The 72,089-nt window shown below is 40.8% G+C and overlaps 1 non-coding gene and 1 gene segment (V, D, J or C); both read left to right on the forward strand.

Annotated features, from left to right (window-relative positions):
• Positions 1–8,687: 8,687 nt before the first annotated feature.
• On the forward strand, positions 8,688–49,957 carry LOC134478922 (Ig kappa chain V-III region MOPC 321-like). The segment is given in 4 exon segments: positions 8,688–8,761; positions 8,994–9,297; positions 44,872–44,909; positions 49,437–49,957. Coding segments are annotated over 4 exon segments (714 nt in total).
• On the forward strand, positions 36,718–36,861 carry LOC120102652 (small nucleolar RNA SNORA48). Its single transcript, XR_005504275.1, has one exon. It is a non-coding gene; the product is annotated as a small nucleolar RNA SNORA48 (small nucleolar RNA).
• Positions 49,958–72,089: the final 22,132 nt, after the last annotated feature.

Here is a 72,089-nt window from a genome sequence, read left to right on the forward strand (position 1 = left end):
CCCTAACCTAAAAAAAGAGATACCCATAGGCATACAAGAAGCCTACAGAACTCCAAATAGATTGGACCAGAAAAGAAACAACTCCCGTCACATAATAGTCAAAACACCAAACGCACAAAATAAAGAAAGACTATTAAAAGCAGAAAGGGAAAAAAGTCAAGTAACATATAAAGGCAGACCTATTAGAATCACACCAGACTTTTCGCCAGAAACTATGAAGGCCAGAAGATCCTGGACTGATGTCATACAGACCCTAAAAGAACACAAATGCCAGCCCAGGTTACTGTATCCAGCAAAACTCTCAATTAACATTGATGGAGAAACCAAGATATTCCATGACAAAACCAAATTTACACAATATCTTTCTACAAATCCAGCACTACAAAGGATAATAAATGGTAAAGCCCACTATAAGGAGGCAAGCTATACCCTAGAAAAAGCAAGAAACTAATCGTCTTGACAACAAAACAAAGAGAAGAAAAGCACACAAACATAACCTCACATCCAAATATGAATAAACAGGAAGCAATAATCACTATTCCTTAATATCTCTAAACATCAATGGCCTCAACTCCCCAATAAAAAGACATACATTAACAAACTGGATACGCAACGAGGACCCTGCATTCTGCTGCCTACAGGAAACACACCTCAGAGACAAAGACAGACACTACCTCAGAGTGAAACGCTGGAAAACAACTTTCCAAGCAAATGGCCGGAAGAAGCAAGCTGGAGTAGCCATTCTAATATCAAATAAAATCAATTTTCAACTAAAAGTCATCAAAAAAGATAAGGAAGGACACTTCATATTCATCAAAGGAAAAATCCACCAAGATGAACTCTCAATCCTAAATATCTATGCCCCAAATACAAGGGCACCTACATACGTAAAAGAAACCTTACTAAAGCTCAAAACACACATTGCATCTCACACAATAATAGTAGGAGATTTCAACACCCCACTCTCATCAATGGACAGATCATGGAAACAGAAATTAAACAGAGATGTAGACAGAGTAAGAGAAGTCATGAGCCAAATGGACTTAACAGATATTTATAGAACATTGTATCCTAAAGCAAAAGGATATACATTCTTCTCAGCTCCTCATGTTACTTCCTCCAAAATTGACCATATAATTGGTCAAAAAACGGGTCTCAACAGGTACTGAAAGATAGAAATAATCCCATGCATGCTATCGGACCACCACGGCCTAAAACTGGTCTTCAATAAAAATAAGGGAAGAATGCCCACATACACGTGGAAATTGAACAATGCTCTACTCAATGATAACCTGGTCAAGGAAGAAATAAAGAAAGAAATTAAAAACCTTTTAGAATTTAATGAAAATGAAGGTACAACATACCCAAACTTATGGGACACAATGTAAGCTGTGCTAAGAGGAAAACTCATAGCTCTGAGTGCCTGCAGAAAGAAACAGGAAAGAGCATATGTCAGCAACTTGACAGCACACCTAAAAGCTCTAGAACGAAAAGAAGCAAATACACCCAGGAGGAGTAGAAGGCAGGAAATAATCAAACTCAGAGCTGAAATCAACCAAGTAGAAACAAAAAGGACCATAGAAAGAATCAACAGAACCAAAAGTTGGTTCTTTGAGAAAATCAACAAGATAGATAAACCCTTAGCCAGACTAACGAGAGGACATAGAGAGTGTGTCCAAATTAACAAAATCAGAAATGAAAAGGGAGACATAACTACAGATTGAAAGGAAATTCAAAAAATCATCAGACCTTACTATAAAAGCCTATATTCAACAAAACTTGAAAATCTGCAGGAAATGGACAATTACCTAGACAGATACCAGGTACCGAATTTAAATCAGGAACAGATAAACCAGTTAAACAACACCATAACTCCTAAAGAAATAGAAGCAGTCATTGCAGACCTCCCAATCAAAAAGAGCCCAGGTCCAGATGGGTTTAGTGCAGAATTCTATCATACCTTCATAGAAGACCTCATACCAATACTATCCAAACTATTCCACAAAATTGAAACAGATGGAGCACTACCGAATACCTTCTATGAAGCCACAATTACTCTTATACCTAAACCACACAAAGACCCAACAAAGAAAGAGAACTTCAGACCAATTTCCCTTATGAATATCGACACAAAAATACTCAATAAAATTCTGGCAAACCGAATCCAAGAGCACATCAAAACGATCATCCACCATGATCAAGTAGGCTTCATCCCAGGCATGCAGGGATGGTTTAATATATGTAAAACCATCAACGTGATCCATTATATAAACAAACTGAAAGAACAAAACCACATGATTGTTTCATTAGATGCTGAGAAAGCATTTCACAAAATTCAACACACCTTCATGATAAAAGTCCTGGAAAAAATAGGAATTCAAGGCCCATACCTAAACATAGTAAAAGCCATATACAGTAAACCAGTTGCTAACATTAAACTAAATGGAGAGAAACTTGAAGTACTCCCACTAAAATCAGGGACTAGACAAGGCTGCCCACTCTCTCCCTACTTATTCAATATAGTTCTTGAAGTTCTAGCCAGAGCAATCAGACAACAAAAGGAGGTCAAGGGGATACAGATCGGTAAAGAAGAAGTCAAAATATCACTATTTGCAGATGATATGATAGTATATTTAAGTGATACCAAAAGTTCCACCAGAGAACGACTAAAGCTGATAAACAATTTCAGCGAAGTGGCTGGATGTAAAATTAACTCAAATAAATCAGTAGCCTTCTACTACACAAAAGAGAAACAAGCTGAGAAAGAAATTAGGGAAACGACACCATTCATAATAGACCCAAATAATATAAAGTACCTCGGTGTGACTTTAACCAAGCAAGTAAAAGATTTGTACATTAAGAACTTCAAGACACTGAAGAAAGAAATTGAAGAAGACCTCAGAAGATGGAAAGATCTCCCATGCTCATGGATTGGCAGGATTAATATAGTAAAAATGGCCATTTTACCAAAAGCGATCTACAGATTCAATGCAATCCCCATCAAAATACCAATCAAATTCTTCAAAGAGTTAGACAGAACAATTTGCAAATTCATCTGGAATAACAAAAAACCCAGGATAGGTAAAACTATCCTCAACAATAAAAGGACTTCAGGGGGAATCACTATCCCTGAACTCAAGCAGTATTACAGAGCAATAGTGATAAAAACTGCATGGTATTGGTACAGAGACAGACAGATAGACCAATGGAATAGAATTGAAGACCCAGAAATGAACCCATAACCTATGGACACTTGATTTTTGACAAAGGAGCCAAAACCATCCAATGGAAAAAAGATAGCATTTTCAGGAAATGGTGCTGGTTCAACTGGAGGTCAACATGTAGAAGAATGCAAATCGATCCATGCTTATCACCCTGTGCAAAGCTTAAATCCAAGTGGATCAAGGACCTCCACATCAAACCAGTTACACTCAAACTAATAGAAGAAAAAGTGGGGAAGCATCTCAAACACATGGGCACTGGAGAAAATTTCCTGAACAAAACACCAATGCCTTATGCTCTAAGATCAAGAATCGACAAAGGGGATCTCATAAAACTGCAAAGCTTCTGTAAGGCAAAGGACACTGTGGTTAGGACAAAATGGCAACCAACAGATTGGGAAAAGATCTTTACCAATCCTACAACAGATAGAGGCCTTATTTCCAAAATATACAAAGAACTCAAGAAGTTAGACCACAGGGAGACAAATAACCCTATTAAAAAATGGGGTTCAGAGCTAAACAAAGAATTCACAGCTGACGAATGCCGAATGGCTGAGAAACACCTAAAGAAATGTTAAACATCTTTAGTCATAAGGGAAATGCAAATCAAAACAACCCTGAGATTTCACCTCACACCACTGAGAATGGCTAAGATCAAAAACTCAGGTGACAGCAGATGCTGGCGAGGATGCGGAGAAAGAGGAACACTCTTTCATTCTTGGTGGGATTGCAGACTGGTAAAACCATTCTGGAAATCAGTCTGGAGGTTCCTCAGAAAATTGGACATTGAACTGCCTGAGGATCCAGCTATACCTCTCTTGGGCATATACCCAAAAGATGCCCCAACATATAAAAAAGACACGTGCTCCACTATGTTCATAGCAGCCTTATTTATAATAGCCAGAAGCTGGAAAGAACTCAGATGCCCTTCAACAGAGGAATGGATACAGAAAACGTGGTACATCTACACAATGGAATATTACTCAGCTATCAAAAACAATGACTTTATGAAATTCGTAGGCAAATGGTTGGAACTGGAAAATATCATCCTGAGTGAGGTAACCCAATCACAGAAAAACACATATGGTATGCACTCATTGATAAGAGGCTATTAGCACAAATGCTTGAATTACCCTAGGTGCCTAGAACAAATGAAACTCCAGATGGATGATCAAAATGTGAATGCTTCACTCCTTCTTTAAAAGGGGAACAAGAATACCCTTGGCAGGGAATAGAGAGGCGAAGATTAAAACAGAGACTGAAGGAACACCCATTCAGAGCCTGCCCCACATGTGGCCCATACATATACAGCCATCCAATTAGACAAGATGGATGAAGCAAAGAAGTGCAGGCCGACAGGAACCAGATGTAGATCGCTCCTGAGAGACTTAGCCAGAATACAGCAAGTACATAGGCGAATGCCAGCAGCAAACCACTGAACTGAGAATAGGACCCCCGTTGAAGGAATCAGAGAAAGAACTGGAAGAGCTTGAAGGGGCTCGAGACCCCATATGTACAACAATGCCAAGCAATCAGAGCTTCCAGGGACTAAGCCACTACCTAAAGACTGTACATGGACTGACCCTGGACTCTGACCTCATAGGTAGCAATGAATATCCTAGTAAGAGCACTAGTGGAAGGGGAAGCCCTGGGTCCTGCTAAGACTGAACCCCCAGTGAACCATTTTGTTGGGGGGAGGGCGGCAATGGGAGGAGAATGGGGAGGGGAACACCCATAAAGAAGGGGAGGGGAGGGTCTAGGGCGATGTTTGCCCGGAAACCGGGAAAGGGAATAACACTCGAAATGTATGTAAGAAATATTCAAGTTAATAAAAAAAAAAGAAAAAAAAACAAAAAGAAAAAAAAACAAAAGATAAAAAAAATAATTTTTCCTCCAGTAAATTAAATGGCTTCTATTCAATTTTTAACTCTGTTTTGTAACTCTCTTCGCAAGACCACTTCCATGGGTAAGATATAAGGTAAATTAAGTTTGCCTTAGATTAGTAACATATACATTGCTTTAACCGAACATTAGTATGTGGGATTAATCTCAAATGTTCTTTCCTTCTTTTGTACTTCCAGTCTACCTCTCATAAAATAAAGTTTCATGAAGACCTAAAAAAAATAAAATGGGGTTCAGAGCTAAACAAATAATTCACAGCTGACGAATGCCAAATGGCTAAGAAACACCTAAAGAAATGTTCAACATCTTTAGTCAAAATGCAAATCAAAACAACCCTGAGATTTCACCTCACACCACTGAGAATGGCTAAGATCAAAAACTCAGGTGACAGCAAATGCTGGCGAAATTGTGGAGAAAGAGGAACACTCCTCCATTGTTGGTGGGATTGCAGACTGGTACAACCATTCTGGAAATCAGTCTGGAGGTTCCTCAGAAAATTGGACATTGAACTACCTGAGGACCCAGCTATACCTCTCTTGGGCATATACCCAAAAGATGCCCCAACATATAAAAAAGACACGTGCTCCACTATGTTCATAGCAGCCTTATTTATAATAGCCAGAAGCTGGAAAGAACCCAGATGCCCTTCAACAGAGGAATGGATACAGAAAATGTGGTACATCTACACAATGGAATATTACTCAGCTATCAAAAACAATGCCTTCATAGGCAAATGGATGGAACTGGAAAATATCATCCTGAGTGAGGTAACCCAATCACAGAAAAACAGACATGGTATGCACTCATTGATAAGTGACTATTAGCCCAAATTCTTGAATTGCCCTAGATGCACAGAACACATGAATCTCAAGAGGGATGACCAAAATGCGAATGATTAGTTCCTTCTTTAAAAGGGGAACAAGAATACCCTTGGCAGGGAATATAGAGGCAAAGATTAAAACAGACACAGAAGGAACACCCATTCAGAGCCTGCCCCACATGTGGCCTATACTTACACAGTCATCCAATTAGATAAGATGGATGAAGCAAAGAAGTGCAGCCCGACAGGAACCGGATGTAGATCTCTCCTGAGAGACACAGCCAGAATGCATCAAATACATAGGCAAATGCCAGCAGCAAACCACTGAACTGAGAATGGGACCCCCGTTGATGGAATCAGAGCAAGAACTGGAAGAGCTTGAAGGGGCTCGAGACCCCATATGTACAACAATGCCAAGCAACCAGAGCTTCCAGGGACTAAGCCACTACCCAAAGACTATACATGGACTCCCCCTGGGCTCCAACCTCATAGGTAGCAATGAATAGCCTAGTAAGAGCACCAGTGGAAGGGGAAGCCCTTGGTCCTGCCAAGACTGAACCCCCAGTGAAGGGGGAGGGCGGTAATGGGGGGAGGATTGGGAGGGGAACACCAATATAGAAAGGGAGGGGGAGGGTTTAGGGGAATATTGCCCGGAACCGGGAAATGGAATAACAATTGAAATGTAAATAAGAAATACTCAAGTTAATAAAAATAAAAAAATTTAAAAATTAAAAAAAAGAAATACCCTCTCTAATAAAGATGAAAAAAAAAGAAGAAGAGGATGGGGAGGAGTTAGGGGGATGTTGGCAGGGAAACAGGGAAAGGGAATAACAATTGAAATGTAAGTAAGAAAGAAATACCCGAGTTAATAAAGATGGAGAAAAAAACAATGAGAAAAGGTCAATAATTTCTCATTGTCTGATGCAACTGTTGAGGAAGTGTTACCATTTCATATTCAGCCATAAATATTAGGGAAACAATTGCAATGTATTTAAATGTACAACTATTTCATTCCTTACTCCAAATAAAATTCAAATGATCTTTCACATATTAAGAAATGTTAACCTCAGAAAATTGGACATTGAACTGCCTGAGGATCCAGCTATACCTCTCTTGGGCATATACCCAAAAGATGCCTCAACATATAAAAGAGACACGTGCTCCACTATGTTCATCGCAGCCTTATTTATAATAGCCAGAAAATGGAAAGAACCCAGATGCCCTTCAACAGAGGAATGGATACAGAAAATGTGGTACATCTACACAATGGAATATTACTCAGCTATCAAAAACAACGAGTTTATGAAATTCGTAGGCAAATGGTTGGAACTGGAAAATATCATCCTGAGTGAGCTAACCCAATCACAGAAAGACATACATGGTATGCACTCATTGATAAGTGGCTATTAGCCCAAATGCTTGAATTACCCTAGATCCCTAGAACAAACGAAACTCAAGACGGATGATCAAAGTGTGAATGCTTCACTCCTTCTTTAAATGAGGAAAAAGAATACCCTTGGCAGGGAAGGGAGAGGCAAAGATTAAAACAGAGACTGAAGGAACACCCATTCAGAGCCTGCCCCACATGTGGCCCATACATATACAGCCACCCAATTAGACAAGATGGATGAAGCAAAGAAGTGCAGACTGACAGGAGCCGGATGTAGATCGCTCCTGAGAGACACAGCCAGAATACAGCAAATACAGAGGCGAATGCCAGCAGCAAACCACTGAACTGAGAATAGGTCCCCCGTTGAAGGAATCAGAGAAAGAACTGGAAGAGCTTGAAGGGGCTCGAGACCCCAAAAGTACAACAATGTCAAGCAACCAGAGCTTCCAGGGACTAAGCCACTACCTAAATACTATACATGGACTGACCCTGGACTCTGACCCCATAGGTAGCAATGAATATCCTAGTAAGAGCACCAGTGGAAGGGGAAGCCCTGGGTCCTGCTAAGACTGAACCCCCAGTGAACTAGACTATGGGGGGAGGGCGGCAATGGGGGGAGGGTTGGGAGGGGAACACCCATAAGGAAGGGGAGGGGGAGGGGGATTTTGCCCGGAAACCGGGAAAGGGAATAACACTTGAAATGTATATAAGAAATACTCAAGTTAATAAAAAAAAAAAAAGAAAAAGAAATGTTAATAAAAAATACCCATTTTAATAAAGATAGAAAAAGAATTATGTTACTTTCTTTATTGAATCATTTTTCCTCTCTTCCCTCTCAGATAGCGCTTTCTTATGTATATATAATTTTGAGGGATTAAGATGTTCTTGAAATAACACATTCTTTACATAGCACAGCTTCAAAGTACTCCCCAACCTCATACAGCAAAAATACTATACAGTAAATACTTAATAGAGTAGATTGCAAAAAAGAAAAGAAAAGAAAAGAAAGATGGTGTTTACCATTAATCCCACTACTTAGGATACAGAGAGAAGAGAATCTCTTAAGAGTTTGAGGCCAGCCTGGCTAGAAAGTAAGCTTCAGAACAACCAAGAACAGATAGAGAAACCCTGTCTCAAAACAAACAAATAAATCCTGGATTTAGAATAGGTTGAACGGATCCTTTAAGACACATGTGATGCTCTAGTAAATTTTCTGCTGACACCAACTCCCTATGGGTGAAACAGGAGCAGGTGCACTTTGAGTAGCAGTACACACTCTACCGAGCTGATTTGCATATGAGTCATTACAGAACAACCCAGGCACATTTAAGGGCAGCAACCAGGAGCCTAAGAAGCATCCTCTCTTCCAGCACTCAGAGATGGAGACAGACAGACTCCTGCTATGGGCACTGCTGCTCTGGGTTCCAGGTGAGGGTGCGCAGAAGTGTTGGGAACATCCACTCTGGCCTTCATGACTTTCCAAGCCTCTGGGCTCTCGATCATTACAATTAGGGCATTTGTTATTGGTTTTAAGTTTCCCCATCCCCCTTGAATTCTCAGAGTGATGTCCACAATTATTCTTAAAAATTTAATTAAAAGGTCCTCTCCTGGGAAGTTTTTCGAACATATATAACAAAGGTCTGTGTGTTTATCATTTCAGGCTCCACTGGTGACATTGTCTTGACCCAGTCTCCTGCTTTGGCTGTGTCTCTAGGGCAGAGGGCCACAATCTCCTGTAGGGCCAGCCAAAGTGTCAGTATATCTAGATATAATCTTATGCACTGGTACCAACAGAAACCAGGACAGCAACCCAAACTCCTCATCTATCGTGCATCCAACCTAGCATCTGGGATCCCTGCCAGGTTCAGTGGCAGTGGGTCTGGGACAGACTTCACCCTCACCATCAATCCTGTGCAGGCTGATGATATTGCAACCTATTACTGTCAGCAGAGTAGGGAGTCTCCTCCCACAGTGCTCCAGGGCTGAACAAAAACCTTCTGGGTTGCAGCTCACTGAGGCTCAGTCTCTCAGTTCTCTCTTATTCTCTGACATCTCAACACAGAGCTCTAGGCTTGTTTGGAAAAGTTCTCAAATAATGAAACAAGCTTCATAAACAGATATGTATGTGTGTCCCATCCTTAAGACTTTGTAATTTAATAATTTTCCAACAAAATATATGGTTGTTTTAGTTATTATTTATTTAACTTTTTTTTTCTTTTTTTTGGAGCTGGGGACCGAACCCAGGGCCTTGTGCTTGCTAGGCAAGTGCTCTACCGCTGAGCTAAATCCCCAACCCCTTTATTTAACATTTTTAACACATTAATCTTTGGATAATTTTCCCTTCTCCCCTAACTCCCTCACCACATCTCTGCCTATTCCCTCACCCTCAGCATCCTCCTTTGACTTTCCAGTCACGGAGAATTTACAGATTCCTAATTTTAACATTGAAGATAGAAAAAGATAATAAATACAAATTATATCACTGAAAAATAGTGTTAACCAAAGACATTTAGTACGTTTGTGTGTATGTGGGCCAAAGGACAAAAGTTAGTTCTTTCTTTCTACTAGGTTTAGTCTGGGATTCAAATTCAGATGGTCAGTCTTTGCTATGAGCATGCTTTCTGGTACAGGGTGAGCAGTCATGCTAGCCTGGAATGCTATTTCTTTTCCTTTAATCATTTATTTTCATTTTAAATTGTGTACTTAGGGAGAGGGGTGCAAGTGTGAGTATTTGTAGCAGTCAGAAGAGGGCATCGCATCCCAGGGAGCTGGAGATACAGGAGGTTTTGAGGTAGATGAGGTGGGTACTGGAAACCAAACTACAAGAGCAAGAAGTGCTCTGAACTGCTAAGCCATTTATTCACCTCTGATCTTCCATTTTTAAGGAAGTATTTTAGATTTAGTAACCACTTTTTTTTCCCCCGAGAACAATAGAAGACTTGATGGAAGCATTGTTGTCCATCATGTAAGTTAAGAAGAGCATTGAGTAGTTAAGCTTGCCAGTTAATCTTTCAGATACAGGCTTACACTCTCATCCCAGTGTTTTTGTTCTCCAATTGCTTTTGTTTGTTTGCCCTCACAAACAGCCTGCTATAGTTACTTAGAAACATAGACTTGCCATGGTTATTTTTCTGCTTTCATTCATATGTCTCTATTTCTGTGTCCATCCCCAAATTAATTGATTTTCCTTTTATCTTGATCCATTATTCATCATTTCACCAGTTTCTATATTTGTGTTCAACATCTTCCTGCCCTTTCTTTCTTTCTTTCTTTCTTTCTTTCTTTCCTTCTTTCTTCATCTTTTGTATATGTTGTGACATGTAGTGCACATGGAGGACAAAGGACAATACTGGGTGCTGGTCCTCAAATTCCACCTTGTTTGAAGCAGGATGTCATCAGGGAGCTTTTCAGACATGGGATTCAGAGGAAGAGAAGACTTTAGGGATAACTTCTCTTTGCAGACAGGCAATGAGCTCTCATCAATGGGAACTTCTCTAAAGCATTGAGACACTAGAATTCCTTGGTTCTGTATCCCTAATGTAGAAGTGCTTTTTTTCCTTTACTATGGCTTACAGTACCTATAAGCTGGAAAAGAGAGAAGTTCTGTTTGTAATTCTACCATCCAACTAGAACTATCCAGTTGTGAGGCTAGAAAATGATCTGAGGTCCACTATAAGTAAATATGCTTTGCTTTTCCTGGGAGAGCTAAATCTCTGTAGACAGACACTGTTACATGTAATCTACCCTTCTAGCCTCTTCCAGTACTGCATCTGTGGTGATCCATGTCTCTCTGACAGAAGGGGATGTGGGATCCTCTATTTGCTCTCTCCAAGTCATCCTGTCTGCTATCTCCAGGTTCACTGTGAGGGTTACCTGCTCTAATCAACCACTCGACCACTGCCAACTAGTCTCCAACTCCTTTAATTTCTCTGAAGGGAAATGTCAAGTGAACGTTTGCTGTCCAAAATACAAATCCCCTTGCCTTGCAAAACTTAAGTAAAATTAAATCTGACTTTACAGATTTTTAGTTGATCCTGAACACTACACTGAAGCTTTCCAAAATTTTGCCCTGTTAATGGATATAAGCTACAAAAAGATAATGTTAGTCTTATGTCAAACAAATATAGTTCAGGAAAGCAAGTTGTTTCCAGGCTGCTGAATTTTATGTGGATGACATTCTTATATCCAACACCGCATCTTACCAGTTCTTTTGTGAAGGGGAAAGAGACCCCACAGTCAAGGAGGTCATTTCCTAACAAAACCTTTCCTGGGGCTGTGACAGTCCTTTCATGGAAGAGCAAGATAAGTATTTTCAAGCTTAAATAGTAGATGGATTAAGAAGGGGCAGGATCAGGTATCTAGCAGTGCCTAGAGTTGAACTGCTCCCACAGCTCTCTGTATCCAAAGCCCAAAAGAGAGAGAGAATTGGACTCACAGAAGTGTGGACAATCCTGGAAAGAATAAGAATTCAAGGCCCATACCTAAACATAGTAACATACAGCAAACCAGTTGCTAACATTAAACTAAATGGAGAGAAACTTGAAGCAATCCCACTAAAATCAGGGACTAGACAAGGCTGCCCACTCTCTCCCTACTTATTCAATATAGTTCTTGAAGTTCTAGCCAGAGCAATCAGACAACAGAAGGAGATCAAGTGGATACAGATCGGAAAAGAAGAGGTCAAAATATCACTATTTGCAGATGATATGATAGTATATTTAAGTGATCCCAAAAGTTCCACCAGAGAACTACTAAAGCTGATAAACAACTTCAGCAAAGTGGCTGGGTATAAAATTAACTCAAATAAATCAGTTGCCTTCCTCTATACAAAAGAGAAACAAGCCGAGAAAGAAATTAGGGAAACGACACCCTTCATAATAGACCCAAATAATATAAAGTACCTCGGTGTGACTTTAACCAAGCAAGTAAAAGATCTGTACAATAAGAACTTCAAGACACTGAAGAAAGAAATTGAAGAAGACCTCAGAAGATGGAAAGATCTCCCATGCTCATGGATTGGCAGGATTAATATAGTAAAAATGGCCATTTTACCAAAAGCAATCTACAGATTCAATGCAATCCCCATCAAAATACCAATCCAATTCTTCAAAGAGTTAGACAGAACAATTTGCAAATTCATCTGGAATAACAAAAAACCCAGGATAGCTAAAGCTATCCTCAACAACAAAAGGACTTCAGGGGGAATCACTATCCCTGAACTCAAGCAGTATTACAGAGCAATAGTGATAAAAACTGCATGGTATTGGTACAGAGACAGACAGATAGACCAATGGAATAGAATTGAAGACCCAGAAATGAACCCACACACCTATGGTCACTTGATTTTTGACAAAGGAGCCAAAACCATCCAATGGAAAAAAGATAACATTTTCAGCAAATGGTGCTGGTTCAACTGGAGGTCAACATGTAGAAGAATGCAGATCGATCCATGCTTATCACCCTGTACAAAGCTTAAGTCCAAGTGGATCAAGGACCTCCACATCAAACCAGACACACTCAAACTAATAGAAGAAAAACTAGGGAAGCATCTGGAACACATGGGCACTGGAAAAAATTTCCTGAACAAAACACCAATGCCTTATGCTCTAAGATCAAGAATTGACAAATGGGATCTCATAAAACTGCAAAGCTTCTGTAAGGCAAAGGACACGGTGGTTAGGACAAAATGGCAACCAACAGATTGGGAAAAGATCTTTACCAATCCTACAACAGATAGAGGCCTTATATCCAAAATATACAAAGAACTCAAGAAGTTAGACCGCAGGGAAAGAAATAACCCTATTAAAAAATGGGGTTCAGAGCTAAACAAAGAGTTCACAGCTGAGGAATGCCGAATGGCTGAGAAACACCTAAAGAAATGTTCAACATCTTTAGTCATAAGGGAAATGCAAATCAAAACAACCCTGAGATTTCACCTCACACCAGTGAGAATGGCTAAGATCAAAAACTCAGGTGACAGCAGATGCTTGCGAGGATGTGGAGAAAGAGGAACACTCCTCCATTATTGGTGGGATTGCAGACTGGTAAAACCATTCTGGAAATCAGTCTGGAGGTTCCTCAGAAAATTGGACATTGAACTGCCTGAGGATCCAGCTATACCTCTCTTGGGCATATACCCAAAAGATGCCTCAACATATAAAAGAGACACGTGCTCCACTATGTTCATCGCAGCCTTATTTATAATAGCCAGAAAATGGAAAGAACCCAGATGCCCTTCAACAGAGGAATGGATACAGAAAATGTGGTACATCTACACAATGGAATATTACTCAGCTATCAAAAACAATGACTTTATGAAATTCGTAGGCAAATGGTTGGAACTGGAAAATATCATCCTGAGTGAGCTAACCCAATCACAGAAAGACATACATGGTATGCACTCATTGATAAGTGGCTATTAGCCCAAATGCTTGAATTACCCTAGATCCCTAGAACAAACGAAACTCAAGACGGATGATCAAAATGTGAATGCTTCACTCCTTCTTTAAATGAGGAAAAAGAATACCCTTGGCAGGGAAGGGAGAGGCAAAGATTAAAACAGAGACTGAAGGAACACCCATTCAGAGCCTGCCCCACATGTGGCCCATACATATACAGCCACCCAATTAGACAAGATGGATGAAGCAAAGAAGTGCAGACTGACAGGAGCCGGATGTAGATCGCTCCTGAGAGACACAGCCAGAATACAGCAAATACAGAGGCGAATGCCAGCAGCAAACCACTGAACTGAGAATAGGACCCCCGTTGAAGGAATCAGAGAAAGAACTGGAAGAGCTTGAAGGGGCTCGAGACCCCATATGTACAACAATGCCAAGCAACCAGAGCTTCCAGGGACTAAGCCACTACCTAAAGACTATACATGGACTGACCCTGGACTCTGACCTCATAGGTAGCAATGAATATCCTAGTAAGAGCACCAGTGGAAGGGGAAGCCCTGGGTCCTGCTAAGACTGAACCCCCAGTGAACTAGACTGTGGCGGGAGGGCGGCAATGGGGGGAGGGTTGGGAGGGGAACACCCATAAGGAAGGGGAGGGGGAGGGGGATGTTTGCCCTGAAACCGGGAAAGGGAATAACACTCAAAATGTATATAAGAAATACTCAAGTTAATAAAAAAAAAAAAAAAAAAAAGAAGTGTGGACAATCCTGAGAGTTCAGAGGAGACAACTAATTCTGCTCACATTCCTGTCCCAAGGGGAACCTGCCTAGTGCTCTCTGGATAGAGGAGCATAGGAGCAGTCAGCAGCAGGAACCTTCTGGTTTCTGCCTCGGGCCAGAACTGAACCAGTCCCACAGTTCTCTGAACTCAAATTGCATCGGGGAGAGAGCTGGTCTCCCAGAAGTGCAGACAATCCTGAGAGCTCAGAGGAGACAACTACTCCTGTCCACATTCCTGACCAAAGAGGAACCAGCCTAGTGCTATCTGTGTCCTCTGGATACAGAAGCATAGGAGCAGTCAGGGGCAGGACCCTTCCAGTTTCTCCCTGGGCTGAGAGCCCAAAGCCAGTTGTCAGGAGTACCTACGAACCTGGGAGCAGGGTTAAGACCAATTCTTCTGCTCCAAGTAACACACTTGGAGCCCTCAGGACAGACAAACTCAGGAGTAGTCTGGGACAGGACCCTTCCAGTTTCTGCCTGTGCCTACAGCTGACCCAATTCAACAGCCCTCTGTACCAAAATCTCATGGGGCAGAGAGAAGAACTCTCAGAAGTGAAGACAATTCTAAGAGCTCAAGGGACACCACCACTTCTGCTCGTACTGCTGGCCCAAGAGGAACCCACCCAGTGCACTCTGTGTATAGGAACCTAAGAGAAGACAGGGGCAGGACCCTTCCAGCTTTTGCCAGAGCCCAGAGCTAAAAGGCAGTTACCTGGAGCACTGACACACCTGAGAGCAGAGATAAGACCAACTCTTCTGCTCAAAGTGGCATGCCTGGAGGTTTCAGGACACAAAACCCAGAAGCAGCTCTCTGTTCCCGTATCTGGTTGAAAGAAAACAGATCTACAGGAGTACTGACAAACAGGCTTACAGAAGGGTAAAGCCACTGTCAGAGACAGCAACACAAGCTAACACCAGAGAAAACCTGATGGCAAGAGGTAAGCACAGGAAACTAAGCAACAGAAACCAAGACTATTTGGCAACATCAGAGCCCAATTCTCCCAACAAAACAAATACTGGATATCCCAACACACCAGAATAGGAAGGTTTGGCTTTAAAATCACATTTCATGATGATGATTAAAGACTTTAAGAAGGACTTAAATAACTCCATTATGGAAATACAAGACAACACTGGTAAACAAGTAGAAGCCCTTAAAGAGGAAACATAAGAATCCCTTAAAGAATTACAGAAAAGCACAAACAAACAGGTAAAGGAATTGAACAAAACCATCGAGGATTGAAAAATGGAAATAGAAACAATAAAGAAAGCATAAAGGGAGACAACCATGGAAATAGAAAACCTAAGAAAGACATCAGGAGTCATAGATGCAAGTATCACCAACATATTACAAGAGATAAAAGAGAGAATTTCAGGGGCAGAAGATACCATGGAAAACATTGACACAACCATCAAAGATAACATAAAATGCAAAAAGCTCCTAAACTGAAACATCCAGGAAACCCAGGACACAATTAGATCAAACCTAAGGATAATAGGTATGGAAGAGAGAGAAGACTCCCAAGTTAAAGGGCCAGTAAATATCTTCAACAAAATTATGGAAGAAAACTTCCCTAACCTAAAGAAAAAGATGCCCATAAATATTTTTTAAAAAAAGCCTACAGAACTCCAAATACAGAATAGAAATCCCACCAAACACCAAACATACAAAACAAAGAAAGAATATTATAAGCAGTAAGGGGAAAAGTTCAAGTAACATATAAAGGCAAACCTATCTGAACTATACCATGCTTCTCACCAGAGGTTATGAAAGCCAGAAGATCCTGGGCAGATGTCATACCCTAAGAGAACACAAATGCCAGCCCAGCCTACTATATTCAGTATATATCAATTAACATACATGGAGAAACTAGGAGATTCCATGACAAAACCAAATTTACAACATATCTTTCTAAAAATCCAGCTCAAAAAAGGATAATGGATGGAAAAGTTCAAAAGAATGGAAACTACATCATAGATAAAGCAAGAAAGTAATCTCTTTGCAACAAAAGGAAAAGAAAAGAGACACACAAACATAATTCCACCTCTAACAATGGCAAAATAGGAAACAACAATCACTATTCCTTAATAGCTCTTAATATCAATGGACTCAATTGCCCAATAAAAAGGCATAAACTAACAGAATGGATATGTAAGGAGAACCCAGCATTTTGCTATATGCAGGAAACACACCTCAGAGACAAAGACAGAAACTACCTCAGAGTAAAAGTCTGAAAAACAATTTTCCAAGCAAATGGTCCCAAGAAACAAGCTGGAGTACCCATTCTAATATCCACTAAAATTGACTTTCAACCAAAAGTTATCAAAAAAAAAAAAAGATAATGGACACTTAGTAGTCATCAAAGGAAAAATACACAAAGATGAATTCTCATTCCTAAATATCAGTGCTCCAAATGCAAGGGCAGCTACAGTCATAAAAGAAACCTTACTAAAGCTCAAAGCACACACTGTACCTCACACAATAATAGTAGGAGACTTCAGCACCCCACTATCATCAATAGACAGATCATGAAAACAGAAACTAAACAGAGACATAGAGAAACTAACAGAAGTTATGAACCAAATGGATTTAACAGATATTTATAGAACATTTCATCCTAAAAAAAAAAAAAAAAGAATATGCCTTCTTCTCAGCACCTCATTGTGCCTAATCCAAAATGGAACATATAATCGGACACGAAACAGGCCTCAACAGACACAAGAAGATTGAAATAATCCCATGCATCCTATCTGATCACCACAGAATAAGGCTGTTCTTCAATAACAACAAAAATGACAGAAAGCCTACATAAACACGGAAGTCCAACAATGCGCTACTCAATGAGAACTTGAGCGAGGAAGAAATTCAGAAATAAATTAAAGATGTTTTAGAATTTAATGAAAATGAAGGCATAACATACCCAAACTTATGGGACACAATGAAAGCAGTGCAAGGAGGAAAATTCATAGCTCTGAGTGCCTCCAAAAAGAAACTGAAAAGAGTACATATTAGCAGCTTGATAGCACATCTAAAAGCTCTAGAACAAAAAAGAAGCAAATACACGCAAGAGGAGTAGAAGGCAGAAAATAATCAAACTCAGGCCTGATATCAACTAAGTAGAAACAAAAAGGACTATTAAAAGAACAAACAAAAGCAAAAGATGGTTCTTTGAGAAAATCAACAAGATAGATAAACCCTTAGCCAGATTAATCAGAGGGCACAGAGAGTGTATCCAAATTAACAAAATCATAATTGAAAAGGGAGACATAGGAACAGAATCTGATGAAATTCAAAAAAATCATCAGATCCTACTACGAAAGCCTCTATTCAACAAAACTGGAAAATGTGGATGAAGTGGTCAATTGTCTAGACAGATACCAGGTACCAAAGTTAAATCAGGATCAGATAAGCCATCTAAACAGTCCCATAATTCCAAAAGAAATAAAACCATTCATTAAAAAGTCTCCCCACCAAAAAAAAAAAAAAAAGCCCAGAATGAGATGGGTTTAGTGCCAAATTCTATCAGATCTTCATAGAAGACCTCATAACAATATGCTCCAAACCATTCCACAAAATAGAAACAGAAGAGCACTACCCAATTCCTTCTATGAAGCCACAATTACACTTATATCTAAAGCATACAAAGACCCAACAAGGAAAGAGAACCACAGAAATTTCCCTAATGAATATCAATGCAAACATACCAATAAAATTCTTGCAAACGGATTCCAAGAACACATCAAACTGATCATCTGTCATGATCAAGTAGGCTTCATCCCAGGGATGCAGGGATGGTTCAATCTATGGAAATCCAGCAACATAATCCACTATGTAAATGAACACAAATTTTAAAAACCACATGATCATTTCATTAGATGCTGAGAAATCATTAGACAAAATTCAATATCCCTACATGATAAAGGTCTTGGAGAGATCAAGAATTGGAGACCCATACCTAAACATGGTAAAAAGCAATAAACAGCAAACCAGTAGCCAACATTAAACTAAATAGAGAGAAACTTGAAGCAAACCCACTGAAGTCAGGGACTAGACAAGGCTAACCATTATCTCCCTACTTATTCAATATAGTTCTCAAAGTCCTAACCAGATCAGTCAGACAACAAAACGATGTCAAAGGCATACAAATTGGAAAGGAATACATCAAAATATCACTATTTGCAGACAATATGATAGTATACTTAAGTGACTCCAAAAGTTCCACCAGAGAACTGCTGAGCCTGATAAACACCTTCAGCAAAGTGGCAGGGTGTAAAAATTGACTCAAACAAATCACTAGCCTTCCTCTACTCAAAGGATAAACAGGCTGAGAAAGAAATTAGGGAAATGATACCTTTCACAATAGTCCCAAAGAACAAAAAATACCTCGATGTGACTCTAACTAAACAAGTGAAAGATCTTTATGACAATGACTCCAAGTCTCTGAAGAAAGAAATTGAAGATTTCACAAGATGGAAAGACTTCCCATGCTCATTGATTGGCAGGATTATTATAGTAAAAATGACCATTTTGCAAAGAGCAAGCTACAGATTCAATGCAAGAGCCATCAAAATTCCAACTCCATTCTTCATAGAGTTAGAAAGAGCAATTTGCAAATTCATTTGGAATAACAAAAAACCCAGGATAATGAAAACTATCCTCACCAATAAATGAACTTCTGGTGGAATCACCATCACTGACCTCAAGCTGTATAAAAGAGCAATAGCGATTAAAAAAAAAAAAACTGTACAGCATTGATACAGAGACAAGCAGGTAGATCAGTGGAACAGAATTGAAGATCCAGATATGAACCCAAAGACCTATGGTCACTTGATTTTGGCAAAGGAGCTAAAACCACCAAGTGAACTAAGATAGCATTTTCAACAAATGGTGTTGGTTCAACGGGAGGTCAGCATGTAGAAGAAATCAAATGAACCCATTCTTATTACCATGTACAAATCTTAAGTCCAAGTGAATCAAGGACCTCCACATAAAACTAGATATATTCAAACTAATAGGAGAAAGAGTGGGGAAGAGACTAGGTCACATGATCACTGGGGAAAATTTCCTGAACAAAACACAAATTGCTTATGCTCTAAGATCAAGAATTGACAAATGGGACCTCATAAAACTGCAAAGCTTCTGTAAGGCAAGGAGCACGGTCATAAAGACAAAAAGACAAACAATAGATTGGAAAGGATCTTTACCAATCCTACATCTGATGGGGTTATATCCAAGGTATACAAAGAACTAAGGAAGTTAAACTCCAGAGAGCTATATACCCCTATAAAAATTGGGTTACAGAGTTAAATAAAGAATTTTCAGATGAGGAACATTGTATGGCCGAGAAGTACCTTAAGAAATGTTCAATGTCTTTAGTCATAAGGGAAATGCAAATCAAAACAATCCTGAGATTCCAACTCACACCAGTCAGAATGGCTAACATAAAAAATTCAGGTGACAGCACATGCTGGCAAGGATGTGGAGAAAGAGGAACACTCTTCCATTGTTGGTAGGATTGCAGAATGGTACAACCATTCTGGAAATCAGTCTGGAGATTCCTCAGAAAATTGGACATTGAACTACCTGAGGACCCAGTTATACCACTGTTGAGCATATACCCAAAATATGCCCATAATATAACAAAGACACATGTTCTACTATGTTCATAGCATCCTTACTTATAATAGCCAGAAGCTGGAAAGAATTGGTCAAAAAACAGGCCACAACAGATACAGAAAGACAAAAATAATCGCATGCGTCCTATCAGACCACCACGGCCTAAAGCTGGTCTTCAATAACAATAAGGGAAGAACGCCCACATATACGTGGAAGTTGAACAATGCTCTACTCAACGATAACCCGGTCAAGGAAGAAATAAAGAAAGAAATTAAAGACTTCATGGAATTTAATGAAAATGAAGGTACAACATACCCAAGCATATGGGACACAAAAAAAGCTGTGCTAAGAGGAAAACTCATAGCCCTGAGTGCCTGCAGAAAGAAACAGGAGAGAGCATATGTCACCAGCTTGACAGCACACCAAAAAGCTCTAGAACAAAAAGAAGCAAATACACCCAGGAGGAGTAGAAGGCAGGAAATAATCAAACTCAGAGCAGAAATCAACCAAGTAGAAACAAAAAGGACCATAAAAAGAATCAGCAGAACCAACAGTTGGTTCTTTGAGAAAACCAACAAGATAGATACACACTTAGCCAGACTAAAGAGAGGACATAGAGAGTGTGTCCAAATTAACAAAATCAGAAATGAAAAGGGAGACATAACTACAGAATCAGAGGAAATTCAAAAAATCATCAGATCCTACTACAAAAGCCTATATTCAACAAAACTTGAAAATCTGCAGGAAATGGACAATTACCTAGACAGATACCAGGTACAAAAGTTAAATCAGGAACAGATAAACCAGTTAAACAACCCCATAACTCCTAAGGAAATAGAAGCAGTCATAAAAGGTCTCCCAACCAAAAAGAGCCCAGGTCCAGACGGGTTTAGTGCAGAATTCTATCAAACCTTCATAGAAGACCTCATACCAATATTATCCAAACTATTCCACAAAATTGAAACAGATGGAGCACTACCGAATTCCTTCTATGAAGCCACAATTACTCTTATACCTAAACCACACAAAGACCCAACAAAGAAAGAGAACTTCAGACCAATTTCCCTTATGAATATCGATGCAAAAATACTCAATAAAATTCTGGCAAACCGAATCCAAGAGCACATCAAAACAATCATCCACGATGATCAAATAGGCTTCATCCCAGCCATGCAGGGATGGTTTAATATATGGAAAACCATCAACGTGATCCATTATATAAACAAACTGAAAGAACAGAACCACATGATCATTTCATTAGATGCTGAGAAAGCATTTGACAAAATTCAACACCCCTTCATGATAAAAGTCCTGGAAAGAATAGGAATTCAAGGCCCATACCTAAACATAGTAAAAGCCATATACAGCAAACCAGTGGCTAACATTAAACTAAATGGAGAGAAACTTGAAGAACTAGTCCCGCTAAAATCAGGGACTAGACAAGGCTGCCCACTCTCTCCCTACTTATTCAATATAGTTCTTGAAGTTCTAGCCAGAGCAATCAGACAACAAAAGGAGGTCAAGGGGATACAGATCGGTAAAGAAGAAGTCAAAATATCATTATTTGCAGATGATATAATAGTATATTTAAGTGATCCCAAAAGATCCACCAAAGAGCTACTAAAGCTGATAAACAACTTCAGCAAAGTGGCTGGGTATAAAATTAACTCAAATAAATCAGTTGCCTTCCTCTATACAAAAGAGAAACAAGCCGAGAAAGAAATTAGGGAAACGACACCCTTCATAATAGACCCAAATAATATAAAGTACCTCGGTGTGACTTTAACCAAGCAAGTAAAAGATCTGTACATTAAGAACTTCAAGACGCTGAAGAAAGAAATTGAAGAAGACCTCAGAAGATGGAAAGATCTCCCATGCTCATGGATTGGCAGGATTAATATAGTAAAAATGGCCATTTTACCAAAAGCGATCTACAGGTTCAATGCAGTCCCTATCAAAATACCAATCCATTTCTTCAAAGAGTTAGACAGAAAAATTTGCAAATTCATCTGGAATAACAAAAATCCCAGGATAGCTAAAACTATCCTCAACAATAAAAGGACTTCAGGGGGAATCACTATCCCTGAACTCAAGCAGTATTACAGAGCAATAGTGATAAAAACTGCATGGTATTGGTACAGACAGACACATAGACCAATGGAATAGAATTGAAGACCCAGAAATGAACCCACACACCTATGGTCACTTGATTTTTGACAAAGGAGCCAAAACCATCCAATGGAAGAAAGATAGCATTTTCAGGAAATGGTGCTGGTTCAACTGGAGGTCAACATGTAGAAGAATGCAGATCGATCCATGCTTATCACCCTATACAAAGCTTAAGTCCAAGTGGATCAAGGACCTCCACATCAAACCAGATACACTCAAACTAATAGAAGAAAAACTAGGGAAGCATCTGGAACACATGGGCACTGGAGAAAATTTCCTGAACAAAACACCAATGGCTTATGCTCTAAGATCAAGAATCGACAAATGGGATCTCATAAAACTGCAAAGCTTCTGTAAGGCAAAGGACACTGTGGTTAGGACAAAATGGCAACCAACAGATTGGGAAAAGATCTTTACCAATCCTAAAACAGATAGAGGGCTTATACCCAAAATATTCAAAGAACTCAAGAAGTTAGACCGCAGGGAGACAAATAACCCTATTAAAAATGGGGTTCAGAGCTAAACAAAGAATTCATAGCTGAGGAATGCCAAATGTCTGAGAAACACCTAAAGAAATGTTCAACATCTTTAATCATAAGGGAAATGCGAATCAAAACAACCCTGAGATTTCACCTCACACCAGTGAGAATGGCTAAGAGACACTATGTTCATAGCAGCCTTATTTATAATAGCCAGAAGCTGGTAAGAACCCAGATGCCCTTCAACAGACGAATTTATACAGAAAATGTGGTACATCTACACAATGGAATATTACACAGCTATCAAAAACAATGCCTTTATGAAATTCATAGGCAAATGGAGGGAACTGGAAAATATCATCCTGTGTGAGGTAACCCAATCACAGAAAAACACACATGGTATGCACTCATTGATAAGTGGATATTAGCCCAAATGCTTGAATTACCCTAGATGCCTAGAACACATGTAACTCAAGACTGATGACCAAAATGCGAATGATTCCCTCCTTCTTTTTTTTTTTTTTTATTAGCTTGAGTATTTCTTATATACATTTCAAGTGTTATTCCCTTTCCCGGTTTCCGGGCAAAATCCCCCTCCCCCCTCCCCTTCCTTATGGGTGTTCCCCTCCCAACCCTCCCACCATTGCCGCCCTCCCCCCATAGTCTAGTTCACTGGGGGTTCAGACTTAGCAGGACCCAGGGCTTCCCCTTCCACTGGTGCTCTTACTAGGATATTCATTGCTACCTATGGGGTCAGAGTCCAGGGTCAGTCCATGTATAGTCTTTAGGTAGTGGCTTAGTCCCTGGAAGCTCTGGTTGCTTGACATTGTTGTAATTTTGGGGTCTCGAGCCCCTTCAAGCTCTTCCAGTTCTTTCTCTGATTCCTTCAACGGGGGACTTATTCTCAGTTCAGTGGTTTGCTGCTGGCATTCGCCTCTGTATTTGCTGTATTCTGGCTGTGTCTCTCAGGAGCGATCTACATCCGGCTCCTGTCGGTCTGCACTTCTTTGCTTCATCCATCTTGTCTAATTGGGTGGCTGTATATGTATGGGCCACATGTGGGGCAGGCTCTGAATGGGTGTTCCTTCAGTCTCTGTTTTAATCTTTGCCTCTCCCTTCCCTGCCAAGGGTATTCTTTTTCCTCATTTAAAGAAGGAGTGAAGCATTCACATTTTGATCATCCGTCTTGAGTTTCGTTTGTTCTAGGGATCTAGGGTAATTCAAGCATTTGGGCTAAAAGCCACTTATCAATGAGTGCATACCATGTATGTCTTTCTGTGATTGGGTTAGCTCACTCAGGATGATATTTTCCAGTTCCAACCATTTGCCTACGAATTTCATAAACTCGTTGTTTTTGATAGCTGAGTAATATTCCATTGTGTAGATGTACCACATTTTCTGTATCCATTCCTCTGTTGAAGGGCATCTGGGTTCTTTCCAGCTTCTGGCTATTATAAATAAGGCTGCGATGAACATAGTGGAGCACGTGTCTCTTTTATATGTTGAGGCATCTTTTGGGTATATGCCCAAGAGAGGTATAGCTGGATCCTCAGGCAGTTCAATGTCCAATTTTCTGAGGAACCTCCAGACTGATTTCCAGAATGGTTTTACCAGTCTGCAATCCCACCAACAATGGAGGAGTGTTCCTCTTTCTCCACATCCTCGCCAGCATCTGCTGTCACCTGAGTCTTTGATCTTAGCCATTCTCACTGGTGTGAGGTGAAATCTCAGGGTTGTTTTGATTTGCATTTCCCTTATGACTAAAGATGTTGAACATTTCTTTAGGTGTTTCTCAGCCATTCGGCATTCGTCAGCTGTGAATTCTTTGTTTAGCTCTGAACCCCATTTTTTAATAGGGTTATTTGTTTCCCTGCGGTCTAACTTCTTGAGTTCTTTGTATATTGTGGATATAAGGCCTCTATCTGTTGTAGGATTGGTAAAGATCTTTTCCCAATCTGTTGGTTGCCGTTTTGTCCTAACCACCGTGTCCTTTGCCTTACAGAAGCTTTGCAGTTTTATGAGATCCCATTTGTCGATTCTTGATCTTAGAGCATAAGCCATTGGTGTTTTGTTCAGGAAATTTTCTCCAGTGCCCATGTGTTCCAGATGCTTCCCTAGTTTTGCTTCTGTTAGTTTGAGTGTGTCTGGTTTGATGTGGAGGTCCTTGATCCACTTGGACTTAAGCTTTGTACAGGGTGATAAGGATGGATCGATCTGCATTCTTCTACATGTTGACCTCCAGTTGAACCAGCACCATTTCCTGAAAATGCTATCTTTTTTCCATTGGATGGTTTTGGCTCCTTTGTCAAAAATCAAGTGACCATAGGTGTGTGGGTTCATTTCTGGGTCTTCAATTCTATTCCATTGGTCTATGTGTCTGTCTCTGTACCAATACCATGCAGTTTTTATCACTATTGCTCTGTAATACTGCTTGAGTTCAGGGATAGTGATTCCCCCTGAAGTCCTTTTATTGTTGAGGATAGCTTTAGCTATCCTGGGTTTTTTCTTATTCCAGATGAATTTGCAAATTGTTCTGTCTAACTCTTTGAAGAATTGGATTGGTATTTTGATGGGGATTGCATTGAATCTGTAGATTGCTTTTGGTAAAATGGCCATTTTTACTAAATTAATCCTGCCAATCCATGAGCATGGGAGATCTTTCCATCTTCTGAGGTCTTCTTCAATTTCTTTCCTCAGTGTCTTGAAGTTCTTATTGTACAGATCTTTTACTTGCTTGGTTAAAGTCACACCGAGGTACTTCATATTATTTGGGTCTATTATGAAGGGTGTCGTTTCCCTAATTTCTTTCTCGGCTTGTTTCTCTTTTGTATAGAGGAAGGCAACTGATTTATTTGAGTTAATTTTATACCCAGCCACTTTGCTGAAGTTGTTTATCAGCTTTAGTAGTTCTCTGGTGGATCTTTTGGGATCACTTAAATATACTATCATGTCATCTGCAAATAGTGATATTTTGACTTCTTCTTTTCCGATCTGTATCCCCTTGATCTCCTTTTGTTGTCTGATTGCTCTGGCTAGAACTTCAAGAACTATATTGAATAAGTAGGGAGAGAGTGGGCAGCCTTGTCTAGTCCCTGATTTTAGTGGGACTAGTTCTTCAAGTTTCTCTCCATTTAGTTTAATGTTAGCCACTGGTTTGCTGTATATGGCTTTTACTATGTTTAGGTATGGGCCTTGAATTCCTATTCTTTCCAGGACTTTTATCATGAAGGGGTGTTGAATTTTGTCAAATGCTTTCTCAGCATCTAATGAAATGATCATGTGGTTCTGTTCTTTCAGTTTGTTTATATAATGGATCACGTTGATGGTTTTCCGTATATTAAACCATCCCTGCATGCCTGGGATGAAGCCTACTTGATCATGGTGGATGATTGTTTTGATGTGCTCTTGAATTCGGTTTGCCAGAATTTTATTGAGTATTTTTGCGTCGATATTCATAAGGGAAATTGGTCTGAAGTTCTCTTTCTTTGTTGGGTCTTTGTGTGGTTTAGGTATAAGAGTAATTGTGGCTTCATAGAAGGAATTCGGTAGTGCTCCATCTGTTTCAATTTTGTGGAATAGTTTGGATAATATTGGTATGAGGTCTTCTATGAAGGTTTGATAGAATTCTGCACTAAACCCGTCTGGACCTGGGCTCTTTTTGGTTGGGAGACCTTTAATGACTGCTTCTATTTCCTTAGGAGTTATGGGGTTGTTTAACTGGTTTATCTGTTCCTGATTTAACTTCGATACCTGGTATCTGTCTAGAAAATTGTCCATTTCCTGAAGATTTTCAAGTTTTGTTGAATATAGGTTTTTATAGTAAGATCTAATGATTTTTTGAATTTCCTCTGAATCTGTAGTTATGTCTCCCTTTTCATTTCTGATTTTGTTAATTTGGACGCACTCTCTGTGTCCTCTCGTTAGTCTGGCTAAGGGTTTATCTATCTTGTTGATTTTCTCAAAGAACCAACTTTTGGTTCTGTTGATTCTTTCTATGGTCCTTTTTGTTTCTACTTGGTTGATTTCAGCTCTGAGTTTGATTATTTCCTGCCTTCTACTCCTCCTGGGTGTATTTGCTTCTTTTTGTTCTAGAGCTTTTAGGTGTGCTGTCAAGCTGCTGACATATGCTCTTTCCTGTTTCTTTCTGCAGGCACTCAGGGCTATGAGTTTTCCTCTTAGCACAGCTTTCATTGTGTCCCATAAGTTTGGGTATGTTGTATCTTCATTTTCATTAAATTCTAAAAAGTTTTTAATTTCTTTCTTTATTTCTTCCTTGACCAGGTTATCATTGAGTAGAGCATTGTTCAATTTCCACGTATATGTGGGCATTCTTCCCTTATTGTTATTGAAGACCAGTTTTAGGCCGTGGTGGTCCGATAGCACGCATGGGATTATTTCTATCTTTCAGTACCTGTTGAGGCCCGTTTTTTGACCAATTATATGGTCAATTTTGGAGAAAGTACCATCAGGAGCTGAGAAGAAGGTATATCCTTTTGCTTTAGGATAGAATGTTCTATAAATATCTGTTAAGTCCATTTGGCTCATGACTTCTCTTAGTCTGTCGACATCACTGTTTAATTTCTGTTTCCATGATCTGTCCATTGATGAGAGTGGGGTGTTGAAATCTCCCACTATTATTGTGTGAGGTGCAATGTGTGTTTTGAGCTTTAGTAAGGTTTCTTTTACGTATGTAGGTGCCCTTGCATTTGGAGCGTAGATATTTAGGATTTAGAGTTCATTTTAGTGGATTTTTCCTTTGATGAGTATGAAGTGTCCTTCCTTATCTTTTTTGATGACTTTGGTTGAAAGTCGATTTTATTTGTTATTAGAGTGGCCTCTCCAGCTTGTTTCTTGGGACCATTTGCTTGGAAAATTGATTTCCGGCCTTTTACTATGAGGTAGTGTCTGTCTTTGTCACTGAGGTGTGTTTCCTGTATGCAGCAAAATACTGGGTCCGCTTTACATATCCAGTCTGTTAGTCTATGTCTTTTTATTTAGGAATTGAGTCCATTGATGTTAAGAGATATTAAGGAATAGTAATTATTGTTTCCTGTTATATTTGTTGTTAGAGGTGTCATTATATTTGTGTGGCTCTCTGCTTTTGGGTTAGTTGAAAGATTCCTTTCTTACTTTTCCTAGAGTGTAGTTTCCTCCTTGTATTGGAGTTTTCCATCTATTATCCTTTGTTGGGCTGGATTTGTGGAAAGATATTGTGTAAATTTGGTTTTGTCATGGAATAGCTTGCTTTCTCCAAGTATGTTAATTGAGACTTTTGCTGGATATAGTAGCCTAGGCTGGCATTTGTGTTCACTTAAGGTCTATATGACATCTGCCCAAGATCTTCTGGCTTTCATAGTCTCTGTTGGGAAGACTGGTGTAATTCCAACAGGTCTATGTTTATATGTTACTGGATTTTTTTCCCTTACTGCTTTTAAATTTCTTTCTTAGTTTTGTGCATTTGGTGTTTTGACTATTATGTGATGTGAGGATTTTCTTTTCTGCTCCCATTTATTTGGAGTTCTATAGGCTTCTTGTATGTTTTGGGCATCTCTTTCTTTAGGTTAGGGAAGTTTTCTTCTACAATTTTGTTGAAGATATTTACTGGCCCTTTAGTTTGGGAATCTTTACTCTCTTCTATACCTATTATCCTTATATTTGATCTTCTCAATGTGTCATGGATTTCCTGGGTGTTTTGGGTTAGGAACTTTTTGCATTTACATTTTCTTTGACTGTTTTGTCAATGTTTTCTGTGGTATCTTCGGCCCCTAAGATTCTCACTTCTATCTCTTGTATTCACTTTGTGATGCTTGCGTCTATGACTCCTGATCTCTTTCCTAGGTTTCCATCCACAGGGTTGTCTCCTTTTGTGATTTCTTTATTGGTTTCTCTTTCCATTTTTCAATCCTGTTTGGTTTTGTTCAATTCCTTCACCTTCTTGGTTGTGTTTTCCTGTAATTCTTAAAGGGATTTTTGTGTTTTATCTTTAAGGGCTTGTACTTGTTTACCTGTGCTGTCCTGCATTTCTTTAAAGGAGTTATTTATGTCCTTCTTAAAGTCCTGTATTATCATCATCAGATGTGATCTTAATTTCAAATCTTACATTTCTGGTGTGTTGGGGTACCTACAACTTTCTCTGATGGGAGAACTGGACTCTGATGATGCCACATATTCTTGGTTTCTGTTGCTTAAGTTCCTGTGCTTGTCTCAACCCATCAGGCTGTGTCTGGTGTTAGCAAGTCTTGCTGTCTCTGACAGTGGCTTGACCCTCCTTCAAGTCTGTGTGTCTACACTCCTTGTGGTCTCCCCAGAAAGTTTCTGCCCCTGACTGTTCCTAGGTTCCTATGTCTAGAGGGCACTAGGCAGGTTTCTCTTGGGCCAGGAATATGAGCAGAAGTGGTGGTCTTCCCTGAACTCTCAGAATTGTCCATAATTCTCAGAATCCAACTCTTTCGACCATAGGATTTGGGTACAGATATCTGTGGGGCCAGGACAGCTCCAAGCATAGGGAGAAACAGAAGGGTTCTGCCCTTGACTGCTCCCAAAAAGATTTTTTAATTGCATCTATGCTGAATACATATGAACATTTTTCTTGCCATTGTTCCTCAGACAATACTGTATTACAAGTTTTTTTTTTAAGTTTTATTTATTTTATGTATGTGAGTATACTGTTGCTGTCTTCAGACACACCAAAAGAGGGAATCAGATCACATTACAGATGATTGTGAGCTACCATGTGGTTGCAGGAAATTGAACTCAGGACCTCAGGAAGAGCAGTCAGTGCTCTTAGCTGCTGGGCCGTCTCTCCAGTCCCACATTAACAGTTTTTACATGGCATTTGTTTGGATTTTGATTTTTTTTTTTTTTTTTGCTTTTTGTTTTTTCTACTTAAGACTCTCCATACAGCCCACAGTTCAGGATCTTGCTGTCTAGACAAGGCTAGTCTTGCATTCACAGAGATCCTCCTGCCTCAGCCTTCCAAGTGCTAAAATCCAAAACATACGCCACCATGCCCAGCCTGATCTTGGTAATTCTAAACAGTCTATAGATAGTTTCAAGTAACCAACAGATTTCCCACAGGTTATATGCAAATCCAGCAGCTCACAGAGGAACAGAGTTTGCATTAGCTTATTGTTTGAGACAGTGCCTCAAAGTCTTGATCCTCCTGCCTCCACCTCCCCGGTGCTGCCACTACCCAGCTGATCGACTTTCAGACTTCATGACTTTATAAATATAGTCACTGTATGGACTTTCCAGAGCTTTGCACTGTATCTGTTTATTTATTTATTGTTTGTGTGCATGTTGGTGGGTAGTGCATGCTATGGCACATAAATGGAAGTCAAAGAGCACCTTGTATATATTGAATCTCTCCTTCCATTATGTAGGTCCTGGAGATTGACCTCAGGCCATCACGCTTAGTGCCAGATGCCTTTATCAGCTAAGCCATCTCACCAGGCCTATTTTATAGCCTTTTGGATGTATGTATCTAAACCAGAGACTTAGGATGCATAAATAGTTGATGTGCAACAACACGAGAAAGGGCCATACCATAGACCACGGACTGGCCAGATTACAAAATCTGTCTGTATTGTTTCTCATGCATCAATTTCCATTGCATTCAAATACCTATTTCAGATAGCCTATGTTCAAAATAGCTGCATTCATAAGACAATTTATCATCAGTGAAGCATTACCTATTGTTGATTTGTTGAAGAGGAGGAATATTTGTTTTCAAGTTGGTTGAAATAATTAAAAGCCTGATAACTGACCCTGCTGACTGTGGCATTTATCGTTGTTTCTCTATGCCAAAATTATCCATAGAAACTAGAAATAAAGTCTGAGAAGTCAAAAACAAAAACAGAAAAGCAAACCACAATCTTCTGATAGCTGGGACTGCATGTGTGTATGTAGGAGGGGGGTGGATGGTGATACTCATTCATGTGTGACAGAGAGATAGGGGAAGGGGAGAGAGAGAGATTTTCTATAAACAACAGTCCTATCCTATGATAAGAGTGGGCACCTGACCAGAGTCAGATCTCTGCTTCTGTTTGTAGACCAGGGCTGTGACCCATGACTGGACCTTTGGTAGGCTCAATGCTTATGCAGCACTGCCATCTGCTGACACTGCCTCTGTACCCTGCCGTGCTTAGGTGATAAACTGGTGGCACTGTGAATCATTTCCTTGTCACTGTTTCCTGTGTCACACCTATCCATGCATATTAGGAAAAGTCTGAGAAGAAAAAAAAAGTTTCAGATAGAAAGGAAGCATATAATGTGCATATATATCTACATAGATACTTATTCAAGTGTGCGTGGGTGCAGGGGGAGCGGGAGGATTTTCTAAAAGCAATAATCTGATCCCGTTATAGAGATGGAGACCTGACCAGATTCAGATCACTGGTTTTGTTTGCAGAGCAGCTCAATGACCCATGACTGCGGCTATGTATGCTCACAGCTTATACAACACTGCCATCTGCTGATGCAGCTCCTGCACCCAGCAGCCCTCAGGGTAGCTGTTTGGTGGCACTGTGAGATCATTTTTTTATCGTTGCTTTCATTTTCGCTATATAAACAATGTTTCTACAATTCAGAGACACAGACAAACTGTATAATTAACTTAAATTTTACAAATTAACATTTTCCACCGTTTACTGTTATCAAATAGCTTGTGATGGTTCTTCTGTTCAGCATACACAGGCAGGACAGAAGCATTCCTTTGTCTCTAGTCCCACACCTTGGAGTTCCAGAAGCCTGGGCTTGGAGGAATCCCAGAAGCTTACAGCTGCAAGCCCTGAGAGCTAGAGGCCTAGTGTTTCAGATTTTGAAACCCAATGGGATGGGTAAGGAGAAATGGCTCAGTAGTTAAAATGTGCCCTGCTTTTGCAGAGGATGTGAACTCAGTTCCTAGCACCCACATCAGGCAGCTCACAGGCGGTTACATACAATAGCCTGAATCTCTCTTCTGGCCTCCTCAAACACTGTGCGCACACACACACACACACACACACACACACACACACACACACACAAACACCACGCACACTCGCACACACACATACATGTGATATATATATATATACATACACATAGAGATGATTCAAAGAGATGATTCAAAGTACTCAGGTTAAAGGACTGTTTCTCTGGGCTTTAAGCATCAGCAACACTAGCACGTGACAGCTCTATTAATCCTCATCAGTGAGTGCTTACAGCAAACAGTCCTAAGATTCCTCTTGGAACCTGCATTCCTGCAGTGACAAGTGTTACAGCTCTTCAACCTGGGGTGTGTGAGACCTTGGCCCTTTGGCACTTCCTTAGAACTCTCCTAGCACCAAGGCCACAGTTTCTTGCCTTCAGCTCTTAACAGCCCTCATTGTCTCTCTTGCCTCTGCCCTTCTTCATCTCTGCCACAGCCTTTTGATGCCACTGCCAATGTCACCAGAGACACCTCCTTCGCCATGGACACTGCCTTCATTGCCCCTGCCTCCTTTCTTTCCTGGGGTTACCAGCTCAACTCACTCTACTAAAAATAAAAAAACAAAAACAAAAATAGTCAAGACTAGGCCTTTTGTTGCAACTAATTCTTCAGCTTCTACACCAGGGGGCAACATCTAGCTGGTATGTCAAGGCTGACTTGCAGAGTGAGCCAAGCAGAGCACTTACATAGGCAGAGTAGGAGTGTGTTCAGGGTGTATGCACATGGCACTATGTCACGCCATGGAAGAACAGTATTTCCACCAAGCATGAAGGGCTGGACCTACCCCAGTCACATCAGTCCCTCAAGCAAATGAAGTCACATACCTTCAAACTGCCGTATATACTGACATTCCTTCACTCATGGCCATACATTGCTCCATAGGATGAAGCAGGTCTTAATTTGCTATCCAAATCAGGAAAATTAACATTAAGAGGCATGTTTACAATAAAGTTGACATTGGCAGTGATTTAGCAGTGCATTAAGAATGCACAGCTCCTGTCTCTGTGATGCCATGAGTAATGGGTCTCCTAACGACTGTTTTACTCATCTCCACCATCCGCTGCCCCTGTCAACCCCCATACCCATCTCTTTTGACATGCGTGTATGAAATACACATAATTCCTGTATTTTAATCATATTCAACCTTCTCTTCAATCAAGATAACCTGCTCTTATCTCCCTCAAACTCCTTCCCAACTACACCACCTGTTACCTATGTGTCTGTTTTTAAGCTTGATTTTTATTTATGTGCATGGGTGTGTGTCTGTGTGTGGACTATAAAAATGTGTCCAATCCCCTGGACCTAGAGTTACAAACAGTTGTGAGTTGCCTGCTGTAGGTGCTGGGAATCAAACTCAGGTCCTCTGCAAGAGCAGCAAGTGTTGTAGACCACTAAGCTATCTTCCCACAACCGCACATACACTTTTTGATAACCCATTGAGTTTAGCTGAGGTAACTTACAAAAACTTGGGTTAGGGGTTATTTAACAAAGCATGTGCAGCTTACCATTGGCTATATCACTGAAGAAACTTTTGTCCCATCCCCTAACAACTATTAAAAATCCACAAGTTCTTTAGGAAAGGATGGGGGCCTTATAGGCTCCAACTAAACCAGTTAGAAATCCTTAACTGACTATAAATCATAAAGGAAGAGAAGAACTGCATAAGCCCCTCGTCTGCCCACGATGGAATATTGACAGGCCAGATCTTCTGGTTGTGGGCAAGAAATCAAGCTGCTCTGAGTTCATAAGTGAAACAGCCATGTCTGGTTCCCAAGGATGGTCTGCACAACCCCTTCCTCCAACTCTACATTCTTTCTACCTCTTCTTCCACAATGTTCCCTGAACTTTGTATGATGAAGACACAAATGACCCATTGAAGACTGAACACTCAATCATCCCTTATTTTCAGCGCTTGGGCCAGTTATGAGTCTCTACAGTAAAAGAACATACAAAAGGGGGTCTGAGCAACACTAATCTATAAGTTTCAACCTAACTATCTGACATCCACAGGGTTTGACATGAGGATACTGTTCATCCAATATATTTCAAAGGATTTACCTAAGAATCACAAAGATGTTAGGTCACAAATGAGGGCAGTATATGGCCGCAAGTGGCAGTTAATGGCCATTTGAGGGAACTAAAGATAACTTGGCTCTGGGCCTGAGTCATTTCCACCCCTCCACAGTTACTGAAGTTTATTATTGTTGTTGTTATCAGTTCTTGTTATTTACATTGCAAATGTTGCCCTCCCCCATTTAGTTGACACTGTTTGTCTTCCTATGGGGTTTCCATCTCTTCCTTTGCTTCAATCCTCCCCCTAACTTTTCCATAGGGACCCCAACCTCAGTCCAATGGTTGGCTGTAAGTATCTACATCTCTCTCAGTCAGCTACTGGTAGAGCCTCTCAGAGGACAGCCAGGCCAAGCTCCTGTCTGCAAGTACAACATAGGAACAGTAATGGTGTCAGGGTTCTAATTGGTGATTCAGCTTTATAGAGTGTTCAATGAAAGGTGCAGGTTCTTGGGGAGGGAACTGCAGGGGAGACGAGGACTTCAAGTCACATGGATTAAAGTGAAGACTGCCTCTATGTGAGCTGAGAAAGGTGCGTCAAGGGGACAAGATGGACTTTTTCCCAAGGAGCGAAATAGAGGAAGAATTTCAGAAGTTCATTTTAAAAGTGAAAGAATACTTAGAAAAAAATGGGGCAGAAAGGAAAAATGACAGAGAAATCAGCTAAACGTTGCCTCCAACTTACACTTCCTTAGGGGAAAAGAGAGCAAAAGCTACTCGCGAAAGAAAAGCTAACCAAAGCAGAGCAGTCTCGCCCTCAAGACAGGCACACAGCATTCACATCCTGAACTATAGATGCAGAAACCTCTGGTATCGGGGTATTGGGATCAGCCTTGGATTAAAAACACCACATGGACACCCTCTTGAGAGGGTTAAAGACAGACTGCAAAGCTCAGTGTGGCCAGCAGTGGCCCCCAGTCAGCAACAAGTGGTCTGTGAAGAGCCCTCTGGTTCTAACCAAACAGTACAGACTCAGCAGAAACATAAACAGAAGAATGAGCCCACAAGTTCCCCTGACCCTCTTCCTCCATGACTGTGCTTTTCTGAAGAAGCTGCTCCAACACAGCCTCATGTCTTCCTCTCTATTGCTTCTTCTGTGAGGTTCTTTTTCCCCCACAGTACTCTCTTAGCTGGATTTTTACTGTATTTGGGTGTTTTTTCATATATATAGTTTATCGGTTATCTCTCTTCATACAATCATTTAATTTTGTTCATCCATTTTTACAGTTTAGTGCAGTTTTTTCCTTAGCTGCTTTTTCCCTTGTTTATCCCTGTGTTTCTTACACACACACACACACACACACACACACACACACACACACACACACACACACACATTTGGTACTTCCAATCATTTCACACTTTTTTAAAGTTTTACCTTTTTCTCTTCTAGTTTTTGTTTGTGGACATTTTCATTATTGGCAAGTCCTTTTTCCCCTATCTTCCTTTTTCCCAAGTCTAGAAAAAGAAGCAGACATTGAAATACAAAAGGAATTCAGAACTTTAAACAGACTTCATAAGAGAAAAACCTCTTCACACCATTTTATAATCAGAAAATAAAAAAAATGTTAAGCAAAGAACAAATCTTAGGAACTGTAGGTGAAAACACCAACTCATCCACAGGACACAAATTCCAGAATACATAAAGCCTCTCATGTGCAATCCTAAAAGCCAGGAAAGCATGGAATGATAGGCTTCCGTCCAGAAAGCAAGTAGCATCTAAGCAAGATTGATGTATCCACCATTGTCAATCTTTCTAAATTGGTAACAAAGTTACTTGTGTGGCAAGCAAACTGTAAGCAAGTTCATTACAGCCAAGACAACACTAGGGAAAATGGTTTTTAAAATTCAATACAGAGTAGGAAGAATGACACCCTCCATCAAAAAGGCACAGGAGGGGTTGGGGATTTAGCTCAGTGGTAGAGCACTTGCCTAGGAAGCACAGGGCCCTGGGTTTGGTCCCCAGCTCCGGAAAAAAAAAAAAGGAAAAAGGCACAGGAAAGAACAGATTTTGTGAGAGGAATCTATGTCCTGGATTGGCAGAAAAACTGTGGTGAAATATACTAACAAACACAATCTACAGATTTAATGCAACCATCACCATTCCAGTGACTTTTACAGAACTAGAACAAGTACTAAGCTTATACGGAAACACAAAAGACCATGAAGAGACTAAGCAGGATAAACCCTGCAGAGCCATCACATCACCTGATCTAACGCTATCCCACAGAGGCATAATGACAAAGATTGCAAGGTGTGTCCACAAAAACAGATGTATAGACGAATGGACTGTAAAAGGACCCATAACCTGCACTTCTGTGGACAGATCATTTTTGACAAAATTGTCAAAAACATAAACATGCATTAGAAAAAAACAAGCTGCAAGTTAGACATCCAAAAGGACTACCTTTGGATCCATATCTGTCATCCTGCACAAAATTAATTCAAAGTTGGGTCAAAGGCTTTGATTTAAAACCTGAAGACTTGAAACTGCATAGGAAAAAAACTTTGAAGGGTAAGGGCAGGCAAGAACTTTCTGAATAGAACCTCCATAACAACAGAAATATTCTCAAGAATTGACAAGGGTGATTATATAAAACTAAATGGCTTCTGCACAGTAAAAGAAACTATAGACATAATGATAGTCCAGCTACAGAATGAAAAAAAAAAAAACATTGCCAACTGTACTTTAACAATGTATTGGCTCTTGGAATATATAAAGAACTATAAAAATTAAACACCAAAAGTATAAAACTCCCACTCCATAAGGGAGAGAATGGACTGAATGAAGAGATATAGGTGGCCAAAAATATTTATCATCAGAGAATTGCAGATAAAAACTAAAATAACAGTATATATCTTACTCTAGTCGGTATGGCTGTCATTAAGAAAACAACTGAAAACCTGTGGCAATGGACAAAGGGACACCTTGTTGGTGGCGGTGTTCTAATATCAGTCAGAGACAGAGCAGACGGCAGTCCTTTGTTCATCCTAGCGTGATGTCTGGCTCGGTGGCCTAAGCTGTTTTATGCCTAGGAGACCTAAAAATCAAATCAAATCCAGGCAGTGCAGCACCAGAGGAAGAAAACACAGACCTGAATTCTGCCATGCCGTGTGTTGCAGGCCCTCAAACCTACAGCATGGGAGGCCATAGACACACAGGGTCCCGCCTACCACCAGCCAGCATAGCCCAGGAAGAGGAGGACAGAAACCTGAAGACCGCCATGCCACCCAGAGACCCTCCCTCGGATGCCTGGCACAGGCGGCTAAAACCACAACTTGCCATCATGCCGCACAGCGCAGAGAATGTCACCGAGGGGCCAGCCTGCATCAGGAGCCACCACAATGCATGAGTGCGTGGTGGACAGATGAGAGAGAAAGAGAAGTGGAGCACCTCAACAGCAGTCTGTTGTAAGTGAAGCCATGGTCAGATCCCAGCCTCAGCTGCTGCTGGGAGTCATGTCTGGATCTGAGGCCACACAGCATAGCGGCAGGGTTGCTGTTGATATCTGAGGCTCATGTCCCCCAGAGAACATGGGAACGTCCCTGGTCGATATGAATGTCCAGGAAGTGCATAACTGTCCCGCCCCTCACTGGCTATAGCTCTCTATAGAGATGGCCCCTCCTCTCACCAGTGGCAGAACTGGGAAGATCAGGCCCTGTGCCTCGCCCAGGTAGCAGAATGGAGCTGGCCCTAGCAGTAAGTGAAACAGCTCCAAGGGCAGGATTGTGGGAGAGTTGACCCCTTCACTCTTCTGCCATGGGCTGGCACAGGTGCACGGGTGATGACCCGTCCTACTCCTCACCACAGGCTAACCCTACCCCTTAACAGCTGCAGCACTCCGGAGAGTGGGTCTTGCACCTAACCTGAACAGCACAGCAGAGTTGAAGATGATGGTCGGGGCACAGGTGAGCTAGCACCAAAAGCTGGGCCCATGATAAGTCTGCTACAAGGTGGTGTGTGTACACTGATGATGTCCTCTCCCCTCCAACCCCACTTGACACCTTCAGTAGTTAGGAAAGCTGGCCCATGGGGTATGGGGGCTGGAGAGCTAGCCCTGCCCCTCACTGCATGTAACACCTCACCAGGGCAACAGTGGATCTAGTCCTCATGGCAAAGGTATGAGTGAAACAGAGCCGAAGGTGTGAGAGCAAGAGAAGTGTCCCAGCCCTTTATAGGCTGCAGCACTTAGGAAGGAGGGTGCAGTGTCTTGACTGGCAGCTCAGCTGAGCTGTCTCTGGAAGCGTGGGTGTGGATGAGCCAGCCTGAGCGAGGCCAGGGCCTGATCTCCCAAGTTCTACAACTGGTGAGAGGAGGGGCCATCTCTATAGACAGCTACAGCCAGTGAGGGGTGGAACTGTTATGCATAGCCCCTGGACATTCACATCAACTTAGGAGCCTGCTCAGAAAAGGGACGTCCCCATGTTCTCTGGGGGACATGAGCCTCAGATATTAACAGCAACCCTGCCGCTATGCTGTGTGGCCTCAGACTCAGACATGACTCCCAGCAGCAGCTGAGGCTAGGATCTGACCATGGCTTGAGAGCAAGAGAGCTGACCTGGCCTCCTGCCAATGGTGACATTGGGTAGCCTAGCCAGAGCAGAACTGGAGAGTTCATCCTGGTGGGACAGATAGGGGAGAGCCAGTGAGCTATCCAGCTCAGATACTATCCAGGCCCAGATCCAGGGCTGTGTTGATGTACCCCAAAATATATATCATCTGTGAATGGGTTGGGACAAGTGAAAGGGTTAGTTCTGCTGTCCCAAAGCTGTAGGAATTCCATGACACAGGGAAACAACAGGATAACCAGAAGGAAGGCTGGTAAGGAGCCGATATTGATGGTGACACAGAAGCCAGAGATCTATTTGCAAATGAGGATGTGTGGACAGAGGGACACACTTTGGAACACACTGTGACACACTGCAGTTTCCATGATGAGATGTTTTCCATGCTTTTGTTCTTTGTGTGTAGGAGGGAGGGGAGGTTGCAAGAGCAAAGGGCAGATATGAGGGTAAAGGGATATCAGTGGGGCTATTTAACTATTGTTCTAACGTCCCTTATTTTTCCATCTACACTCTGGATATATTTATCATTCTTTTAAGTCTAAATAATTCACTCCAGTATCCTCTGTAGAACTGGCTTAGTTGTCATAATTCCATTAACTTGATTTTATCATGGGATTTTTTTTCTTTTTCTATCACTTGCAACAAGTATTTTTGCTGAGTATAGTGACCTAAGTAGGCAGCTGTAGTCTTTATTGAAATCATCATCACAAGCCCTCCAGACTTTTAAAGTTTCTGTTGAGAAATCTATTGTTCTTCTGGTGGGGTTGCTTCCTGGTGTGGCTTGAGCTTCAATGGGCATAAATTTTTTGTATCCTACTTTTAAGAAGGGTTCAACCTCTCCTCTAGCCCACCACACAGCAAAGGTAGTGGAAGAAAACAGTTATTAGGATATGAGGGAAGAGGACCTGTTCAGCACTTCTTTGGGGGTGAGCTCAATCTTCTTTGACAGCACTTCAGTCTCATAGCAAACACCAAATATGACTCAGCAGCCCCAGGCCAGTCCTCTAGGCAGGCAGACACTACAGGGGAACCAGCATCTACAGTCCAATCCTTTTGGCAGGCAGACACCAGGCATGAACCAGTGGCTGTACTTAAACCCTGAAGAAACTGCCAGGCTCACCAACAGGCCTGAGGTGGGTGGGTTGCGACAGAGTTGAGTTGCGTAATTCAGATGTTATATTCTCAAGTGAGGAGTCCAGGATGTCTTCTGTGACCTCTATATTGCTTCCAGTGTAGGATAGTAACTGCTAAAGCAACCACCACTTCTGGATGTGTCCAGTAGTAGGCAAAAGTCACAGTAGCCCATTAACAGTGAGCCCTATTACTTCAATAACAACTGGAGAATGAATAAAAGTGACTAACATGGTGCATACTAGGATTTTAGTTGTTAACATCAACAGTGAAAAGAAGGTAGTGAGGATAGGAAGAGGAATTAGTACCAGATCAACTTTGAAATTCTCAAGATGTGCAAAGAAGCTGGGAGGGGAAGCTGGGGTACTATTAGGGTCCCTGGCATTTGGAGGCTGTTAAGCTATGGAAGGTTATATCTTAACCTATATGTAAGAGAAGATGAATGGGAAATGGAAGGAGATAAATGAGTGAAAATGAGAAAGAAAGAATATGAGTCATGCAGGGGAAGAATAATACCAAGTTATAATAATAGACTGAGTGGCAAAGCATACAGAACAATCCCAAAAGCTAACTAAGCAGTATGCAAACTAAAGCTAGGCCACTATGGGATATGAATGCAAGAGTGAAGATTAGAAAATGCAAAATAAAAACTACTGAAAGTGAACCAAAAAGTTAACAATAACAAAAATGCTAAGTGTACTAAAAAGTACATTTCAATTTTTAAAGATCGGTCTGTTCTCCATGGGATTTGAATTCCTTCCTTCCTTGTGCTATTTCATGTAGCAAACTGTACTGATGAGGAGGTTGTAATTTGCAATTCCAGTTCACACCTGTAGAATTCACGTGTGTTATGTATTACCCCAGTGGGACTTAATTAGACCAGACACCATCTAGAATGAAGTTCTGGCACAACCACACCAAGCTCGATGCTATAATTATCTTCAGCTTGGCTTAGTACTATGGGGCAGAAGGGTGACTGAAGGTTTTGGTTTGGGTATTTTAGGGAATATGTGTGTATGTATGTGGCTAGGAAGGGAGGTTATAGTGGGTTCATAGACCTCAGCCAATATCTAATTGTCCTTTAATTTATTCAGTTCCTAGGCTTCACTTCACTGCCAATAGTTATGCACCCAACCCTTGGCTGCCCAGAGCATGTGTGTGAACAGAAAGGTTTCTCTGGCAGTTTTCACAGCCCTCGCTGGAACATCTTGATGCAATTAGGCCTCATGCCTTGTTATTCCTGCCTGGAAATATTACTTAGCTTAGTAGGCTTACGTCTCTATGCTAGGGATGCATGCGATTGTATTTTTGTTCTATCCAGGGACTACTGCTAGAGCTCCCTATAGATTGATCTTCATATTTAACTTCCTCTACCTAGCACCAATAACCTTACAAATCTATGGACAGAACAAAGCATCTTCAAGCCAGCTAACTTACCACCTTCTTCCTCAATGATCTATCCAAAGAAGGCCATTCGAATATAACACATATATGCCAAATCACGTCACCTTGGGAACAAAACGGAAATGGTAAAAACAACCAAACAATATGTCAGTGGCAGACACATAGAGGAAGACAGAGAACTCAGAATTCAGCTTATCACACTAATAGAATAAGCCAGAACCCACAGCAACAAATATGTAAATGACAGTGGCTTAGCCCCACTGCAGTTAGTAAACCCTGACCCACTTAACTGTTTTCTCTTTCATGTGAGGTGAAATGGCTGTAGCCTAATGTCCTCCTGAAAACAAGAGACATATCTTCATTTTTCAGACTGGGACCAGATTTTTGTGCCAGGCACACATGCACACGCAGGAAAAAAACTTGACTTGTGCCCACATGCCTGTCTTCAGGGACAAGTGGAATCAGGCATAAGGAAGCCCTCATCCTCAAGTGACATCCTTCGTCTCCCTCCTTTCTGGCCAAGAGGACCAGCCATCTCTTATGATGATAATTTACTACCCAGAGACAACAAGTCCATCTGAAGCAAGAACTGACTACCTAGGACTCTATTGTGACTGAGAAACTGGGAAGAAAATATTGGACCAGAGACTTCAAGGCAGCTGACAAGAATATTCCAGTGCCAGGTAGGGAAGCCAACGTCCCTCAAACTTTGCAGAGAAAAAGTTATTTGTTTCTGACACGCAGGATAATCCTCTCTTTTACTCATAAGAAAAGAACCTCCCTTAAAAGACTGTCTAGTGATGGAAAAATTACTTAATGGTAACAACAACAACAAAAACATGTTTCTGGAATTGTTATATCTAAGGATGTCACTAATGTAGCTTGTGAATTGTGTTTGGGGTAATTGAAAGATGTGTGTTTATGCTTACTGGCTCCCTCTCCTTCTCCCTCCTTTTCTTTATCTCCCTTCCACAAACAGGTTTAAAGAATTACTCTGAGGATTTATTTGACTTTGGTGAGGGTAAAGTGGGAAGCAATGTTAAGAATGAGTTTATTGAAATGCTTCCCCCAGAATTCTATTCCCATCATCTTAGTGCATTAAGTCCAGGAACCACACAGGTTGTTTTTATTGATACTTAGCCTTTCCTCAATAGATCAGTCAACACCCAACATGGACACTCTACAGGATCATAGATCCTAGCAGAGCCTCATCAATGTTCCTGACACATCCTTTGCCTGCAAATAATAAATCCTATATTAAAGGTTTCTTCTAGAGTAGAGATCCCAGCCCCATAACCCTCAGCCACCATTGTGTTACCAAACACAGCTTCATCATGATCGTCTGCTGCTATAGTCATGTACCGTTCAAACCAGATCCTGTTGACTCCGGGATGTTTCTCTAGTGCTGCCAGCTCATGCAGTCCACTCCCATGTTACAGTCCCCCATTCTCTATCTGGAAAAAATTACCTCCTAGGCAGAACCAGAGAGACTTTTACCGTTTTTGAACTCTGTTTAAAGATATTATTAAAAAAAAACTTTCATTGAGAAAAAAAAAAGGTAACCTCTCAGAATTTACATTTTTCAGTAGTGTAGTCTCTGCACACCTACACAACTTAAAATGGTTTTATGACAACTGTAAAGTGGATGTAGAATATGAACTATTTAAAATAAACAAATATAATAATCGACTAATGTGCAATGTAAAGGTATATAGATAATAGACAGAAGGATAGAATGTGTCCTTAGTTACCCTGAGATGCCCCAGGGGAAGCCTCTAGGCAGCTTGTGCTGCTTTCTAGAAGAAGCCTATACCACAGCATCCGTTTTACAGTCAGACCATACATAGTATCCAGTGCCCCCATATTTTCATGAAAATATCTAGAAACCTATTATTCCTTTTATTAACTGATTTGTGTTCATTGTGCTCTACATAAATTAACTTATCCAAACTACTATCGATGGATATTTAGTATTTCTATTCTTTTCACCTTTTAAAAAATAACACAGTCTATACAGACATCTGGGCACACTTATCCCTCATCTCCTACCCCAGGATGGCCTAAGGGGTTTTCCTTCCTCACACAGATGCTGCTCCTATTGGATGATTTTGTCCCTGGTGTATACTCTGATATGCATGCACTAAGTGCACAAACAGTTGATTTAGGTCTAAGTTTTGTTTTTTAATGTCATAGACATACAATATTAATTTCTAACTCACAGAGTCTTATGGACAGCTAAATATAATGATCCATATATGATGTCTGGCATTTATAAGTTCTCAATAAATGTCAACTTTTATGGTTGCTATCGCTTCCAAAACTACAGAGAAAGGCACTTTCATTCTCTTTAGGATGTGTGTTGGTTGAAATCATCAGCTATTTTACATAGTTAATTTTTATTGAAAATTTCCCTTTTCTTTCTATTTCCAAACTGATTATTTTTCTTTCTCCATCTTCTGGTTAAACACATGTAGAATCTGCCATTTCAGATTAGCAAAACCCCTAGTAACAAAAAACAGGCCTCTCTAATCTTGGTTAGAGTTGCAATTTCTCTAAAAGAGTTGAATGTTGTAGTGGCCAGTGCTAACCTTCTGTATTGAACTATCATTGATCTATATTATTAGTTTTTTAATTGCTTTTTTAAATTTAATTTGCAAATGTCTGACAAGCATTTATCAATTAAATATAATGGACCAGAATTCCCAAAAACCTGGCTAATAAAATAGCAAACATCTTACTATCTACTAGGGAAGAGAGAATCCAACAGCTGTTAAGAGCAAACAGGATCCATAGGCCTAACAACCTATCTATAAAGCCAACTCCATGGTAGAGAGAATTCCTGGAGCTGAATCTTGAACGACAGCTCCTTCTGAGCTACCCTAGGGAGGAAAGAGTGTTCAGAAGCAGAGGAGATCCCTTGTATTGTGGAGGCCATGGTAGGGTTGTAAGGAGTTTGTGGTGGTAGGAAGAAGATGGGAATGGATGGTTACAAGAGAAACAAAACTGTAGTAAATGAAGCTGGGACTCAAAGCAAGCTTTCAGTGTCTTTAATTGGTTGCTATGGAGACACTAATTTCAAAGGTAGCATGAATGTCTTGGTGAGAGTTGAGCTTCACCTGTCCCGTAACAACAGCTCAATCCATGAGTAAAAGCTTATTTTTTTTTCTTTATTGATGGTTGCCGTTGTCTCATATGTCATCCATAACTCAATTCCAAAGGATTTGAACCTTGAGTATAGATAGATAGATAGATGGTATAGATAAATAGATATAGATGATATAGATAGAGATAATTTCATTACCTTCTATGAAACATCATTAAAGCAAAGAAGTTCAAATAGAAAGGCAGGCTTAGTTATTATTAACTAAGGGATGCTACTGAGTTCTAAGTTAATATCAAATAAAGTTTATAATTTGCAGAAGCCCCCACATACACACCTACTCAGCCCAGGAAAAGTTGCAAAGAACTAGCTATTCAATTTGTTTGTTTTCCTTCTTTTTAAACTTATCTTATTTGTGTGTGAGTGAATGCCATGTACTTATGGGTACAGAGGCCAGAAGCTAGTGTCAGATTCCTTGCAGCCGGATTCACAGGCAATTGTGAGCTGTGTATAGTGATGGGAACTAAAGTCCTATGGAAGAGCAGCAAGTGCCATTAACTGATGGCCCACCTCTCCAGTCCGTTTCTTTATTTTTAAATGAACAAATAATAAGTAGTCCTATGTGATGTACTGCTAAAGAAAAAGATATAATATGTAGTATATATAAAATAATATATTATCTTCTAAGAATTCAAGTCTCGCCTATGAAAACAAGCATTTCTCTGTCAGAGAAGCCCAAGGGTTTCCACACATGCTTGAAGAGAGGGTGAAGCTTTAGCAGCTGACCCACTGCTCTGTTCCTCTTCAGTGAGGAGGGTTTTTGTACAGCCAGACAATGGAGAACTACCACTGTGGTGGACGTTCGGTGGAGGCACCAAGCTGGAATTGAAACGTAAGTAGAATCCAAACTCTCTTTCTTACATTGTCTATGTCTTGTGGCTTCTATGTCTAAAAGTGATGTATAAAATCTGACTCTGAAACCAGATCCTGGCATTCTCCAGGACAAAGATACATAACTCCATAAGCAAAGCTGGGAATAGGCTGTACATGTTCTCTGTCAGTGTAATAATTAGGGCAAGTGGTAGTTTAAGAGATGTTCAAAGAAGCAGGGTAGCCTGGTCTAGACAAACCCTTGCTCAGTGCTCAGAAAGCCATGCTCAGTTTTTGTATGGGGGGTGAGTCAAGGGAAACCAGTGTGTGAACACGTTTGGAGCTGGGACCAAGCTGGAACTGAAACGTAAGTAGAATCCAAACTCTCTTTCCTACATTGTCTATGTCTTGTGGCTTCTATGTCTAAAAGTGATGTATAAAATCTGACTCTAAAACCAGATCCTGGCATTCTCCAGGACAAAGATACATAACTCCATAAGCAAAGCTGGGAATAGGCTGTACATGTTCTCTGTCAGTGTAATAATTAGGGCAAGTGGTAGTTTAAGAGATGTTCAAAGAAGCAGGGTAGCCTGCTCTAGACAAACCCTTGCTCAGTGCTCAGAAAGCCATGCTCAGTTTTTGTATGGGGGGTGAGTCAAGGGAAACCAGTGTGTGGACACGTTTGGAGCTGGGACCAAGCTGGAACTGAAACGTAAGTAGAATCCAAACTCTCTTTCCTACATTGTCTATGTCTTGTGGCTTCTATGTCTAAAAGTGATGTATAAAATCTGACTCTGAAACCAGATCCTGGCATTCTCCAGGACAAAGATACATAACTCCATAAGTAAAGCCGGGAATAGGCTGTACATGTTCTCTGTCAGTGTAATAATTAGGACAAGTGGTAGTTTAAGAGATGTTCAAAGAAGCAGGGTAGCCTGCTCTAGACAAACCCTTGCTCGGTGCTCAGAAAGCCATGCTCAGTTTTTGTATGGGGGGTGAGTCAAGGGATACCAGTGTGTGTACACGTTTGGAGCTGGGACCAAGCTGGAACTGAAACGTAAGTAGTCTTCTCAACTGATTGTTCACTGTATCTAATCTTGTTACTTTGTTCTTTGTTGTGTGTTTTCCTTAATGGGAATTCAGGGATGTAGCAAATTCCATTCTCAGACAGGTGTTAAGGAGGTTGGCCAGTGGCTAATTTTTAGGCTTTCTAAACCAAAGTAAATAAATTAGGAGAAGAGGGATAATTGTCTACCAAGGGAGGTTTTTATAGAGGTAGAAGTTAAAGTAAATCACTGTAAATCATGATCAGTGATGAGACCAGACTGGAAATAAAACCTAAGTACATTTTTGCTCAACCGTTTGTGACGTTTTGGTCCCATTTTGTCCTTTGTGTTAGTGTGTGATTTTACCCAATATATATATATATTTATATTGGATGAATAACTATTCCTGGTTACCCAAAAGTTAAATAGAAGAGAACCAAAAATCTAACTAATGTAGAAGCTGAGCAAACAGACTGACTTCATGTCAGATTTGTGGAGAAAAGTAAGATTGTGGGAGGAATGAGAAACAGTTTTTCTCTGAACTTGGCATGGCTAATTGGCTCGGCTTCAGGCAGGTTTTTGTAAAGGGGGGCTTTGACATGAATCACTGTGATTCACGTTCGGCTCAGGGACGAAGTTGGAAATAAAACGTAAGTAGATTTTTTTGCTCAATTATTTGTGACATTTTGGTTCTGTTGGGTAACTTATGTGAATTTGTAGCATTTTGGCTAAACGAGCCATTCCTGGCAACCTATACATCAATAAAAGATCTCCCAGAAAAAGATCAGCCAGTGTGAAAGCTGAGTAAAAAAACTCATGTTAGACTTGTGAGACCAGTTTTGTAAGGAAGATGTAGAAGAAAGAGCTGGGCTTTTGCTCTGAATTTGGCCCATCTGGTTAGATTAGCTTCACAGGCAGGTTTTTGTAGAGGTGCATATGTCAGAGTCTTCACTGTGGCTCACGTTCGGTTCTGGGACCAAGCTGGAGATCAAACGTAAGTACATTTTTCTCATCTTTTTTTATGTGTGAGACATAGGTTTTCGTGTTAGGAATTAAAGACAGTTCAGAAATTCTTGAGAAAATGAAGAGGGCTCATTATCAGTTGATATGGCATACGTGTCAGATTTTCTGATGATCACGCTATTAAGATTAAGGACAAAAAGAGGCTTTAGTTGAGGAGAAATAATTAATGCTGTGGTCACCATCCAAGAGACTGGACCGGAGAGTAAACATAAGTGGTTATTGAGATCCAGGTCTTGCTGCAGATAGCGTTGTCTTCTAGAAGTTTAACTGGGAGATTTGGGGGGGGATGAGGAATGAGGACACTTCAAGATAAAAGAGGGCTAAAGTCAAGATCAGCTGCATAAATGGATGTGGAAGCAAAGTTTTTGAGATAAACTGAATGACTCAGAGGAAGAAAATGTGCAGATGAAAATAGGGGCTTGGAGCTCTGAGAACAGAAGTAAGTTGAGTTTCCACAAATATTGTGTTGAGCTTTGTATTAAATGTGGGATAGCATTGTTGATTGAGGAGAGCCTTAGACTGTTTTCTCTCTTCTGTCTCCTAATTATTTGACGACTACAAAACTCAGTATTATTCCCTGAAATAAAAATCAGTAAAATGTTTGAAAGTATGACTGTTTGCCACGTAGAAATGGTGGCTTACTAAATAATCAGAAGAGGCGCGATTCTTAGAGTCTAAAATCTGTCACAAATGTCAAAATGAGAGACTCTGTAGGAACAAGTTCTGTACAGACAGCTCAGGGTCTTTTTTGGCTCATTTCTACATGAATGTAAATTTGAAATGATCTCTTTTATTACGACACTAGAAATACAATTTGGGTTAAATTATGTGTTTTAATGGCCACGATTTTATAAGACATCGGCCCTTCACTTTCCCAGTTATTAATCGCTTGTGTTTTTACGCCGCCAGCAAGGGGCTGAAATGGTCCGCAACCTCTTCTTTACAAATGGGTGACTTCGCGGCCACGCCAGCCATTTAGAGTTCACCCTTCCCTGCCGCTAACGGCCATGTGAACCCCGCTGTAGGGCCTTTTGCTCCACGTGGACCACTTTCCTGAGGCACAGTGATAGGAACAGAGCCACTAATCTGAAGAGAATAGAGATGTGACAGACACTACACTAATGTAGGAAAAACAAGGGTAACTTATTGGAGATTTCAGAAATAAAATGCATCTATCATTATATTCCCATATCTTAATTTTTCATTAGGGAATTAGAAAAGGCTTAAAACTGTTTTAGCCAGTGTTATATTAAAAGTTTTATGCATGTAGTCTTTTGGAGGTAAAATCTACAACCAGCAAAAGTCACGGTAAACCTACTTTGACTGAACCCTCATTAAACTCTGTTTAAAAATTATATTTCATATTAACTGGTTAAAATAAGATAAATTTGTGACATGGTCTTAACTGGTTAGGTAGGATATTTTTCTTCATACAAAAAATATGACTAATAAAAATTTAATATAAATTCCTAATACTTTAATTCTGTGATAGAAAAATGTTTAACTTGGCTACTATAATCCCATAATTTTGAAAACTGTTTATTAATTTGTTTCTGTGGTTGACCCTTCCCTAGCTAAAGGCAACTGTTTAAGGACCCTTTAAAACCCTTAAAACTACTTTAGAGTCTTTTAAGTTATTTAACCACTTTTAACTACTTTAAAACAATGTCAACTCTGTTTCAAACTATTAATTTCTTTAAAGGGGAAAAACAGCTGGTCATAATTCTGTTGTTTTTCTTGGTAAAGGACTCTCAGTTTTCATTTTTACTACCACTCTGTCACTCAAGGGTTGGCATCTCAACAGAGGGGGCTTTCCGAGAAGCCATCTGGCAGCTGCTTAAGGTCAGAAGTGAAGCCAGCCAGTTCCTCCCAGGCAGGTGGCCCAGATTACAGTTGACCTGTTCTAGTGTGGCTAAAAATTGTCCCATGTGGTATCAAACCATTAGACCAGGGTCTAGTTAGTGCTCAGAATGTTTCTGGACATCCACCCAAACACATACCCTGACTTAAGGCCCCATCCATAGAGTAAGTTTAGCTTGGCCACACCAAAGGAAGCCATAGAGAGGCTGATATCAGAGTATTCTTGGAATAGGCAGGAGAAAATGAAAGCCAACCTCTGCTCCTACCTTACATGTTTGTGTTAGGGGTGTCAGATAAACTGGTCTGGTATCTCTGTCTGATGCATGGAACTATTGTAGCTGAAGAAGAACATAGTTTCAGGGAAGAAAGGCAATAGAAGGAAGGCTCTGAATAGCTTCAAAGGGTCAGACCCAATTTACTTTCTAAAGTAGCTAGGGACTAGGGAATAACTCAAAACCCACAAGACTGTATACATGTGTCCTGGCTTCATTGTTCCTAATCTGTAGGGATAAGTGTGCTTTTCTGTGTGTCTGTGTGTCTGTCTATAACATGTCTATAACATGCATAATGCACTGATTTTCCTTGTTACTTCATACCATCCTCTGTGCTTCCTTCCTCAGGGGCTGATGCTGCACCAACTGTATCTATCTTCCCACCATCCACGGAACAGTTAGCAACTGGAGGTGCCTCAGTCGTGTGCCTCATGAACAACTTCTATCCCAGAGACATCAGTGTCAAGTGGAAGATTGATGGCACTGAACGACGAGATGGTGTCCTGGACAGTGTTACTGATCAGGACAGCAAAGACAGCACGTACAGCATGAGCAGCACCCTCTCGTTGACCAAGGCTGACTATGAAAGTCATAACCTCTATACCTGTGAGGTTGTTCATAAGACATCATCCTCACCCGTCGTCAAGAGCTTCAACAGGAATGAGTGTTAGACCCAAAGGTCCTGAGGTGCCACCTGCTCCCCAGCTCCTTCCAATCTTCCCTCCTAAGGTCTTGGAGACTTCCCCACAAGCGACCTACCACTGTTGCGGTGCTCCAAACCTCCTCCCCACCTCATCCTCCTTCCTTTCCTTGGCTTTGATCATGCTAATATTTGGGGAATATTAAATAAAGTGAATCTTTGCACTTGAGATATTTGTCTTTCTTACTAAATAGTGGTTAACAGTTATTTATCCTGTAACCTGGTTTCTCTTCTAAAGAAGTTAAATGTTTAGTTGCCCTGAAATCCACCACACTTAAACAACAAATAAAACTCTCCCCCTTGCCCTACTTGGTTGTCCACTACATGGCAGTCCTCTCTAAAGTTCACAAGTACTATTCATGGCTTATTTCTCTGGGCCATGGTAGGTTAGAGGAGGCATACTTCCTAGTTTTCTTCTCCTACGTCACCAAAGTCCTGAAGGAGGACAGTGTTTACAAGCACATATTCTGTAATCTGTTTCAACCTTTCCAGAAACCTTGACAAAGCAATGGGGAGTCATTATCACAGGAAGGGGAGACAACTTAAATGACCAAGCAACCGAAAAACGTTGAAGCCCATAATAGTACCTGGGCTTCATCAGCTCTTAGGCCTTTAAAACTACGTTTTTAAATATGAGTTGTTTTTTCAAATAACATAACCTTGTTCACCCATTTCTGGGAACTGAATTTATCAACCAACAGTGCTATGAATACAAAATATCTCTTCTGAAACCAGACCCATCAGGACCCAAACAAGAGGAAAAAATGCTGTATGCTGACTCATGCTCCTCAAAAATATATATGTTCAAGTCTTAACTAAAACAGAGCCCGCAATAAAAAGGAAGAAAGAATACACATAAGCATTTATATAATCTGAGAAACCTTGTGCTTGGTGAAAAATATAATCTAATGTCAATACCATATTCTTTTTATTTAACATTGGTGGAATTACACCATTAGAGAGAAAGAGGACAGATCACTGATCCTTGGATACAGAGATGTTAGGAAACAGATGTGATGATCAAGGAGATGTCACAAGGAGGATCTTCGTGGTCATGGAATCACTGTCTTGATTTCAGTGGTGGTTATACATATTTAGATATGTGATGAAATGGTGTCAAACTATATTCACACATTGCACCAAAGTCAAATGCTTAGATTTCGCATCACACTCTAATTATGTAATAAATAACTAGTTGGACAAAGAAGGTAAAGTTTACATCAAAGATGAGGCCGTAGTTGTTAGGAACATAACTTAAAGACCATTTTATGTAACTAATAAAAAGCCATTTTGTGTAGAGCTGATAAGACCTAAGCCTCTGAAGCAAGCCCTTGGCAGGCCTCCAGACAGCATAGATAGGAGCTAGTCCCAGGACAGGCCTTGATATACTAATGAACTCCCTCCAAGGTGTTGTTGCTGCACCAGTAAACCAGCCCCAAGCTGTGAACCCTGATAGCGCAAAGCTACTGCCCAATGAAATGATACAAAAATTGGAACTTTGAGAATGATGTCTAAGATCGCTGTACTGTACACCTTAAACACAGCTTCTCTGTCTTTGATACCAGCCTAGAAGCTTCCAAAACATTCTCACTTAGGAAACTTCCCCAAGGGACCCCTACAGTAGCATTCTTTGCCCAAAAAACTGCTTCCCACCTGGTATGATATCTATTTTATTTTTATGTTAGTGTAATATTATAAGGAATATTTGCCTGAATAAACTAAGCACATTTAAAAGACAGATCTTGCATGTACATCCTAATTGCCAAGAATTTTACAGCCAACAGGCCTATGCTCTCCACAATACTGAATCCAAATAAGTCCTAATTCCAATGTTTGGCCTCTTTATAGAGAGAAAGAGATTAAAAATGAAGAGACATGCAGAGAGTGCACCATGTCATCATGGAGACAGACTGAAGTGACACAGCTGCTAGTCAAGAAGGAGTAAGACTTCCTGAAGCCACCAAAGGAAAGCGGTATGAAGTGGTTTCTCCCTCAAAGTATCCAGAGGAAACCAACCCAGCCAACACCTTTATGCTTAAGACTTCTTGCCTTCAGAACTGTGAGAAGGTAACTTTCCTAATTGTTTTAAGCACCAGTATGTGGCACCTTGTTAGGGTAGAGCCAGGAAACCAGTAAAATGCAGAAAGCCGAAAGGATAGCTTGGTTTTCAAGGACCTTCCTTCTAAACTCATGAGTTGGTCACAGGTGCTCATCAGCCCAGAGATGGCTGTGTCCACTCACAGGCCCCTATAGCCCCTCAAATTTGGAAAGCTCAAGTCAATATGAATTAAAGATCAAATACACAAGAAATCCAGACTACTTCTCTTGGGAAGTAGTGTATATGCCTTCTACTCTAAAATATAAACCGTGGAAACAGCCTTCAACTGTGTCATGTACTGCTGTGTGGTCCTAAGTCAGATAGTTACCTTGTATGGGACTCAATTTCTTACCTGTGCAATGCACATAATGATGGTAATGACTGAACAGGCAAGAAGTTGTAGAGGTTAAAAAGAATAGCAAATGCATAGAGTTAGACACACTGTGGGCCTCATATTCAAAGCTCAGCGAGTTTGGCCAGTGAATGAGCACACTGAGCTTTCAGCGATGTGCAGGCTGGAGTCGATGAGTCTTTGGTAGGAGTAAGGTGAGGAGAGATGGACAGAGAAATAAAAGAATGGGAGAGGAATGAAAAATGGAGGAAGAGAGAGAGAGAGAGAGAGAGAGAGAGAGAGAGAGAGAAGTAGAGGAGAAGAGAAGAGAAGAGAAGAGAAGAGAAGAGAAGAGAAGAGAAGAGAAGAGAAGAGAAGAAAAGAGAAAAGAGAACAGAACAGAACAGAACAGAACAGAACAGAACAGAACAGAACAGAACAGAACAGAACAGAACAGAACAGTAATCCAAGGCAGATATGGGTGGGTCTCTGAATTCCAGGCCAACCTGGTCTACATAATGAATTCCTGGGCAGCCAGAGCTACACAGTGAATGGGAAGAGGGAGAAGAAGGAAGAAGGAAGAGTACATATGCTAAGGAAAACTAGGAAGGTCCTGCCATGGGGAGTGTCAAGTACTGAATAATAGTCAGGCCTACATATCTTAAGAGCAGTGTATGGATTATACTGAGACAAAAGCAGAAGGAAAATGGAACTTAGGTGGTACAGATTGGAACCATCCAAGAGCTAAGCCACCACCTCCTCCTGTCATTCCTGTCAAGTCACCCACATACTCCCGTGCGTGCGCGCGTGCACACACACACACACACACACACACACACACACACACACACACACACACGTTCCCTCACATTCCCTTGGGTGTGTGATTTCCCCCTCTGCACCTGTCAGCAGGACAAAGAGCTGCATCAAGATCTCAAAGTTCCTTCTAAACCCTAATGTCTACATCTCAGAGCGGGGGAGGCAAGTCTTCTATGACTTCACATGAGCAGTCGCTCTCCATTTTTAGCTCTTATTTATTCATTTATTTACTTACCTACTTATTGAAATAAATGAAAGAATTTTGGAGTGGGAAAGGGTTCATGAGCCCCCAGCAACTAATGAGGAGCCACAGATAGTTTCTAGGGAAAGGAGACTACATTTCTTTAAGAGTGTAGCTTCTGATTGGTCAACCATGTTCCAGTGGCTCTTTATAGACAGCAGACAGCAGAAACTGGAGTTAATGAATTGTTTTAAAAATAAAAAAGAGGGCATGAAGTCTGGGGATAGGAATTAGGGGTCAATTTGGGAGGGGATAGGAAAGGAGTTAGGGGTAAATACAATTAAACATGTAAAAAATATTTCTTTTATTTAAAAAAAGGTTTCCAGAATTAGCTATGCTTCCTCAAATTTACTCCTGGAGAACTTTACAAGTTAAATAAGCTATTTTGTAGAAAAGGTAGAGAAGGGGATAGTAGAAGAGAGCAATAGGGAGACTGAGAAAGGAATGGAGGAGGTAGAGGAGGAGAAAGAGGAATTGGATGGAATGGAGAGGAGATGGGTGTTTCTTGGCCTATCTGTGATTTTCACTCGGTCTTGGCAATAATTGATGAGTCCAAGACTTAATTCTTCATTTGTATCAACCCAACAAAGTTTCTTCCTTACAACCAGGCCCCCAGAATGTTGTGTGTGTATTAGGCCCCCTTATCTTCTTATAGCAGCATTGTTTATTACTAGGTAACTTTGTGAAGTGAGAGAAGGCCATACTGAGATATGCTACAATTTTTAACACCAAATTTTGAAGAGTTTGTACAATATATTATAATTAATAAATACTATTATACAGTTTACATTTTGATTTTAAGTCAATATGGTAATTCTATATATTGAGTTAAATCAATTATTAATAAGTTTAGTTTCACAGGCTTATTTTTTATTTTTTATTTTTTTCCATTTTTTAAAAATTGGATATTTCTTATTTACATTTCAAATATGATTCCCTTTCCCAGTTTCCTGTCCATCAGTCCTCTAACCCCTCCTCTTTCATTTCTATAAGGGTGTTCCCCTCCCCATCTACCCCCTTACTGCCCCCCCCACAATCCCCTACACTGGGGGTCCAACCTTGGCAGAACCAAGGGCTTCTCCTTCCATTGTTGCCTAGCAAGGCCATCCTTTGCTACATTATTTTTATTATGGGGCTACTAGAAATTTTTAAACTTTATATATGTCTCATTCTATCTCTATCATATAGTACCATGTAGGCTATGCTAAACTAATAAATGTGCCCTCAAAAGTGATCCCAAGTTGTTTTGTTGTTGTTTTCTTTGGTTTTGCTTCCCTTTTTTGTTTTTGGCTTGGGGCAGGGGGGTGACAGAGTCTTTCTTTGACGTTCTGGCTGTTCTGGGAACTCACTATGTAGACCAGGCTGGAGTCAACTCAGAGATCTTCCCTCTGCCTCCCAAGCGCTGGGATTAAAGGCATACACCACCTTGCCCAGCTAGTGATTCCAAGTTTTAGTAAGAGGTTTCTAGACTTGATATTAATGGATGGAGATTGGTATTAATTACACAGAGATCTAGTGTGGCATTTACCTGAAACATACTTCATACTTTATCAGAGATTAAATTAACATTTAATAATCCCATACCAGGCTGGAGGCACAGCTCAATGGTAGTGTTTGCCAAGCATTCTTAGGCTCAGTCTTTAGTGCTGAAAGGAGTTGAGGGCAATATTCCTTCATTATATAGATAAGAAACTGGCAAAGACTTGCCTCAGATTCTCTAACTACTGAAAGACTAAGTTTGTGGCCTCCAGAAATTCATTTTTTAACCATTCTATCTCATCCTAGTCAATTACTCTGCAGAAAAAATATCCTCAATGTTTTTTGCTTGCCATCGTGATCAGAGTAAAGCCATAATTATATCACCGTCCCAGAACATAAATTCACTAAGACTCAAAGGTGCACCTCACAAACACTCATATGTTGATATGATGAAGAAGGTAAGCCACTCCCATGTGACCTTCCTGATGTTGCCAGTAATGGAAAACATGTTCCCTGTGAGAAACAATCACGGTTCCTGCCTTTATTGCTCCTATAATCCATCAAACACCCAAGCCATAATCAGGGAAATTGACTCAGTCCTACAAAATACAATAAGATAATGTGGGGGAATTGATAATGTAGTTATCTGAATTTCAGTTATTCTTTCATTCAGCAAACGTCTACATAATATACCAACTGCTACCCCAGATATTAATGAATAGCAGTGGCGAGACCTAAGGTGAACCTGTGACTGATGTGTACACAGCTCAGGACTACAGGGATAAAATGCAGGTCAACAAACCCCCTAGAATCACAGAAAGAATTAATTTCACTTCAAATGAGTGAAGGTTGGTAGTTTAGAATTAAAAAAATGGAGGTGCTAGGAGTAAAGTTTGGTGACAGAGAAAATACTGGGAAAAAAAAAGAATAAATTTCACCTGGCATATATTATCTGGCTTCCTCTGGGTACTCTGAGGATAAATCCTCAAGAATATATGTGGACAGGAGTCCAAGCAAGACATAGTGCTACTTAGAAACTCAGACTGGCAGGACATACTAACAGGGAAGCTGTAAATTGAGAGTCTTCAACTTGTAATTGGAAGGACCCAGTTGTCTTAGCTAGAAATAGGATTTCAATAGAAGGCTCAGGTCTGGGAGAAGAGGCCAGCACTCACTGGAATTAATTTTGCTCATACTGTAAAGAAAGGCTCAGGGTTCCATACAGGCTCCTCTGTATGGGGATGCATCTACTCCAATACTTTTGCTTAAAAAGACTTCCCTCCTCCCTTAGATTGATTTGGAATATTTTGTGAAAATATACTGGTCATGTAAGTCTAAACCTAAGTTTTTTTTATTTCATTCATTGATCTAACTGATTGTTCTTCTGCCAGAAGACAGTGTCTTGATTGCCAGGGCCTTGGGAGATCTTTCTCAAACATGTCGATTCTAATACAAGTATTGGATAACCAGAGACATCAGGAGGACAGCAGGATACTACATCCAGAATCAGGACAAAGAGGGGGGATGCTTGAAACAGAAATGCCACCCTGATCAACTAGAGAGCATGACTAGGTAACTCTAAGCCCTTATCTAGGAGACACTCCAGCTTTAGCAAACTGGCAAAATGAAGAGGGACCAGAAAAGAAGACAGAAAGGATTCACCAAGTGATAGGGGACAATAGGAGGATGGCAATATGCTAGAATCCAGTATAATCCAGGTGAAATGTTACAAAGGGGACAAATGTTTCAACTGCTAGAGGGCAATGACAAGAATGGAAGTGGGCTGACAGACTCAGCAGGGTGAGGATCATTGTTGAATTAAGTGACAGAAAGTTCTATAGAAAGCAAGACAAAAATCTGATCAGAAAGGATTCAAGAGAAAATGAGAGGAAATGTGTTGGACACAGAATGTATCGGAACCTACTTCATGGGAAGAAGTAAAAAAAAAAATGGAGGGAGAGAAATGAGGCAGTAAGTAGAGAAAGAATAGAAAGAAAAGGGGGTGTCCACAGAGGATTTATGTGAGATTCAGAGAAATGGCAGTATTGCTAATGCTGATGAGAAGGATCCAGCAGAGACGGAAAATGTATCACAGTTAGAAAAGGAGAACGAACGTTCTGAAGCATTGTCCCTGGATAGGTGACACAGTAGATAAACACAGGAGGAAGTGTCACCCTTGAATAGGCACAGACTGCTCACCACAACAGAAAGGGAGAAGGAGTGTGCCAGACATAGCCCACAGGTATGGTGGGAATTGTTCTTGACATCAGTAAACATGTATTGCTCAGATGTCGTAGCTTCAGATGTCTGAGAAGACTCTGTAGATTAATGTAAGTCACTCAAGGTTGTAGGCAGGGTGAAGATGAGAGAAGAGGATATGGGTGGGAAGCAGAAAGCTCTTGCTAGAAAATGTCCTTGTCACCTGCTATGTGCCTTCCCTTGGCTCCTCTTGATGTCTTCCTCCCTGAAAGATTCCTTACAGATAGTCATACACATAGTCCTTGCATTCCTATTTCTCCCCCGTCTCCCACACTTAAACACATCCCTGCCCCTTTCCCATTCTATTGCTTCTTTTCCACTGTGTGCTGACACACCATGTCCTCACTCTTCGACTCAGCATCTGCCTGCTTCTCTCTCCTTGCTCTTACCCTTCCTGTCCTTCCATCTACCTGCACTCTTGTCTCAAGACTGAGAGCAGTGCGTGACTCTTCTGTGTGACTGAGTATCTCACAAAAGGTTCCACCTGCCTAACCTGAATGGGCCCTTTTGTCTTCTTGAGGCTATGATGCTCTCTACATAGACTCCAAAAAGAAGTTACAGGGAGGAAGGAATAATGGAGTGGGGAAGGCTGACACAGCATTGTCCCCTGTGTGGCACCTTAATTTCTCATACCCCACACTGAGGTGTTATTAACTGTGACTCACAGGTGAAGAAGCCAGAGCTAAGGCTTTTATGGTTGGGGATCACAACAACATGAGGAACTGTATTAAAGGGTTGCAGCGTTAAAAAAAAGTTTAGAGCCACTGTAATAGAGAATAAGGCTTAAAGCAGGGCTATAAAGCCCAATGGCCCATGCCTTTTCCAACATTTGCCACATGGTAAACTCAGTCTAAACTTTTTAAAGAACTTTGGTTTGTAAGTTTGAATGGATGAGGGTCTTCACTCTCTATCACCCATATATATAACAAATATGTAAGCTTTGATTCCACCATGGATTCAAGTGAAAATGAGAAATGGTCCTGGACCTAAGACATAGCATTGAAACATTGATGATCAAATAGGAAATTCGTGTAGAGACCACAGGCGCCATCTTGCAACAAAGTTCTACTTTGCTACCAGTAATGGATACAGTGTCTCAACTCATGTCATTGAATCCTCAGGAAGCCACTAAGGCAATTTGTATTACCCCATTTCTTAAAGATAGGGAATCTAAAACATAGAGGGAATAATTGCCATGCCTGAGATCATACAACCAATTAAGTCCAACTTGGCTTGATCAAGAGGCACAATTCAAAAACAATGTTGTTCCTTCACTAACTCCTGTGTACAGTTACCGACTCCAGAAGCAAAGTATCAATGAATATCCCAGTGGGAAAAACCTTAGAAATCAAATGGCTCATTTAACAGATGAGGGGATGAAATGATAGACTGTGTATAGTTGTATGCTCCTGTGATCCCATCACTAGGAAGACTGAGGCAGGAAGTCCTCAAGCTCAAATCAGCTTAGGCTACACAGAGAAACTGTCTCAAAAGTCATCATTAACTACTTAATTAATAGGAGAGTGGATGTTAAGATCTGGTCACTAAGAGGTAGAATTGAAATTCAAACCCAGTATTTTCTACCTGGTATTTTTTTTACATTACAATAAGGATTTAAGGGTAGATATTAATGAGAAGATCCTATTGACCTCTGCAACAACAGAGTGTTAGATTGTTTGGAAAAACTCTTATCAGCCAACATCTTCCACCATTTCAGTATAGCACAGAGTACCTACCCATATCTCCCCACCCATCCCCCAGCTCTAGACTGGTTATTGAGTTTCATGGTGACTGGCCTGAGAAGATTAAAAAAAGTAATGCTACCTTATGAGGGAGTGTCCCATGGACCAAGATAGCAACTGTCATAGCAACCGTCACATTGCTTTGATCAAGAAGACCCTTTGAGGAACTGAAAACAGAACCTAAGGCACATCTGTTGCTTTCGCTCCCATCCTCCTCCAACAGGCTGGGTGGTGCGCCCCACACCCTTTCAAGTTTCCAAAGCCTCACACACCTGCTCCCCACCCCAGACCTGGCCAAGACTGTGTCCAGCACTGGGGTGAAAATGATACCTACCTTCATCTTGTTTGATATTACTCTATCTCAAGCCCCAGGTTAGTCTCCTGTCCCTGTGCTTTTCAACTGTCAAAACTCAGCTTGAAGCAATCTGTGTCCTTGAAAAGCTCTGATAAGGTCACTGGGCCCATATACAATGTAAGACATGTGGAAAAGATGTTCCATGGGGCCCAGACAAGTTCTGGAAGTACCTGAGAGTGGCAAAAAAAAATGGTTGTGCTAAATAGTTTGGCCATCTTGAGGCTGAGAGACTAGGAAAAACAGAGATGGATTATATCAGCATTGCAGGAAAGTTGTCAGTAAACACCCCACAACCCACAACAGAAATGTCCCCTTCTTGCTATATCCCTTTTTCATCCAGGCAGATGTCTGTCTTCATGTTCATTCCAAACATTAGTTCCTACTCAAGTCAAGGCAAGTCATCTGACCTTCAGCAAGAAAGCCCAGCATCGAGGAGAGGAAATTGTGTGTTTGGATATGTGAGTAGTCACTTCTATTCATTTTGTGGGTGATTTTTGAGACAGAATCTCACTATGAAGCCTAAGTTGGGCTCAAACCCACAATCCTCTCATTTAACATGGTTAAAGATATATACAACCATGCTGGTTTTCATTCTAATCATTGGTATCTCCACGCACCCGCATCTGGATTTTGTTCTATAAATAGTAGAGTCGATGATAAGAAGTTCCAGGGTCAAGGAGCTCCCAGTCTAAGGTGGACACAGTCAACCAGGAGTTGCAACATGGAGTAGGTAGGCATGGGTGAATATTATATAGACAGCTCTACAGAGCCAAGTCACAAAAAGGGCATGCATGTGTTGAAGGTCAAATAAGGTGTATACCCTAATCCACCTGCCAAATGCTAGCCAACCCAGCACCAAGCACATCCTCACACATCATTCCAAGGCTTCAGCCCTCTGACTGGGAATTGTCATGTGGGAGTTCATCAGTTACAAACTTAATTGCTCTTCCTTTGCCTTTAGTTCTCTGTCTATATTAAAGCAATACCTATAAAGTCTGCACCTCGGGTCACTGTGAGTAAGAAATGAAGTACTGCGTATAAATCTACTTAGCATAGGACATGGTATAGCACATATGCTCACACCTTCTACAGTGCCTTTCTTATCCGTCTGTCTGTTTGACAAGTTGATTTTGTGGCTATGGCTGCTGCTGTGCTTATTTGGTTTTTGAGACTGGACAGCCCTGGCTGACCTGGAACTCACTGTGTAGAACAAAGTAGCCTCAAGTTTGCAGTGATCCTCCTGCCTCCACCTCCCAAGTGCTTACCACATACCACCATGTGCTGTTCCTATTATTAATTATTAGCAGGTTCTTGGGTGCCATCCTGAGCCTAGTAGATATTCTCCCTGCAGTAATCCCACAAGGAATCCTCCAGTTTAGACTGAAATATTTGTTCATTCCAATGTGCGATAACACATTTATCAATTTACCCAGAGAGGGTGATTTTTAAAAAATCTCACAATTGGAAAGAGAGAGAAAATGAGGCAGATGTGAAGATGTTGTTTGCCAATCCTGCATCTCATCCCCAGGCCTCGGGAGCTAGGTCAGATCCACATATTTTCCCCCATCCGCACCACCCAATCAGTACCATAAAGGAACTTAGGAAATGTTGCAAGGTACAACATGTGTTTCTCAAAAGACTAATGTTTTATACTAAAGAAAAAAAGAAATGTACTTTCTAATCATGAGCATAGATTTTCACGAGATCCAATCATCCACTGTCTTCCCCCACTATGACATTAAGTTGAGGGTGTGCTCTTTTAACCCTTGTAAGAAGAAAGACCCTAGACACTGAACTGTCAAAAACACTCATTGGCCTACAAATCAAGTTAGACCTACCATCAGTTCACAGTTAGGGAGCAATGGTGAATTTTATATTTTTGGCCTTTCATAATACAGGGGTTTTTTTTAAGGGAATGAACTAACATTGTAGATAAAGGAGAATAAAAAGCAAACAAAAACAAACAAAAAAACTAACAGCCAAAAAATATACATGACCTTGGGGAATTAGAACATAGTTGACACAAAAATTATAAGAGATTGTAAGTTTTTGCCCCTGCAGGTATCCCCAAATTTTTTTGTCCTATGGGTGTGACTCATACATTAAAATCAGAAGAAGATTGGGAAAGGCACTCCAGGACCAGGAGGATGTGGCAAGCCCTGCTCTTCCAGTGCTGGGGGCATGACCCACATGTGATCATAACTCACCTTTTCCTTCCAGTCAGAGCCTCAGTCTCCACACAGGGGCTCAAATGTGCTGCCTGGGAAGGAGGAAGTGGAGGAGGAGGGCTTCTGACCTACTCCTACTCAGTCCCCAGTATTCTCTCACAGATGTAAGGATCTGCACATGGGTTCCCACTGTACAGCTTCTCTTGTCATCACCCAAAAACAGCAATCTAGACATGAAGACATTTTGGAATGACGTTCACCATCCAAACACTAAATGGGACACCCTCTACAGTTGTCCAATCCCTCCCCCTTTCCCTCTCCCTCTCCCTCTCCCTCTCCCTTTCCCTCTCCCCCTTTCCCACCCATGTCTGGGGGGGTCTGGTTTAGTTTTTGTTTATTTGGGTTTATTGAGACAGAATTTTACAATCTACCCAAGTTGGCCTCAATTTCACAGTCCTCCTGCTTCAATCTCCTGAGTGCTGGAATTACAGGTGTGTGTCCCACCATCTCCAATCTTTCCTTCTTTCCTTCCTTCCTTCCTTCCTTCCTTCTTTTCTTTCTTTCTGAAGCAATTGAGAATACTTCACAGGTGTGGATAAGAGTATTTAAGAAGTATTTTATTTAACAAGTTAATATTTGTGCTTTAGTTTCATAATATGCCCAATTAAAATTTTAAATCACTATGTGGGAAAGATTTTTTAAAACATGGGGGAAAAGAGAAGAAAATCATGAATAAAAAAAGAAAAACACTGGGAGGTCACAATGACTGAAGAACTTGGCTGTGTGTGTCTAGGAATGAGTGTGTGTGTACTGCAATGCTTTGCCACCTGGTCTGCCACTCCATGTTCCAGGATCCATTGTTAAATGACATGCTTTTGGAGACTCCAGTGGTGATGTTAACCAGAGCACCTCACACCAGTATGGAAAGACTCCCTGGATTATGGCAATAGAGATAGAACCCACTACAGCCAAAAGGCTAGGAAATCTCATGCTTCACAGCCCTGTAATGCCTTGCTTTTGACTTACATCTACCACCCCCCATCCCAGGCATCCTTTTAGGATTATAAATGCTAAAGATACGGACAGGATTTTCTAAGGGTAACTATCAAAATAAAAATTACCAAAGTCCTAGAAGCAAAGTAGGCACATGTGACAAATGGCAGCACACAATCCCCAGTGCTGCCACTCTAGCGTAAGCACACACAAATATAAACACATTCTTGGTCCAGACTGCTCATTGGTCTCCTACTTGCTCTCTCCACTCAACCTCACTATAGTTTTTTAACACACTGATGTTCAGAAGTACAGAGAGTCCTTTCTCTTATCACATAAGAAAAAAGAAAGCATTTCTTCTTTCCAGTTCTATACCTTGCTCCAATAGATGTTCAGTGACATTATACAAATTCCTAACCTTTGTTTCACTGACCGGCTTGATTCAACCATGGCAAATAACATTGTCACCCTTGTTGTCAGATGCCAGATACATGTAACAGGGCTAGAGAAATGGCTCAGCATTTAAGGCACGGGCTGTTTGCTCTTCCAGAGGAGTTGAGTTTGCTTCCCAGATTAAGATAAAGTCCCAAAATACTGAGGCATAATGGCTTCACTGTAATGCCATCAATTCTGTTAACCTGGAAACTCGTATGAGCTATTTCTCTTCAGGCATGTCTGAACAATGAAAGCTTGGCTCTATTTCCATCTGACCTAAGGAAATGTCATCGTATCTGCAATGGAAATCTCCTACTCTCCACCCCACACTCCCCCTCTTCAATTTTCCATATCACCAGACTTGCTAAATACCACCCATCATATGTGTATTTGACTTGTGCAAGTTCCAAGTATTTCCTGTTAAAACGCAAACTCTCTCGGTCTGGTAGCACAAAGTTGAAATCTCAGCTACTTGGGAAGCTGAGGCAGGAGGATCTCATGTTTAAGACTTGCCAGGGCTGTAGTATAAACTTGGAGAGAGAGAGAGAGAGAGAGAGAGAGAGAGAGAGAGAGAGAGAGAGCGCTGGGGATGTAGTCCCATGGCAGAGCACTTGCCTAACATGTAAGACCCCAAATTTAATCCCCAGTACCACAAAACAATAGTGTACATAACTGTAATAAATTTTACATAGTAAACTTTTTAGAAGTATATTTCACACACTCTGAAGGAACAGAATCTATTGCCCAATAAGCAGAAACTGACACTGTTCCCTTGAAAACTGTACACCAACTTAGAGAAAGTCATTCTCTCTTTTTTTTTTTCTTTTTTTTTTTGGATTCTTTCATTGGAATTTTTATTTACATTTCAAATGTTATTCCCTTTCCCAGGCATAAGCCCCCTATCCCATCCTCCTCAGATTGATGAAGCTAAGAAAGTGCATGCTGACAGGAGCCTGATATAGATGTCTCCTGACAGACACAGCCAGAGCACGTCAAATACAGAGGCAAATGCCAGCAGCAAACCACTGAACTGAGAACGGGACCCCCGTTAGAGGAATTAGAGGAAGGACTGAAAGAGCTGAAGGGGCTTGAGACCCCATAAGAACAACAATGCCAACCAAACAGAGGTCCCAGGGACTAAACCACTACCCAAAGCCCATAGACTGACCCTGGGCTCCAACTGCATATGTAGCAAAGAAAGTCATTCTTGATTTCCATGCCTCCGCTTATAATTTATCTACACTCTTTGGAAACAAGAACCAGGATTTTTCAAACCTTGGCCCTTACTTAATTTTATAGTTGTTACAGAGCTTTTTACAACACATAGCCCCTTGGTCAGACCAGCAACGTTGAATAAATGAACAGATGAGCAAATAAGTTGCCGATGGCAGATGAGTGTGTTTGTCAGTGTTTATAGGGTTGTTTTTCTGTAAGCATGGGTGTGTTTGCTTGTCTTCTGGATACACTGACTGACAGAGTGTGACATTATCACCCTCTGTTCACAGGTGAAGAAACAGAGCTGAAGCAGAGAGGAAGTCACCTCTCCCACCTGCCCTATGCAGTCAGGCCTTCTGTGCACACAGTCAATTGCCTGGATTAATGTCACCGGTTCCTGACGAGTCCTGCTGCACAAGCAATCCACTCTGTGTGTATTTTTCTACTTGTCCTTGTGTCGTATCTCTGCATTGTTTCCTGAAGTTCCAGAACCACTTCCTGTAAGGACAGCAGACTCCACCTTCTGGAGCCAAACAGCCTGAAATCATTTTTCTCATTCTTGAATCTGAATAATCCAGTCTTATTCCACCAGCACCACCAGTACCATGGCCACACTCACCACCTCTGAGTACACATGACCATTTGCTGTTAGTGTCAAGAGAGCAAGTCTACGCTGGGGTCGAGTGATTTGGTCCCACCTAGAGTTCATTAAGCTGGCAGGGAAAGAACGGCTTAATCACTCTGGTTGCTTTAGAATTACTGGAGTTTCACGAGTGGAACAGATTTGTGTGCATGTGTGTCCAGACAAATTTCTCAAACAACCTCATTTAATAAGAAGAATAAATCTTTTAAAAGACTTTTCAACATTTACTGCAAAATATACATACATAAAAAATGATCTGTAAACATTCTAGATTTATTTTTTTTTTAAAACTGACCACTTTTCGCCTGAGTTAAAACTGGTTTGCAGACATGAGAAAGAGTCTAATGGTTAGAGACCAGGTCTACATGCCTTACAGCAGCGGCCTGACTTATTCCACCTTGTTAGTAGCTAATGTTAAAACAAGATTAGAAACCAGGTCTCAGGACTTCCCATTCTGTTCTTTCTTACACTCTTAACCTAACTTAGGCCAGGAGACCCTGAGAAGCTGTCCAGTAGCATGAAAGATGTGTGTCTGCTCAGTGACAGAACGGCCAGAGCATATCAGCCACCCTGTTTGACTTCTAACTCAGGCAGGAATTTGTTCACTTCACTTACTGGCACCAACACTCGTGGATTTAGGGGATGATTGCATTGGGCAAGTTTTCCTGGGTTGAACTAGTGACTTGAATCACAAATGTCACAGTTGTGTTGTATGGTACCAGGTTCCTCTTCTTGGCCAGAACCCAGTTCAAGTCCCAGAATAGGAAGCCCTAATAGCTACAGCCTAAAGTGCTACATGGAATCTGCACATTGATGAAGAACCAAAACTTTTAGTTTACAAGGTGTTCTTTTGAGAATAAAGCCTCCATCGGCCAAGAAAGTTGTACAGATGGGGAGATGCACCAGAGGTTAAAGGACTTGCATGAATCCGAGTACAAGGACCTGAGTTCAGATCCCCAGAACTCACAAAGAACCAGACACAGTAGGACACATCTGTAATCGCAGCACTCCTACAGGGACTTGGGAGGTGGAAATTAAACAATCCCTGGAAGTACACAGGCCAACCAGCCTGGAGTATGTAATGGCAAACAAGAGGCCCTCTCTCAAACAAAGTGAAGGTTAAGAACAGTGCCCAATGTTGTCCTCTGACAACTTCCACACAAAGCAGCATGTGTCTGAACTCACATCCAAATACATAAATTATACACATAAAACACACACATGTGCGCGCGCACACACATACACACACACACACACACACACACACACACACACACACACACACACACAAACACATAATTCTGAAATAAGATGTAAATCTTCTGCCCAGTTACCCACTTGGTAAGTTGACAATTATCATACTGCTTTTACTTTTTTCTCTTTTTTTAAAGGATTTGTACTTCTATTGGTTCTTAGAAGAGCTGGGTAGTTTTCCAAAGAAACAGTAGGACAAGTCCCGGAAGCCTGACAAGCTTCCAGAGCCTCCCCTTCCTTTGGACTCAATACTAGGGTTATGAGAGAATGTGGAAAGGCAGAGCCACAGCAAGACAAACAGGAGAGAGATTCCCATCATCCACTGCATATGTTACATATCCCAATCTTTAAGAAAGCCATCCATCCAAGGCTAAGACACAAACCAGAATGGAAGTTATGCCTCAGAGATGGATGGAGTCCTCAGGTGGGGATTGCTTGATTATTCAACCCAGTCATTATTCAATATTATTTAAAAGGTATCTTATGTCAGTTATTAAAGAGAAAGCCTTTTAAATCCACCTTTAAATCTCTAACCCTAGCATCCATTGCTTTCAGTTCTACATTGTGTTCATTTCTGATATTTATCTGCATACTCCATGCATAGCCCCTGGATCAGCCACAAAATCACAACTTCATGCTCAGCTCTGTGCAGTCAGAGTGCTTGTTTCTACCTTGAACTTTGACGTTGAATACTGTGCATTATTCTCGTTCTAAGTGCTTGGTCTTCTCTCTGTTGTTACAGCTCATATCTGTGGTCTTGATTTTTTCCTAGACTGATCAGTCATGCTGGCTCTCCACAGCCACCGTCATTGTGAGGATCCACCTGCTCTCCCTGGGGTATGTTTGATCCAATCCATCAATTGTTCATTTCCTAACAATCTATGTTGTGATTGTTTCAACTTCGTTCATTTGGTCTCGTGCTAGCCTGTGTGACAATAGGTTGAAGTGTAACCCAGCAGTGGAAAGCTTGTTGGCCTACCCAAGGCCTTGAACTTGATCACCACAACATTAACAACAAACAAATGAATAAAATTGCTAACTTAGTTGAGATCAGAGGGGGCTCACCTTAGACATTTTCTAGACTCATAGTTAATCGCTGAGCAGGTGCTCACAGCAGAGAAAACAGAGTCAATGGTTTGACCCAGAGTGGTCATTTCTTTGACTCTTAGCCAAACACTTGCTGAGTGGTACTATGAATTCTCTTGTTTAATTCACACATGGTATTGTTAATACAGCCTGACCCTCAATGTATTCTTCTTAAATTGATAATAATACCTTTCTCTTGGAGTTGTTGTAGAAATTTGTAAATTTTAATAAATACCAATATTTTACAGTATAATCTCTCAAGATGTTGAGCTTCTAAGAAAAACCTTTACCGTTTAAGCCAAAAAGTAAGAACAGTTGTCATAGAAAGACCCATCCCAAATTTTAAATTGAATCACCTTTTATTTTCTGCGATTCAAAATGTACACATGGACTCTTAATCTTTTGAGTGTACCTTATCATTTTAGTATGACTACAGCAGATTAAACATCATGTCAAAATGGTGAGATAAGAAATTTTAAATATCAAAAACCATCCTTAGCTCCAGCTATCCTTGCCAGAACAGCATGGTTGGGAAAATCAAACAAGATGAAGATAATTCCAAAACAGAGTCCTAATCAAAAACACAGGAACAGGAAATCAAAGGCAGAAAGGACCTTAACATCACCAAGATCAAGTTCTGTTACACATGGAGAAACTAGAGAAGCCAACTGAGAAACGAAAGGTCTCATAGGAGCCAGGAAAATGCCACAGGGAAGGGACAGATCACCATTTCGTTAATCTGCACATGAGGTAATGAAGCCAGGGGGTTTCCACCATGCCACATCACACAGAACAGTTTCTATTTTAGGAGCCCAGCCCTGCACCTGTGCAGTGCAGATGGACATCACAAAAGAAGAATTGAAAACAGGCTTTTCTCACTGCCAGACTGGCATGGAGACAGGACACAGGCTAGACGAGCAGCAGCGGAAAAAGCCAAGTAACCACGTAGGCCATCCAGATGGGTGCCATTTGCCCTAAGATTCCCAGTTTTTCCTCCCCTAGTTTGAGCCCCAACCCCAAGGGAGAAAACAAGTCAGAAGGAAGAACTATTGATATCCTGACTCATGTGTAGTTCCACTGTTTGCTGATTAAGCAGAAAGAATGGGAAATTAAAGAGGGAACGGCACAGCCATTGGCCAAAAGTGAGGGGCCTAGGGTTCTGTGCTCCCTGCTCCACAGCCCAGGGGAAGGAAACAGGCCTCGGGATGATTGTCAATAAAGGCAGGAAAACATCTCATGGTGTCTTCAGTACAGGAGCAAAAGTACAGTGGGAAAATGACAAACTGATAAGCAAGCAAACATGATTATGACCCTAGCTCTTTCTCAACCTGGTCGATTGGCCTTGACCAAACTGCTAACCTTATCTTACTTCATTTCCCCCACTTGTAATTTTTTAAGATAATAACAAAGCACACGTCTGGGTGTGATTATCACTATAGTGACAAGAACACCTAGGGAAGAACCAAGGGAAAGTAAATGGTTTTGCTATATTTTATATTATTCATTTGTGTGCATGCACACACACACACACACACACACACACACACACACACACACAAGTATACCATAGCATATGAAGGTAAAAGGGCTACTTGGGAGGAATCAGTTCTCTCCTTCTACCATGTAAGTTCTGGGACTTGAATATAGGTTGTCAGGCTTGGTGGCAAGAGCCTTCACCCACTAAGCCCTTTTGCAGGTCTCTATTCTTAGTGTTATCGATGCATGTGGACACTGCTAAACGAACTCCAAAGCTCAGAGCAGAGACTTTAATCTTCTGGGCCTTACACCAGAACATAAGCAATAGTCCCATCTCAGCATCTCACCAGTGACGCAAAGGCCAGGTTGTACTACCTTCCCTCTTCTGAGGATCTGCCATTCATACTGAAAGATTTTTCAAAGTTTAGCTTTAATCACGTCATTAGATCAGCTTTCTCTATCAAAACCTGATCATTTAAGACTTACCGTGTACAGTTTTTAAATATCTGCAAACTTAATTTCTTTAGCCAAAAAAAAATGAAATCAAAAGGCTCGGGAGAGGGTTCAGTAAATACAGCACCTGCCGTGCAAGCATAAGGACCCAAGTTCAAATACCCAGCACCTACATAAAAAAAGGAAACAAAAAAAAAAAGCCCTAAATCCTGGACTTAGAGCCAGAGGGAGACTTGGAGCCTGAAAGCACTTGCTGCTCCTGCAGAGGACCCAGATTAAGATTCCAGAACCCACATCTGGTAGCTCACAATCACCTGTGACTTTCTACAGGATTTGACACCCTCTTAGGTCTCTACAAGAATCCATACACATGTGGCATAAATTTACAAACAGATACACACACATACACAAAATTGTTTTTAATCTCAATTCAGAGCTTGGAATATAGCTCAATAAGAAAAATGCTTGCCTGTACACTGATCCCCAGATCCCATGTAAAAAATAGCAAGAAACAGTAACACACACTTGTGATCCCAGGATTGGAAATGCTAGATTCCTGGGACTCTCTAGTTAGCTAAGCTGGCTTACTTGGTGAGCTTTAAGGCCATGAAAGGACTTGTCTCAAAAACATAAGGGCGAATAAGCACTTTTATGAACAACACACACCCAGAGTTATCCTCTGGCATACACACATACACACACACACACACACACACACACACACTCACACACACACTCACACACACACTCACACACACACTCACATACTCATGTATACACACATCACAAAAGCCTCAGTGTAGAGAAAAGAAAATGTCCAGTTTGCTGAATAACCTCAGAAACTTCGACATTTGTTGCCTTTCTTAAGGAATGAGTATTTCTAATTAAACAATTTTAAGGATCGTGACTAAAATGAAAGCAGCATATATAGCTTCCTTTCATTAATGACTTTTTCCTTTGATGATTCATAAACCACAACAAAGCACTATTTTTAAAAAGCTGGTGGATTAAGACGATTTCGTGAACTGTTAAGTAAGACTTCTTCTGTATATCCATGCCTCTGTGTGTTTAAGAGTTTATTAACTGTAATGAACTCCATAACTACAAGCAGTGCCATGGCCGACACTTGCTGGGTCTCATTTTGCTCTAAGCATCATAACAAGCAGAATGACCACAGTGCTGTCAAAGAGAAAGACTGGAGCCCCTGCTGACTCGTTTTCATTCTCCCATCTTGGGCAACCCACTAGGCCCCAGTTTCCCTGTCTGTAACACAAGAGGGTTGATTGGATTGGGTGACTGTGAAGATCTCTCCACAGCTAACAAGCTGTTGTCTCTGCATGGCAATGTGAAGAATGTTCATGGGTCTTTCTTTGAGCATGACAATGTGGAAACGACCACATTAACATGAAAAGGGGCCATGCAGTACTCTCTTTGAAGCTGATTTTTTTTTCTAAGTTTTACCAAATGAAAACTCACTTAAAGAAATACATCTCTAAGAAAGAACTGACAACAAGAAGCTAAAGTGGCAAATGGCCAGGGTCAGTGGTGCAGCTTGACCCATGACCCCTCAGTGCTCCTGGCCCCACAAACTGAGGAAGTTCTCGACCAAATCACATCTAGATTCCCAGACATCTCTAGAACAAGAATAATTTAAATAAGACAATTGTTAGGAAACACACGATAAACCTAGAAATGCCCCCAATAGTCTGGTTAGAGTGCCAACTACAGATTAAATTGCCAAAGCAAATGGTGCATTTTTCTTTGTCTGTGCTGTGGATGCCGATGTGGGCACTTGGGTTTTAAAAAAGTGAAGTGGTGGAAATTAAACTTTAAAAAAAAAAAAAAAGACTGGACTTGAAGACACTTGTACCTGATTCTGGTTTCTCCTCAATGAGATACTGGGTCATGTTCTTCTTCCAAAAGTACCTGCCTACATTTTGCACATCAAGTAATGGTCACAAAACAAACAAACAAAAAAGAACAACTCTTTGCAATCTATTAAATCTGAAAAGTGATGGTGAGGATTCATTTCATAAGAGGCAACATGGTGGGCCTTTCCACCCTGGTGAGTGTGTGATCACAGTCTGCTTCCTTTCGGACTCCATGTTGAGTCTCTGTTTACTTAGGCCTCTGTAATTAGGAGAACTGGAATGGCTTCCCTGGGCTCCCTCGTTCTGTTTAGACACCTGCACTCACAGAAACAGAAAGTCAAGGTTTCTATCTCACAGATGGAAAAGAAGCCTTACAGAATCACACTTTCAAGTAGGAACTATGTCCATACATGGAACTTGGAGCTAAATTGATCTTTTTTGAAATTCTCAGTAAGAGAACATCTGCAGCATTCAGTATCTGGAACTCAGCGTTCGCAGTAAACATCAACACACATGCAAATTCCTCCGGTCTCCACTTCACCTCTGAGCTCTTTTTTTTTTAGATTTGAAATACAGATGTGTAAAAAATAAACTACAAAATAATCCTCACATGGTTGGAAAATAACACTTATGAAACATTTAATTGGTGCTGTAAATCAGCATAATCTTTTGAGAGGAAACAGCACATATCAAAAGCTACTAAAGCTTCATCCCCTTTAACTCAGTAAGTTCGAGAAACCTAAACATTGACTATTAAAAATCAGGGAATGTGGCTTCATGGTTGAACTCTTGTCTGGAATGCTCCAGACTCCAGGCCCAATCCCCAACATCACAAAAGTAACAATAATAAAATAAAATAGCAAGCATCAGTAGGATGCTAAGTGACCAACAAGAGGAAAAATGGCCAAGGAAATATGGAAAAATATCTCAATGAACTAATTTACTATCATGTGAAAGGAACCATATAGTGCTGAATTCTATTACACTCAGCCTTGTATAAAACACATGTGTTTAGAAATAAGGATTAGAAACAGCACTCAGAGAAAATGTTGAGCATATGTTGCATGAAAAGCAAGTGATAGAGTGTCTTCCTTCAAAATGCTTGTTTATTGCATCAATGTTCATAGTGGTCAAGCTTAGATGCCCATCAATAGATAAATGGACAAAGAAATATGGTATATATATCCAATAAGGTTTTTTTCATTACAGTCTGTGTGTGTGTGTGTGTGTGTGTGTGTGTGTGTGTGTGTGTGTGTGTGATCTCTGTGAAGGTCAGAGCACAACTTCCAGGGGTTGATTCTCTCTATCACATAGGTCCCAGGATCCAATGCAGGTGTTCAGGCTTGGTGCCAGCCCCTTACCCCAGTGAGTCATCTCACCAGC

Source organism: Rattus norvegicus, chromosome 4 (genome assembly GCF_036323735.1).
Source record: "Rattus norvegicus strain BN/NHsdMcwi chromosome 4, GRCr8, whole genome shotgun sequence".
NCBI lineage: Eukaryota > Metazoa > Chordata > Mammalia > Rodentia > Muridae > Rattus > Rattus norvegicus.